The 72,089-nt window shown below is 35.5% G+C and overlaps 2 protein-coding genes across 3 annotated transcripts; one reads left to right on the top strand and one right to left on the bottom strand.

Moving 5' to 3' along the window:
• Nucleotides 1–12,980: 12,980 nt before the first annotated feature.
• Nucleotides 12,981–41,826, top strand: CHMP2B (charged multivesicular body protein 2B). The gene is made up of 6 exons (XM_032150394.2): nucleotides 12,981–13,265; nucleotides 26,767–26,858; nucleotides 31,723–31,917; nucleotides 36,220–36,322; nucleotides 39,734–39,840; nucleotides 40,038–41,826. Exons 1-6 carry the CDS (start codon nucleotides 13,232–13,234, stop codon nucleotides 40,146–40,148), a joined length of 642 nt encoding a protein of 213 aa, XP_032006285.1. The 5' UTR covers nucleotides 12,981–13,231; the 3' UTR covers nucleotides 40,149–41,826.
• A 4,408-nt stretch (nucleotides 41,827–46,234) lies between these two features.
• Nucleotides 46,235–63,812, bottom strand: POU1F1 (POU class 1 homeobox 1). 2 transcript variants are annotated; one of them, XM_032150392.1, is made up of 6 exons: nucleotides 63,671–63,812; nucleotides 60,690–60,839; nucleotides 51,171–51,395; nucleotides 48,637–48,801; nucleotides 47,579–47,639; nucleotides 46,235–46,445 (listed from the first exon to the last, which is right to left on the bottom strand). In XM_032150392.1, the coding sequence occupies exons 1-6, from the start codon at nucleotides 63,810–63,812 to the stop codon at nucleotides 46,235–46,237; spliced, it is 954 nt and encodes a 317-aa protein (XP_032006283.1). The 2 variants fall into 2 exon arrangements, with proteins under 2 accessions (XP_032006283.1, XP_032006284.1); XM_032150393.2 differs by having other exon boundaries at nucleotides 60,690–60,761.
• Between the last annotated feature and the right edge of the window lie 8,277 nt (nucleotides 63,813–72,089).

The following is a 72,089-nucleotide window of genomic DNA, read 5'->3' as shown; positions in this document are numbered from 1 at the left end:
ACAGATGGTGGGACTAAGGTATAATGCCATCTAAAAGCTTAATAGCAGAGTTGAAACCAGAATTTATGATTCCCCAAACCTCACGTAGAGCAGTATTTTCTGTGATATCCCTGCCCTCTCTTTAATGTTCATGAACAAAAGGCTGCATATAATTTCAATTTCAAATCAAAATGCCAACTACATTTCCAGAATGGGTTTGCTCTTTCACTCCAGTACACTATAGTGTATTAAAATAAAGATAATGTTATCAATTATCTTATCACATCAGGTTACCGAAGATTCTATCAAGCTTTGTCACAAATGTAATGCCAATTCATTTTTTATCATCTTAGTTTATTTTAAAATTTGGTTTTTTGCCTCCCTCAAAGAGTAGGTCAGAAACATAATTCTTGGTTGATATTAGAAGGTATTATCTTCTGTATTATGCTTGAGTTTAATTCCTTTCTTGTCTGATTTCTTGTTCGGGGCGGGTTTATTGAAAGCAAGCAGTGATTTCTGGTGGAAATAACGTGTTGAAAATGGCATGTGCCATAAAGTACAGTGCTCAATCTTTTAATTAAGGTATAATTCAATAATAAATACTGCATAAGCTTACAGTGGGTATCCAGTATTAGCCGACCGCTCACATAACAGACACTGAAACACCTCGAGGGGCAGGGTGTGTTTTTCTCCTTTGTTGTTCCTCTTAGGTTCTGAAATGTGCATAAAGTTAAATCATATGAAAATTTTGGTAATTAAATATTGTTAGAAAATGTTTCTGTTTTCAGGTTAAATGCTTAACCCTACATGCATGGTTTGGAAACCTGTCAGCTTAATCATTCAGAGTAAATCACATCTTATGCCAAGAAACATGAAAATTCAAATTAAACATATTTGACTACTGGTAAAGAAAGGACAGACGAAGAAAAATAATTTGGACTGATATACTTTTGTTCCTTTTTATAAAACAGCTATATATCAATATTAATAAGAAGGTATTTTTCCAAAAACCTAAGTACAGGAAGAAAAGGTATTGGCCTGAGTATGTATTTTACCAATTCCTTTTCTTCTAGGGCCAATTTTGTAGTAACTCAGTTAACTGAATACATAGGATAATATATCAATTAATTTACTATAATGCAGAGCAAAATAAATCTTTGCAACATTTATCCTTTAAAATTAAGATTTCTTAATGGATTTTCAAAGTTTAGTTTGCCATCCGTGTTGTTCTTTCTTTCTGTCAGTTAATGAAGCGCAGGGGCTAACCTAATTCATATGATTCCCATCTGTCATCTCTGCAGCAGTGATGAAACCCAAAATGAAATTCCATTCTTCATTCAATTCCTGTACCTTGATATTAGTCAGGTAACCAAGCACAACTCGCAGACTCTTGTGTTTTCAGATGAGGAAACTAAGGTCAAGTGACTTGCCCTGGGTCACACAGCAAGACATCATAAGACCAGGGAACACATCCAGTAGCCTTGGACTTTCTCAGACGTTTCCAAGACCACTGAACCATACTACCTTCCAGGTAATTGCTTTTTGTAATATCAAGTGGGTCACATCTTTTTTTCTTTGTAAGCAGGAACCATTTCTTTTTCTTTCTTATTTTTCTTCTTTTAAACGGGCATGTAGAAATGCTGTTCCCTATTTAGTATTTCTGGTAATTATCTTCAAGAAAATCAGAATACAAATTTAAAGTACTCATTAACATGCTGATTAGGAATTTCTCTCAAAGACTCAAAAGGCTGGAAGAGACCCCCAGAGATCATCTGATCCAGCCCCTGACTTCAGGCATGTTTCACCTAAACAGTTTCAGGCAGATGGAAAACTGTATTTATGACCCCCAAGGAGAGAGTCCCCAGCCTCCCTTGACAACACAACCTTGGGCTTAGATCTGCTCTTCTACATAATGGGTTATGTGCAAAATATAGAAAAAGAACCTGTCCTCCCTTGTAATGTCAGATATTACTAACATGACTAAGATTATCCATACATGTTTGTATTCATGTATCTTCTTATCTGACCAGTATTTCTGATTCTATTTTGGAAAAGTCTTCCTAGTCATTAGGCATTCTTTTACATAAAACCTGTTCTGATTTATTTTTCAATTTAAAATTATATCCTCAGAGATACTGAATGTCTCTACAATTTTAATTGAGTTGAAACGTCTTTTTATTTTTAGGCTTTTCTGCTTCTGCAATGAAGAATGTACCCCACAGAAATGCTAGTACTTTCTCCCAATCCCTACCCCTTCACACTAACCAGGATAACTTCAGACTGGGTTTGAGAGAACTGTGAGAACTAAAAACTGTTTTTCATGGCTTAGAAATTGTATGATGACACGTTCACATTAGGACTTGTCCATGGGAATTGCCTTCCTTACTTTAAATGTAATCTTCATGATCCCAGTCCCATTTCTGCTTATGTTTTATCAGAGACTGATCTCATCTTAGCCCAATTTTGCTTCAGTCCTAAAATAATTTTCTGTTTACATTAAAATCATACTGTTTTTATATGAATGTTAATGAGTGTGTTTCTAAATCTCCACATTGAATAACAGAAAACATTTACTAGGGAAAAAAAAAGTTCTTAGCCCAAATGTATCTAACAGAATGAGAAGTTTTCCCAAGAAGCTAGCCTCTGATGTTTATACAATCAGCCTCAGTAAACTACATAAATTATACCCTGGGCACTAAAGGTGGTAGAAACATCCTGTTATTTCTTCATATGCCAAAATGTCTGAATGTATCAACAATTTGTACAGATTGCTGAGAGCTCGCCTTCTAGATCTTCTCTCCTCTTCTTTATTTTCTGCTGCTTTGTTAAGACAGATCTACAGTACCGGACAAGCATTGAGTTGAAAGCTGGATCTTGCGGGTTCCTAGTTGTAGAACTTCTGCTGAAAAACAGGTGTGCAATTCTGTGAGGTGTGGCAATACTTGGTTATGTGTCCTGATACACCTATTTGTAAAATGAAGTCCTTATAATAGATGACCTCTAAGGTCCCTTTAACCTCTAAAATTTTAGCATACATAAATGAACAAATGAATAAATGAATGACAAATGAATAAATGAATGATACTATACAATTATTGAAAATGTTGATCTAGTTCTGCCTAGTTCATCTTTTTACAATAAAAATCGAATGGCATTTCTCAAATATGCATTTTTAAAATGTATTTTTAAAGTTATTTGTATGGGTATTTCAACTAAATTATTGAGTGTCTTAATTACATCTATATTTTTCATTTTTTTTGAGACAGAGTCTATCGCACAGGCTGGAGTGCAATGACATAGTCTCAGCTCAGTGAAACCTCCACCTCCTGGGTTCAGGCAGTTCTCCTGCCTCAGACTCCCGAGTAGGTGGGGGACTGCAGGCGTGCTCCACCATGCAGGGATAATTTTTGTGTTTTTATTAGAGACGGGGTTTCATCACGTTGGCCAGGCTGGTCTCCAACTCCTGACCTCACGTGATCTGCCTGCCTCGACCTCCCAAAGGGCTGGGATTACAGGCGTGAGCCACTGTGCTCAGCCCAAATGTATTTGAATCATAAACTTAACGTAGATTGAATTTTTTTTAAATTAATATAACAAATATGTGGCTGGGTGCAGTGGCTCACCTGAGGTCAGGAGATCGAGTCCATCCCGGCCAGCGTGGTGAAATCCCATCTCTATTACAAATCATAATAAAAAAATTATCCGGACATGGTGGTGCGTGCCTGTAGTCCCAGCTACTAGGGAGGCTGAGGCAGGAGAATCACTTAATCCCAGGAGGCAGAGGTTGTGGTTAGCCAAGATCGCACCACTGCACTCCAGCCTGGGCAACAGAGCAAGACTCCATCTCAAAAAACAAAACAAAACAAAACAAAAAAAAATGTATTGGATCCTTAGGTGCCAGACATGTGGAGGATAAAAGAAAAAGGCAGTCAGTTATTGAAACATTTAAAATGTGCTGATGGTTAATACCATGAATGCAGCTTCAGCCCCAAATTAAATGTCAATTAAGCAAAATTTTTAGGCTGGATGTGGTGGCTCAAGCCTGTAATCTCAACACTTTGGGAGGCTGCAGTGAGGGGACTGCTTGAGGCCAGGAGTCTGAGAACAGCCTGGACAACACAGTGAGACCCTGTCTCTTAAAAATCAAACAAACGTTTGTTATGTGCAAAATATAGAAAAAAGAACCTGCCCTCACTTGTAATGACAGATATTACTAATATGACTAAGATTATCCATATATGTTTGTATTCATATATCTTCTTATCTTATTTTTGTTTGTTTAACAAACAAAAAATCAAAAAACAAATTTAGCTGAGCTTAGTGGTGTACACCTGTAGTACCAGCTACTTGGGAAGCTAAGGAGGGAGGATTGCTTGAGCCTGGGAGCTGGAGATTGAAGTGAATTATGATTGCTGCACACAGGAGGAGATACCATCTCTAAAAATCCCAAAATGATAATATTAACAAATAAATAAAACTTCCATTAAATACTAAAGTGGCTTTACGTATCCATAAAGCAGGCCTTGGAATAAAGCATTAAACCAAGTCTGTCCCAATGAAAAATGTCATGTCAGGATTTGTACAATTCATCTTTCCTAGAAATCTTCTAGGGTTGATCTGAGAAAACATCAGGAGTACTTCTGCCAAATGAAAGCCAATTAGGTCAATATTTTGAACATGTCTAATCATAATGCACAATGGTAGCAAAGGACAGCATATTCATGTCAGTAATGTCAACAGTGACCTTAATAAACATATGGAAGATGTTAGGTACCATTGAGAAAGCAATCTGCAACTGGAATAGCCCAAAGAATATCACATAGGACCAATGAATATATACTTTATTTAAAAACTTAGCCTTGTCTATGGTAGGCAGAATGTTGTCCCTCAAATATGTCCACATTCTAATCCCTGGAACCTGTAAATATATCATGCTACATGGCAAGGGGGAATTAAGATTACTGATGGAGTCGAGGTTGCTAATCTGCTGACTTTAAAATAAGGAAAATATCAGATAATATTTGAATGGGTCCAATGTAATCCAAGAGTCCTTAAATGTGGAGGAAGGAAGGGCAAGAGAGTCAGAGTCAGAGAGAGATCTGAGGATGATAGGCTGCTGCCATTGAAGATGAGAAAGGGGCAAATAGCTAAAGAATGCCGTCAGCTTCTGGTTGCTAGAAAAGGCAGGAAACAGATTCTCTCCAGAACTTCCAGAAGGAGTGCAGCCCTGATGAAACATTGATTTTAGCTCAGTGAGACCCATTTCATACTTCTGGCTTTCATAACCATAAAATGATATATTTGGGATTTTTAAGCCACTAAATTTGCAAAAATCTAGTAGAGCAGCAATAGGAAACTAATACAGCATCCTTCTGTCCCCAACTGAGGCACAACATCCAAGAGAGTTGGGAGAAACAATGTCTGAACAATCTCTCTTATAAATCAATATCCTGTCCCACCTAAAGTCAAAATTGTTCTTAAGACTCTCCACACCTCCAAATGAAGCAGATGTTGACATAAGAACTGTTGTAATTCATAAAGTCTGTTTTGACATGATAATTCAACTTGTTATTCTGAAGTACAAAGTTAATCCTCTTAATACAAGGTACTTTGCCTGTGTGATTAGTTGTCACTGTATTAGTCTGTTTTCATGCTGCTGATGAAGATATACCTGAGACTGGGAAGAAAAAGAGGTTTAATGGACTTACAGTTCCACATGGCTGGGGAGGCCTCACAATCATGGTAGAAGGCAAGGAGGAGCAAGTCACATCTTACATGAATGGCTTCAGGCAAAGAGAGAGTGCTTGTGCAGGGAAACTCCCCTTTTTAAAACCATCAGATCTCGAGAGACTTATTCACTACCAGGAGAACAGCATGGGAAAGACTCACCCCCATGATTCAATTACCTCCCACCAGCTCCCTCCCACAACACATGGGAATTGTGGGAGCTACAATTCAAGATGAGATTTGGGTGAGGACACAGCCAAACCATATCAGTCACCATCCAAAATAGATTCTCCTTATTTTGGTAAAGACCCTGTCTTAATACTTCTTTATAACTCTTTATGCAATGTATAGAATAGGTCATCACTAAATATGATTATACATTGCATTATCACAAAGAACTCTTAAAAGTTAGTCTCAGGTGGCTGGGCGCGGTGGCTCACGCTTGTAATCCCAGCACTTTGGGAGGCCGAGGCAGGCGGATCATGACGTCAGGAGATCGAGACCATGGTGAAACCCCGTCTCTACTAAAAATACAAAAAATTAGCCGGGCGTGGTGGCGGGCGCCTGTAGTCCCAGCTACTCAGAGAGGCTGAGGCAGGAGAATGGCATGAACCCGGGAGGCGGAGCTTGCAGTGAGCCGAGATTGCGCCACTGCACTCCAGCCTGGGTGACAGAGCGAGACTCCGTCTCAAAAAAAAAAAAAAAAAAAAAAAAGTTAGTCTCAGGTAAAGAGCCATCCCACCACAGGTATAAATACATATTATTCACAAAATTCCAACACACTGAATGCATAGGTCTTTGTTTATGAATAATTGCCTAAACATTTTATAATATAAAGTAATATTCAAATTCTAACTTTTTATTGCATTCTTTTAAAATGGTGGTTAGTAGCCAAAATTGTAATTCTCACAAATAAATTAGAAACTGCAAGTAAGGATAAACAATTTTCATATTAAACTCTTGAAAATATGATACAATATTCTTCCAGAGTCTGAACACTATATCCATTCAGATATTACTTATCAATACTGTTGTGTTGTGTCTATCAATAAATTCATGGTTATACATTTTAGATATTCTAATATTTCCAGACATAAAAATATCTAAAATTATTTTTAAAATTGTTTCAGTTTTTCATCTGATCTTAGGCATGTTTGAGCTTCTGAACTACTTCTTGTATATAGGAGAAACAAATTTAAGTGAAGGTATTTTTTTAATGGGGATATATTTTTAAATATAATACATTAACTATAGCCCAATTATTGACAATATTTCTAAACAAAATTTGCACTCAGAAATTCAATCATTTATGTAATTTTGTTAGTGACTCCAAGGTGTATAGCTATCTATGGCGTCTTGTAATTTAATTCTTGATGTAGATTTTTTAATTTCTTTGGACTTTTAACTTCTTTAGAACAGATTCATGTATAGCTCATTCATAGATTCCTCAGAGTGAGGAATCTCTCTAGCACTACACATTTCATGTAGTAGGTGCTCTATAAGGATTTGTTAGATGACTAAATTAAAAAATGCATAGAAGACCACATAAATGTAGCTTGAAATGGTGATTATAAAAAGGCCACCTCATTTGTATAGAAAATTCAATGCCATTGTTTTAGTAAATTATTCATACTTAGTAATAAACATCCAGCCAGCACCTCTCTTAATTCCTATTCATTTAAAATACAAAGTGGGATAGCTATTACAGTTTTATTTTATTTTATTGAAGAACCAAATCCATTACTCCCATACTTAAGTTTATTTCTATTTTGTATGAGAGTAGCTCTGCACTCTAGAGTCCTTATTGAATTGAAGAGCAAATATATACATATGCTGTGTTGTGCCAGGGGGCACAAATTCTGTTTTGATTTAGTCATGTGCAACTCCTATTAACAGTGTGAGGAATTCAGGGCAAAGTTTAGTTTATTTTTCAAGAAGGATCATGTTGTTACATATTCCAAATAACACATGAAGTCTTTTAGACTATAAAACCAGTGATGTGCAGCCATACACATTTAGGGTACTCATTTAGCTTTCCATTGACTAAGTCTCTGAATCGTCTCACCCATTCTTTATGGCACGTAGTTTTAAAAGCAAGATTTGACAAAGAGGGAAATGTGCTGAATTCCTGGAGCTATTAAAGTATAAATGTAAAAATTATGAAAAATTATGAAAAACATTCCAAATTTTAAGGCTTACATACTGAAACATGAAAATAATTTTCCATGCATTATTTGGTATGAAATATACAAAAATTATACATGCGTTTAATTTGTTGATTGTTGTCATTTAGTCAGCTAGAATAAGTGCTGCTTACTTGCTCTGAATTTGGGTAAGTTGAGAGAAGGGAATGAAGACAGGAAGGGAAGATATAACAGAATTTCCTTCTAGTTAACCCTCTCCTGAAACCAGATCTTCCTCTGTGAGTAAGTGTGGAAAGTAACAACCTTAGACAGGTCAACACTCTTCACTGTCCTGCCCCTGAGCACATACAACCTACCTGGATACCATCTCAAGAAAACTGACAAACAGCTTACATTGCTGGTTATAGGGTCTGAACACTCAAAGAGTCTGTCTTCACATATTCTGGCTGAACACCTTACTAACTATATAACTTGGGGAAGCCATTTTATTTCTATATTGATTGCTTACCTCTTATCATGCGCTGAATGTTTGTGTTCTCCCAAAATTTAAATGTTGAAACATAACTCATATTGTGCTAGTACTAAGAGGTGGAGCTTTTGGAGGTGTTTAGATAATAAAGGCTCCACTCTTATTAATAGAATTACTGCCCTTACAAAAGAGGTATGAGGAAGCTTATTGATATGGTTTGGCTGTGTCCCCACCCAAATCTCATCTTGAATTGTAGTTCCCATAATTCCCACGTTGTGAGAGGGAGCTGGTGGGAGGTAATTGAATAATAGGGGCGGGTCTTTCCCCTGCTGTTCTCATGATAGTGAATAAGTCTCACAAGATCTGATGGTTTTATAAAGGGAATTTCTCCTGCACACACACTCTTGCATGCCACCATGTAAGACGTGACTTTGCTCCTCCTTGCTTTTGGTCATGATTATGAGGCCTCCCCAGCCACGTGGAACTGTGAGTTCTGTTTTCTTTATAAATTACCCAGTTATGTCTTTATTAGCAGCATGATAATGAACTAATACACTTATGCGTTCCTCTAGCCATGTGAGGACACACAGAAGGTGATATCTATGAAAAACAGTCCCTCACCAGACGTGGGACCAGCTGGAACCTTTATTTTGGACTTCCCAACCTCCAGAACTGTGAACAATAAATCTGTTTATAAATTACCCAGTCTAAGGTATTTTGCTATAACAGCCTGAATAGACGAAGTCACTTATAAGAAATGAGATATTTTTAGACTTGAAAAATGATGATTCTCTCTGTCCTAAGCTTCTACATATCTCTAAAAAATTTTTCAATGTTATGTAGGTTAATGTTTTATTCTTAATTTTGTTTATGATAATCATGTAGCATCATGATAGTCACTGTAGCATTATTAAATATAAAGCGGAATACAGTGTAGTTAGTGAAACAGCAAAACAGCTTAAAGTATGCTCAAATTTGAATCTATGTGAAACATGAAACAAATGAATTGATGTTTATGCTAAATCCTTACATACATACAGAATTATTTATTGACTTTGATTTAGGTTCTCTAGAGCTCTACTGTTCATGGAGATAGATAATGTTAGCTGCTTTCATATGTATAGAGACTTGAAGTTAAATGTGTCAAATCAACAAAAATGTACCAAATATATACATATATATATGTCATTTGGCATTAAAACATTGAAACATGGATAATATGAAAATACTATTGCATATTAAGTTTCTATTAAATATATTTATATTCTAGTAGGAAAATTATTGAAGTGCCTGACAAGACATTCTCTCTGAAACTAAAGAGTTTAAAATTGAAGCTGAGGAGAAAAGACAGAAACAAATCTGCACTGAATCCTTCCAATACCAACGTTAGACACATATTTCTATAACAAGTCAATTCCTATACAAATAATAGACTTAAGAACAAGAAAACCGTTATCTTATTGTTTATTTGTTTATTTTACTTTAAGTTCGGGGATACATGTGCAGAACGTGCAGGTTTGTTACATAGGTCTTCATGTGCCATGGTGGTTTGCTGCACCCATCAACCCCTCATCTCGGTTTTAAGCCCCACATGCATTAGGTATTTGTCCTAATACTCTCCCTCCCCTTGACCCCCACCTCCTGACAGGCCCCAGCATGTGATGTTCCCCTCCCTGTGTCCATTTGTTCTCACTGCTCAACGCCCACTTATGAGTGAGAATATGCGGTGTTTGGTTTTCTGTTCCTGTGTTAGTTTGCTGAGAATAAAACCATTTTTTTTATTAAGGAGAAAGAAATGGGCTAATTTGGGGAGGTGGTGGCTGATAGGGTGAAGGTAACCAAGATCAGCGTCAGAAAGCCTAAATCTTCAATGTATGTTTTCTCTACTACAGAGGAGAGAATTTCAACATGAAGAGATTACTTGAGAAAGCATAAAAAGGTAAGAGAGCTGGGAACAACCATACAGACAGCTAACACCTTTTGAATGATCATCATGTGCTATGGTGTGAATGTACCCCCCCAAAATTTATATGTTGAAACTTAATCACTAATGTGATAGTTTTTAGAGGTGGGACCTTTAGGATGTGATTAAGTCATGAGGGTGGAGCCCTCGTGAATGAGATTAGCTCCCTTATAAAACAGGTGTGAGGGAGCTGCCTACCGCCCTTCTACCCTTCTGTCCTTGCCATGTGAGGATACAGCATCTCTTTCTTCTTGAGGATGCAACAGCAAGGTACCATCGTGGAAGCAGAAAGCAGCTCTCACCAGAAACAAAAAATCTGGGTTCCTTGATCTTGGACTCCCCAGCCTCCACAAACGTGAGAAATAAATTTCTACTGTTTATAAATTACCCAGTCTGTGGTATTTTGTTGTAGCTGCACAGAGGGGCTAAGACATTATGTGTCAAGCACTACTTTGAATGTTTAATACATTAGCTCATTTAATCCTTGCAACAGCTATTAGGTTGGTGCAAAAGTAACTGGTTTTTGCCAATTACTTTTGTACCAACCTAATTTATGAAAGGTGGGCTAATGTTATCTCTATCACATATGTGATGAAAGAAACACGGAGAGCTTCAGTGAATTGGCCTAGGTCTTAAAACTTAAAAGTCACAGAATTGGTTACAGACCTGGGCAGCCTGTGTCCAGAATCAGCACTCTCCAATGCGGTGCTGTCTTTCTTCAAAAGCTGAACAAGGAGAAGAATGCACCCATTCAAACTATAACCCGAGGTACCCAAAGATGAAAAAATGGCAAATATTTCAGTTTCAGGGGAGGAAACTACATTATGAAATACTCCAGAAAACAACATATATTTAAGTGTATCATGCCCTTTAAATAAGGAGAGATATAATAATACAAAATGTGTACAGGCCAAATGTGGCCACCAACGAATCAGAATGGACTCCAGCTAGACTGGTGCAATCAGCTGAGAATCAGCCTTCTTCAAACTATGGGAGAACAAGCTATTAGAGTACTGAGTTTAAATAGTAAATATTTTGATTTTGTCTTTATTGTAATGAACAAGCCCTGTCGTTAGCTCCTGCTGTGCACTTTTGGAGGGTCTTCCATATGGTTGCTGCTAAGTATTTTGGCATTTTCCCAACTGTTACAATTGGGTCAGTGGGGGGGATTGTATAGGAGTAATAAAACAAGGGTGACTGCAGCAGGGAGGAGTACGATTACTACACACATAACAGCTTATTGCCTCTCATGCGTTCAAGCACAGCTCTATGCCATTCATTACAACAGACAGCCAGGGCAAACTGCCATAGAGCTCACTCCAGAAAAGGCCAGGTCTTGAGTGCAGAGACTAAATCTTCTCACTTACATGTCTTCCTAATGTTTCCTTACTTCATCTTCCCATATCAAGAATAACTTGAGGAGAAGCAAAACAATTATATCTTGCACATTACTACGTCTTTCTTCAGAAAGTTTTCTTGAACAGACTCAGCTAACTTTTAGCAGCAGCAGCAGCAGCATTATCAGTGGCTATGAGGGCTTGGATATCTCAGGAGGGGAAAAAATGGGAAAGGCTGGCCTGATTATCATAAATACTCGATAATCCTTGAGACATGATTCATAAATCCAGAAGTGGCTAATAATATTGACATTATTGTTATAGTGTCAATATTATTAGCCACTGCTGGATTTCTTCCATATCAGAGATCATATTTATGAAAGAAAAAGCTACCATTATTTTTATCCTGTGGAAGGCAGTATTGCTTTAAACAGTAGAGACTGTCTACAGGTACGCACGCATAGATTGTATTTTCCATTTTATACATGCAAGGATTCCTTAAATAATTCATTATATTTTTTCTTTAACGTGATATCCAGTTTTTCACATAACGCCCAAATAAAGGGCTGTGAGGAATTCTAATAGGATCACCGTATAGCCATGACACTTTCTGATTCATGATTTACAAGAAATCAAGAAATAGAGTTGGAGACATTTAGACCAGCCTACAAATTTGTGTGTGTGTGTGTGTGTGTGTGTGTGTGTGTGTGTGTGTGTGTGTGTTTTAATGTTTCCAGGCAAGAACCTAAACAAAAAGTGTAGCATTAAGAAACTTCCCTTCGTCCCCGAGACCCCCCAACTCTAGACACTGGATCCCCGGAGACCCACGCTGGGTCGTCGGAGTCTGGGGCCGGGGGCGGCAGGTGAACGGCTAGGGTCCCGCAGGGGTCTGCGCGGGTGGGGGGAGGTCGCCGAGCCAGTCAGTGCCGAAAGGACCGTGAACTCCAGGGGCCAACAATCACCGGGTACGGAACTCAACGTTTCCGCCAGTTCCTGGACTTACTCGAGTAAAAAGAAACAAACAAACAACAACAACAAAAATACTAACAGCAATGGGACTGTAATAAATCAACTCGGAGCGGGTGCAGGCGGTTCCGGGACAACCCACACTTAGTCTAGGAGCCCGGAGATCCCTCATCCAGCTTTCCCCGGGGCAAGGGGTTAAGCGCTAAGCAAGGCTGATCACTGTCCTCAATCATCACCGAACCCGCGCACAGAAGCCGTGGCTCCACGCTCTCCTATCCCCGCCAGCCCCAGACTCGCCCCACTGCCACTCCGCGCGCAAGAGGAACTGGCAGCCGCGGACGTGAGGAAATCGGCCGCGGCTTCAAACACCGTAGTGCGCAGGCGCCACACACAACGCGCAGGCGCCGCCTAGAAGTGACTTCTCCAAAAAGTCTTAGTTCCCGGTCACCTGAGCTCCGGGTGACGCGGCTCCGGTAGCTGCGGATACACGGCTTCCGCGGGTCCTACCTGGAGACCCCGACCTCCTCCTGCTGTCTCTCCGCTCCGCCACCCCGAACCCGCCAAGGTCCTGTCCTTTTCCTCCTGTCCTTTGCCAGCGTTGGGTCGGACCGGGCCGAGCCGGGCCGCCCGGGCGCGGTCTTTAACCATGGCGTCCCTCTTCAAGAAGAAAACCGTGGATGGTGAGTTTCAGGCCGGGCTGAAGGGGCCCAGCTCTGCGTTTTCCCGGTGTCTTTCGAGGCCTGCTGGCTGCGATTCTGCCTGCTGTCCCTGGAGGCGGGGCTGGATCAGGTGGTCCCACAGGTGACCGCCCTCGCTGCACCACTTCTCTGCCTCCCTCTTGCTTCTGACTCACCTCACCTTAGGCTCACCTAGGCAGTCTGGTTGCTTCCCTATCCTCACACTTCCCCCACCCTCGGGTTTCCCTCAGCAGGATCCTGAGCTTTTCGAGGAGGCTAGCGGGGTACTGCTGGCACTTGAGTGTCAATAGACTTGGAGATCTGATGGATTTCTTGTTGGTTTCCTCTGCTTCGATTGTTGCTCTTCAGTTGGGCAATGTACTACTTGTAGGCATCCAGACAAGAAATTGGCAGTCTCGGAATGGGGAGGGGAGGGGATAACAGGCTCCAGTTAGGAAATGAAGTTGGGTCTGGGTCAGTTGCTTCTTTAAGAACACCCCATCAGTAAAGAGATGTGAAACAAATGCTTTTTTGATTAACCCCAGTAGAAAAATAAACCCAAGGGAGGTGCCCAGATTTAGTTTTCATAATGGATTTTTCTCCCTTATGATTATTTTTTGGCAACTAAAGTAAGAGATGGGGTATATATTGTCTTCATAGAAGTTTAACATGTAAAGATACTTGTGTTGTTTCCCGCATTTAGCTTAGTATCATCTTAAGAGGGGAAAAAAGTGAATGTAAAGGAATGTACAAGTTTTATGGTGCTCATATGCGATGCCTATAATGTGTTTATATAACACTTGATGTTTTCATTGACTGCTACCAGGAATTAAATTCATTCAAGTTATTTAAAAATTGCATTCCCCATTATATGTTTAGTCTAGGTTGTTGCTGGTTCAACCAAAGAATCACTTCTTTGTAAAGGTCTAATTCTGCCACAAAAGGAGCAGTGGTAGCTAGACAGTGATTGGTACAAATAGGGTGCTCAGTCCAGACCTGGAAGTAACTCCTTCATTCCTTTGTGTTGACTATTCCAATGCCAGCAAAATTATTTTGGGGAGGATAACAAAGAAGTCATCTCTGCCGTGCTGCTGTACTCTTCATTTCAACACATAATCTACTTTACCTCTAATTTATCAGATGACATAATACATTTTTCCTTACTCTGGGTGACTGAACATTTTTTTGATTTATTGACTTTTTATTAAGTACCATTTGCAATACCTGGAATAACTACCAACTTGGTATATAAGGTGATACAATGATGTGAAATGGATTTTATGTGTGCTTTTCATGAGAATGCTGCTTAATCTTTAATATGGCACTTTATTTTTTCAGTGTTTTAGCTGCCACTGTTGTGAGCTTCACTTATTTTACAGTACTCCAGGGAGTGGGGGTGGGGGAACGATTTATTTTCTTTTTGCTTGAGTTTTATATAGTTACAGGTTTTTTTGTTGTTTAGTTTTATAAAGTGAGAATTTACTAAATGGAGGAAAATGGTTTCATCTCCCTTACTGTGATGTTACAATTAGAGTTAATTTTTTTTTAACAATCAAAGCCAAACATACTAGTTTTAATCGCCTAATACCTGTCAAATATTTTAAAAGACATAAATCTCAGTTCTGTGCTTCCTGGTGCTCTTGGAAATCTAGTGACTATTGTACTTGAAGTGTAGAGGAGAGAAAAAAAAGACAATGGGGATGTGCATTGAGTGTTTAACTGTATACTCATTTGCAGTTAATTCTTCCAAGAAATAATGTTTTTGCTGAATAGACTTATTTGTAAAAGAAAGTCTTAAGGACTCTTGCTAGGAACTATGCCACTAAATTAACCATATGTGCAATTTCCAAATGTAAATTTGGCCAGCAGGTACATTTACTATAAACTACCAAGATGCATACTTGATGTTTTCTTACATTATTGTGTCAATTCCAATCATTTACTGACATCTTAATAAATAGATCTGTATTTTCGTTATTTTGATATAGAGCTTTACTTTTTTTATTCCCTGTTTTATTGAAAGGAAGGTTTTTTTTGTTTTGTCTAAAAGGTGACAGCATTCTTCTTGGTAATGAGGCTGTATATTATGAATATGAAATTTAATGTATTTTTATTTCTCTCAGATCGTTGAATTGATCATGAGCTCTTTTATTGTATGCTGACTTTTAAATCTGTTCCAGCAGCAATGAAATTCTGATATATAAGGGAAATATGTACCTGCCTATAGATCTGGGGAATAATTGAATCTTTTTTTCTGTTTGGATTGGCTGGAAGAGTTATATACTGTATCATTAAAGACTACTGCACATGTAAATTAAAAAGGAAGACAACATTACAGCACTTATTACTATTCAGAGTTATGTTTAATTCATTTTTGACACAAAGATGAACAAGTCTCTGCAGTGTATACTTTGCTAAAGAAATTAATGAGAGGTATACCTCAAGAGAAGGGAAGGATTCTTTGGAATTTGAAATTACAGTTGAGTACTACTTGGTTTTCCTTTTACCTGTGTAAGGATATACATATATGTAGTGTATTATGTTTACCTACAGTGTTTATTTTCCCCCTTTGTAGATTAATAGTGACCTATTTACGGAAGCTAATTATGAACCTGTAAATCAGGATCCCACTAGGACTTGTCACAGATGCACAACTGAACATGCTTAAAAATGAAGTTCTTTAAACACTATATAATTTTTGTCTGTTAACCTCAGTAAAGGCAAATTTGACTAAGCCAACACTGTGCTCAGCATTGTGCATGCAGTGTCTTATTTCTCATAAAACCTATAAGTACTCATATAACATCCTTATAAAATGAGAAGAGCAAAGGACTAAGTCATGTGTTCAAGATCATACAGCTATTAAGTGTCAGAACTAGGACCTCATCCCTTTGAGTATTATTATTACTTTTTTCTTATTAGAGATTGATACATGACACAGTTTAATTTTGCTCTTATCAAGCACATGGAATTCTCAACTTTTGGTAGATACCATGCAACGTTTACATTCTTTCTGGAACCAGACTTTTGGAATTAGTGGTAGAACTTTACTTTCTCATGGTGATGGAACTGGAAATAACCCACTCCTGACTCTCCCTGGACACAGCATTTCTTCGAAAGTATGGCCAGTTTCTTTTTGCTTTTCATCTAAACCTGTTGAAGGAGTAGTGATGTCTTATCTCCACTTCTTTACTTAACAGGCTGCCTCCCCCACCTTACAGCAGTTTGCCTTGCATGGCATGTAATGACATATTGCTTAGATCATCGGTAACTTCTAGATTGTCAAATCTAATGGCCATTATTAGTGATCATCTCTTGGGCCTATGTTTTGCATTTGATCCTGATAATTAATTTATTCTCTGAAATTCCCTCTCTTAACTTCCAAGACATAACACTCTCTTAATTTTCCTCAAATTCCTCTGACCACTCCTTTCTTTCTCCTTTCCATATTTATTTTATTTTATTTTATTTTTCTTAAACCTACCCGTTATATGTTAGTGTTCTTGGTTCCATCCTACGCTACCACCGTTCTAACTGCATTCTCTCCCTGCATGATCTTATTTACTCCTATTTTAATTATAACTTAAGTACTGATGGATCCCAAATTTGTGTCTCTAGATGTATTTTTGAGTTTCAGGCCAGATGTCCAACAATTTGCTGAGTATCTGTACCTAGGTGTCTCACAGTACCTCAAACTCAAGATCCCAAACAGAACTCATCATCATATCCTTTGAGGTATCCTCTTCCAGGGTTGACAGTGCTTGATGTTGCCCTCCACCATCAACTAATTACCAAGTCCTGCTTCTTTCGCTTCTTAAATATTGGACACATAGGATCTTCCTCTCTGTGTCTGCAACTCTTTGCTCTATTCAGATCCTACTTACCTTGCACTTTACGGTATCACTTTTTTGCTTTTCTTTCCTGTAGCTTCATAGCCCTTAAATCCTTCGTCCACAAAGTTGGGTATGTGATTGTAACTTGAACCTAAATCTGACTATGTTACTCCTCAGTGTAAACCCCTTTATGAAATCTCTGGCACCAACAGGATCCACTGTGAGTGTTTTAATAATGCATGTATGGCTCTCCTTGAACTGGCCCTTCCCTTTCTTTCTAGCCACGTCTCTGGACATTTTAGTGTCCAGCAGCACTGTTCTTCTGTTCATTGTTATCTCCCATACTCTTTCTCACCCTGACATATTTTTTGCTTTTGATGCCCTTATGCCTAGAATTCCCTTTTTCTCTTCCTCTAGCTAAGCTGAACTATCCTAGGTTTATTTCTTCTCAAAGTCTCTATGAAGTACCTCACTCCTTGTGTTCCCCTTTTGTGGCATTTCTTTCTGACTTGGATTCACTGGAACCATAGTAGACCCTCCTGCACTTTCAAAGTTGGATGATGCTTATTCTGAGTCTCTTCTACATTCCGTATTTGTAAGGGGCTTCAGAGTCTTCAGCAGAAATGAAAATATATCTGCAAGAGTTTCTAATTTAGAGATTAACTATCTAAAATAATATCATTTACTAACCAAAGTAGTGTTACAATGGCTTAGAAGAGTCTGGATCCACACTTTGCCACCCACTGTGGACTTTAGTGCAAGTTAGAGGTAATCTGAAGAACACTACAGAGAGAAGAGGAACACAGCTTCTTGGCTTTTGCCTCATTGGGATGATATTTGTATATGCTAGTTGTCTAAAGTTCAGAAACTGTGAGGTTTTGACTAAGTTGAGATATATCCCCTGTCAATATATCAGTTGTGATGCCACATTTCTGATGTTAAAAGGAAATAAAACGAATACCCTTCAGAAACATTTTTTCTGTATTCCAGAATAAAATACACCATTCTCAGGGTGGTACCTGCAGAATTCAGATCTTTCCCAGGATGCTGTATGTCCCTTTAGTGCTCCTTATTCTGGATATTTAAAAAACTCAAATTTTACTTTCTACTTAACCGCTACATTCTTGACATACCAAAGAAAAATAATTGAACATGGGATTGAGGAACACAGTATACTCTTCTGAGCATTTTCTTAGAAAAACATTCTCCCTACTTTTAGAACAGATATTTCTGTAGGAAAAATGTGTTCCCTCTGTACTTCTGCATCCCCGGCATGACACCAAAGACAGACATTTCCTTTCTGGCTACCATTTCCTATCTTCAGGTCCGTTGGCCTGTGAGGCCTTTCTTCCAGGACACATTGCCTCTCATTCTCTCATTTATCTAAGAGGAAAAATGCGCTTTGACAGTTTTCTGAACTGAAGTTTTATTGATGGTGTTACTGAAGCCTTTGCCGTTGAGGACCAAATGAGACTCAAAAGTCTACTGACATGTGCCCATCTCAAAACCTTCTTTTAGCTCTTGAAAACCACTGGCATTTTTATGTTTATAAATTGGTTCACATGAATTCCACAGGGCTTGAGTGACTTTTGAGAATTACTAGTAGGAGAAAAAAATTATTTTTGCTACTGCATGTGCTACTCTAGGGCTTGGCTTGACTCCCCAATTTCTCTTCAGTATTTTGCCTCTTCCAAGTCCTGCTGTTTTTCAACTTAAACCTGGTTCTTAAGTCGGTTGGCTCGCTTGACGATGTAGAGGCAGAATAAAGCTGTTGGCATGATCCCCCTTTGTTCTTTTTGTTTTCTATAGTTGCCTTTTTTTTTCTTTTTACCATGTATTAGAACTGATTAGTTAAGCTGATAATATTTGTCCCGGAGTGTCAGATATACCATTCCCAAAACCTGAGAAGCAAATTTAGTTTGCATATCAAATTCTAATTACTTTGTACCCACTCTCACTGTCATTTTCCTTCTGCATTTGAGTAAATCTTGTTCCTAGAACCAGAACTTTCTAGATAGTGACCTTTAATATTTATTTTTAATGCCTTAGCTTTTGAGTTTGTCATATTTTTGCAGTTTTTTTCTCTTCATCAAGTCGAGATGAAACATCCTCACATAGCCAGGACTTCTTTTCACTTTACTGTTCATTGGCAAGCTCCATCATGCCTAGTTAGCTGAATTGACACTCACTCTGGGCTTTTCTTATATCCATAGCACAATCAGCGTTTCTCCAGTGCTGTTACCAGTGTCACAGTGCTCACTGTTCCCACTGACACTAGCTGTTACAGAGCTTGCAGGTAAAGTCTAAAGTAGAAGCTACCTCTTCCCTGGAGATCTTGATACCTTAAAACCAGTTAATGGAGATTATAAAGTAGGATGTGGGAACGTTTTGTTTCTATCTCAATTGATATGATGATTAGGTTTAGAGTAACTGATAGGCAATAAAATCACATAGATAAAAATGTATTTTCTCAAAAGAAATACATTTAATAGTAGGAAATTTGGCTTATTAGATTAAAAAGTCTGTATGACCTTATAGTGAAAAACACAGCATACAGTATAGTGGCTACTTGTCTATAGATCAGCTTGAATCCTGCTGACCGGTGGTGATTTGCATACTGTCCCTGCATTCTTGAGGCATTCATCCTGAACTGCCTTGCAAACTTGAGATAGCTCCCCACCTTCGCCCAAAAGAAAGACACTTTAAATAGTATTACTCACAAATTAATGAATGTCCATATTTATACCTGATAATTACTTTTTGCTTTTATCTTCAAATGTACAAATTATATCTAAACTAATGGTAGGGAGGACAGGCATGATTCAAGTTGGAGCTTGGCCTCAAACCCCAAGTAGAGAATTCTGGTGAGCTAGCCTGGACCACATGGGAGACCTTTTTTGTTTTGTTTTTATTTTTTATTTTTTGACTTTTTATTTTTTGTGAGCAGATAAACCGTATTGACTCAGAATCAAAAAAGGCAGAAACACCTGTGTCTCCTAAGTCCAAGACTTAAGTCTATAATCTTATCACTCTACTGTAGACCTGTGTATTTCCTTCAGTAAGAAGAACCTGCAAGACTTGAGATAGGCTTTTAATGCCCAGAGTGGAGCCGGCCTGGATGGCCTTTTCTAAGTGGTGTGCTGGGCACGGGCGAAAAGAGGGTGGTGGATGAATCAAGCTTCCAGACCCTTTTTATCTCACTGAATGGTAAGAGAGAGAATATACCATATCATATCCATGTACCTTTGGCATTTTTACAGTGTGAAGTTTTCTATTACCACCGATTATGATGTCTTTGCAACAAACCACAAGGTAGATGAAGTCCTAGAGAATGAAAAATTCAGTGCATGCCTTTATCTGCCCGAAGAAAGAAGCAGAGGATAGACAGGAGTCAAGCACTCCATCTCTCTTAGGTGGCAACAGTACCCTGTACATGTTTCTGTCATGATCTTGCCTCACATTGAAAAATGGGGAAAGTAGCAAGTTATAAGGAAAATAGCCAATTATTTCAGTGTTCCACATTTCCATTGTAGAAAGCTACCTATCATATTTCAGATTTTACTATTGTTAAATTATCTTTTTTGACAACTGATTTGTTTTACATTTTAAAGACGTGTTAAATATGCCTGTAAGAGGAATCCTTTCATATTTCAATGTATATGTTTGTACTTCCATAGATCGCTAGTAAGTGTGATATATTGCAATGCTATTTGCATGAAGAAAGGTGGGACTACAAACAAGCAAATAAATAAATATATGTATCCCCTTCTCTTAAAGAGATTGTAATCTTGGGATGGAATCATACCTACTAAGAAATAAATCTAGTGGATAATAAATTTGGCTATAAAAACATTAAAATTGCCTCAGACTGTTCTCAGATTATTCCTTCTGAATTATCTAGAAGACCAAATTATTAAATGTGGATTTAATATATTGTTTTAAAAAGAGAAATTTGTTAGTTTTATAGTATATTTCTATTGTCTCGTAAGAAAATATGTTTTATTGTCTTTTCCTACTTACCATAATATGTTTTAAAGTGTTGTGATTATGTTTTAGTATGTAACATTAGCTGCTCTGAGTTTATAGCTTAGAACTGTTTAAATATTAATAGGCCTATTAACAACTATGAGGCTGGGGAATATGCAGTAGTTAATTTTCTTTATTTTACCTTTTATGATATACAGTGACTGTTATGATACATATAGTTGCATTAAATTGAGAAAAGTGAAATCAAACTGTTTTAATTAAATTGCATATTTTGTTGAATTCTCATGTAATAATACTTGTTTTTCAGTAAAGATGGCTATATCTAGCCTTGACTCTGATTCTCAGACACTTATTGGGTGTTCAGCAATTCAGTTCAGTTCTGACAGTAATTATCTAGAGTTAGGGCAGACCCTATAGGTAAAAGACAGTCCCAGAAGACTGCCCTACTTTAGATGCCACTTGAAAGACCCAGGTTGCCACCAGTACTTCTGACTGACCAGGTTTTCCTACAACTTCATCTTCAACTTTGATAATTCACTAGGACAATTCTTAGAACTCATCAGAGGGCTTTATTTACTGTTACTGGTTTATTTTAAAGTATACTATTAGTAATAGCCAAATGGAAGTGATCCATAGGTCAAGGGTCTAGGGTGGAGGACAGAGCTCCCATGCCCTCTCTGGGTGTGCCATCTTCCTAGTATATCAGTGTGTTCACCAATTGAGAGGTTCTCTGAATCTCTTAGTTAAGGTTTTTTAATAACCTAATCTCAAGCACCCACCTCTCCTGACATGTGGGGGTGGGGTTAAAAGTTCCCACCCTTCAGTCAAGTGTTTGGTCTTTCTGGTGACCAACCTCATTCTGAGGCTATCAGCTGCCTCCCACACCTACCCCATGTACTCAGATACGGTACAAAGAAGCTTGTTGTGAATAACAAAAGACATTCCTATCATTCAGGAAATTCCAAGGGTTTTAGGCCCTCTGTGCCAGGAACCCAGGACGAAGACCAAATTTATATTTTTAATTATATCACCCTTGTAATGAAAAAAATATATGTAGATAGAATTTTAGATCTTAAGTTTCAGCAGTTGCTGTGCACCTCTGTCAATGATCTGGCCACAATTTAACTTCTGAGTATAGTGGCTTGTCTTTCTGAGCAGTACTGTTGTAGCTTGTATAAGACCATCATCACGGCCGGGCCCGGTGGCTCAAGCTTGTAATCCCAGCACTTTGGGAGGCCGAGGCGGGCGGATCACAAGGTCAGGAGATCGAGACCACGGTGAAACCCCGTCTCTACTAAAAATACAAAAAATTAGCCAGGCGTGGTGGCAGGTGCCTGTAGTCTCAGCTACTCGGAGAGGCTGAGGCAGGAGAATGGCATGAACCCGGGAGGCGGAGCTTGCAGTGAGCCGAGATTGCGCCACTGCACTCCAGCCTGGGCGACAGAGCGAGACTCCGTCTAAAAAAAAAAAAAAAAAAAAAAGACCATCATCACCACTGGGCGTGGTGGCTCACACCTGTAAATCCCAGCACTTTGGGAGGCCAAGGCGGGTGTCTCACCTGAGGTCAGAAGTTTGAGATCAGCCTGACCAACATGGTGAAACCCCGTCTCTACTAAAAATACAAAAATTAGCCGGGCATGGTGGCGCATGCCTGTAATCTCAGCTACTTGGGAAGCTGAGACAGGAGAATCGCTTGAACCTGGGAGGCGAACCGAGATCGCGCCATTGTACTCCAGTCTGGGTGACAAGAGCGAAACTCCGTCTCAAAACAAAACAAAACAAAACCACCATCTGATACTGACAATTCATCTTATACTAGTTGAGTTTAGGGAGTCCTTAGTACACAAAGGGGTTGTACTCCGGAAGTTTATTTATTATTTGAGTTTAAAATTTAGAGCACATTTTCTATGGAAACAGTGGGGTAAGTGGTAAATGTTTTTTATATCAGTCCATTGGCTTTGACAGAATAGGGAAGTAAGTCCAAAAGAAGATCGGGTGTGTTTGAGTGTTGCAGATGAAGAGGTTCATGATTCCTTTGAAAGACAGGGAAATGAGAGCACTTTTGTTATTTGGGGTCAGTCTATAGATGTCTGAGGAAAGATGTGTGTTATGGGCTGAATTGTCCCCCCTGCCTCCCACAATTCATATGACAAAGCTCTGACCACTCATGTGACTGTATTTGGGGATGGGGCCCTGATTCAATGACTGCTATCCTTAGAAGAAGAGAAAGATCCACAAGGAAAAGGCTGAGAACACAGCAAGAAGGTGGCCATCTGGAAGCCAAGGAGAGAGGCCTCAGGAAAAATTAAACCTGCTGGCACCTAGACTCCTTTCAGCCATCAGAACTGTGAGAAAATACGTTTCCATTGTTTAAGCCATCTACTTTGCGATATTTCGTTGTGGCAGCCCTGGCAAACTAATACAGCATGTTCCAATCCATGCTCTAGGAGACGCTAGTATCTAGGAAATATTAATAGATATTTCTTAAAAACAATTCTTAATACATTTGATCAATAATCTATGATATATTCTCCATTTAAGGATTGACAGTGCATTCCCATGTATTAAACATTCCCAGAAGCCTTGAAGCAAAGAAATGTGTTTAATTTTTTTTTCAGTTTCAACATTTCCCAAATATACTTATCTGTGGACCATCCATGCTCTCTCTCTTAAATAAAATGTATGTTTCCCATCAAGTCTCACTCATTTTAGAAGAAGAAAGGTGGCAGGAGAGAAAGCCCCCTCTTTCTTTATCTCTGTTAGAGATGTGCTATGATTTCATATTCCTGTATTTAAACAACATGTAGAATACCTCATTGGTAAATCCTAAGTATTAGATGCCCACCAGTATAAAATTGAGAAACAGAATGAGCAAAGGAGATAAGATAGATGTCTCGTAGGTACGATATAGGAGCTTTGACATTTTAGCTTTTATTCAGAAAGTAATTGTGGTTGATTAGTTTTATCAATAATATGACTATAGTAACTATTAACTGTAACTATTATAACTGTAGAATAACTATAATTATCCTAAAGAAGATACGGATTTTTGGCTTTGTTGTTTTAATTGAAGTTAAATTCGTATAACATTAACCATTTTAAAGTGAGCAGTTCAGTGGCATTTAGTACATTCATTCACAATGGTATGTTACCACTACCTGTATCTAGTTCTAAAACATTTTCATCACCTCAGAATAAAATGCTGTACCCATTAAGCAGTGACTTAACCATTGTCTCTTCTCCCCAACCCCTGCCATATACCAATTTGTTCTATCTGTATGGATTTACCTCTGACATTTCATATAAATGTAATTATAAATTGTGACCCTTTCTATCTGGCATCTTCTCTTACCATATGTTTTTGAGGTTCACGCATGTTGTAGTATGTATCAGTACTTCATTTCTTTTGATAGCTACATAATACTCCATTGTATTTATATACCACAGTTTGTTTATCTGTGCACCTCTTTGTGATCATTTGGGTTATTTACACCTTTTGGCTAATGTTACTAATGCTATGAACATTCACGTGGAAGTATTTGTTTGAATACTTATTTAACTTCTTTCGGGTAGATATCTAAGAGTAGAATTACTAGGTCATACAGTAATTTGATGTTTCACTTTTTGAGGAATCGCCAAACTGTTAAGCATAGTAACCAAACCATTTTACATTCATTACATATATTACATACGAGCAATATGCAACATACATACATTACATACAAGCAATATGCAAGGGTTCCAATTTTCACATCTTCATTAACACTTGTTATTTTCCTTTCATAAAAAATTATCCTTTCTAATACATGTGAAGTAGTATTATTATTTTCTTTAGGACTAATGATGTGGAGCACCCTTTTTGTGTGTTCATTGGCCATTTGTATATCTTCTTTGGAGAAATGTCTGCTCACACCTTTAGCCCATTTAAAAGTTGGGTTGTTTGTATCTTGTTTCTTGAGTTATAAGATTTTTTTATATATTCTGCATACCAAACTCTTATCAGATATATTGGTTGCATATGTTTTCTCTTATTCTATAGGTTGTCTTTTCACCTGATAATGTCCTTTAATGCATAAAATTTTTAATTTTCACCAAGTCCAATTTATCTTTTTTTCTTTTGTTCTTTATGCTTTTAATGTCATATTTAAGAATGTAATGTCAAATCCCAGGTCATAAAGATTTACTTCCATGTGTTCTAAGGTTCAGCTCTTACATTTAGGTTATTGATCTTTTTTGAGTTAATTTTTGTATACAGTGTGACGTAAAGGTGCAGCTTTATTCTTTTTCATGTGGATGTCCAGATTTCCCAGTGCTATTTGATGAAGAGACTGTTCTTTCTCTTGTTGTTGTTGTTGTTGTTTTTAAATCTCTTTATTAAAAAGTTAGCCTAGTGAAGTAGTTAAGATCACTGGTTCAAGAGACAGAAGGGTTGGATCCAACCAAATCTGGTGTTACTACTTCCTACCTATGTGGCTTTGGGCAAGTCACTTAACCCTCCTATCATTCAGTTTTCTTATATATAAAATAATAGAAACTCCATAGCATTATATGAACATTAAATTATATAATGTATGTAACTTAACAAAATTTCTGACAAGAGATCAGGGTTGCCAAGAATTGACATTGATATCTGATCTTTTGAAGAAACCACTGTTTAGTAACAACTAACCCAGATTACAGTGCATCAGGCCTAGAGTAATACTTTAATTCTTCAAAAGGTAGGTCTAAAGAATCCAAATGAATTCAGATAAATTAGAAAGATACTATAATTGAGAGAATACTTGCCATTATCAGAGCTTTGTATGTTATTTACTCCTTACTGTCCTTTCTTATGAAAAAGAAAGCTGAGGTTTCGAGTATTAACTAACTCTTCCAAGGTATAATCATGATGATCAAGTGGCTGAGGTGAGATTCAAATCCAGATCTGCCTCACTGGAAAGTCCGGTGTTTCACTCTGTTAATATTTACTGCAGAAAACCAAAGAGATTTAATAAACATATAACCTGTCTTCCTTCCTGAATTTCATATAGTATTAGAGTAAGGAAACATGAAAAGGGTGTGTGTGTGTGTGTGACATATATATGTGCTATATGAAACACTGTATACTAATCGTTCTCTAGGGGAATATTTTATTGTGATGTAATACTTTTGGTTAAATCTCAGACTGTAGCATATTTGCATTCACCTACTGTCAATTCTTTATATTTTATTAATATTTATAATTCAGGTTTTAATATTTAATCTTTTAGTAAAAAAAATTTTTGACATCTAGTAAATCTAAGGGTTTTGTTTTGTTTTGTTTTGGAGATGGAGTTTCGCTCTTGTTGTCCCGGCTGGAGTGCTGGAATGCAATGGCGTTGGTCTCAGCTCAACACAACCACCACCTCCCAGGTTCAAGCGATTCTTCTACCTCAGCCTCCCGAATAGCTGGGATTACAGGCATCCGCCACCACACCCGGCTAATTTTGTATTTTTAGTAGAGACAGGGTTTCTCCATGTTGGTCAGGCTGGTTTCGAACTCCTGACGTCAGGTGATCCACCGAAAGTGCTGGGATTACAGGCGTGAGCCACCGCGCCCAGCCAATATGAGATTTTTTTAAATCATGATCTGTGAATCCAATATTTTAAATGGTATTGAAAATTTTACAACCTATAAATTTAGGTTTCTTTTGTGATTCCCCTAGATGTAATAAAGGAACAGAACCGAGAGTTACGAGGTACACAGAGGGCTATAATCAGAGATCGAGCAGCTTTAGAGAAACAAGAAAAACAGCTGGTAAGTAGAACATTAAATTTCAGTTTAACTTTTCAAACAAATTTGGAAATTACTGTAGGAATAATTAGCTAACTAAGAAGAAGGCACATGGCGGGTGGTAAGTGATTTACTTAACTAAGAAATGACAGTTAATGATTTTTGTATCTTCTGCTTACCTTTGTTTATTGTGTCATTCTGCTGACTTTTATTGGGATTCTGTGTATTCTGTTGATTATAGAATCCAAATTATTCTTCAGTTTGTGAGAGTCATGAGTATCTAGGAAGAAAGATTGCTCAAGACAGAACCACCTTCTTAGTTAACAGCGAAGATGAAATAGTCATGGAAAACAAAGGAAGGTTATTTTAAAAATTACATTAACTGATGGGAGTCTTGCTTGATATTTTAAAGATCGTTGTGTCTTTGACAATGAATGTACTTTTATAATACACTGGTCTGGTTCATTTTTAAATATTCTTTATGCTATGTTTTTATGTGTATGTTGCCTCAAATCTTTAAAAAATAGCTTTATTGAGGGATAATTGACATGCAATAAACTGTACATATTTCAGGTGTACAATTTGATAGGTTTTGACATATGTATAAACTCATGAAACCATTAGTACAGTCGAGGTAATGAACATACGTCTTCCCTAAAAGTTTCCTTATGCCCCTGGAAATCCCTCCTACCCATCCCTGCCTGTCTCCCTTTTTCCTGGTGAAGCAAATACTGATTTGTCAGTGTAGATTAGTTTTCATTTCTAGAATTTTATATAAATGGAATCATATAATATCAACTCCTTTTTTATGGCATCTTTCACTCAGCATAATTATTTTGAGGTTAATTAGTGCTGTTTCATGCATTAGTGTTAATTACTTTTTATTGATGAGTATTATTCAATTGTTTGAATATTTCACAATTTGTTTATCTGTTTACCAGCCAGTGGACGTTTGAGTTGTTTCCAGGTATTGGTTATTTGAATAAAGTTGCTTTAAACATTCAATCAAAGTTTTTGTGAACATGGTTTTCATTTTTCTTGGGTATATTCCTGAGAGTGAGATTGCTGGGTCATAGGGTAAATGTATGTTTAACTGCTAAAAAATTAAAATTAAAGTGCTGAAAAATTTGCAGAGTGCCTGTGATGTTTTTCTCTTCCCATTAGCAATGTATGAAAGTTACAGTTGTTTCACATACTTGGAGTTGACAGTCTTTAATTTTAGCCATTTTAGTGGGTGTATAGTACGTTGTCATTTTAAATTTCGTTTTCTTAATCACTAATGATGTTGAGCATCTTTTTATATACCTGTTTACCATTTAGTTATCTTTTTTTTGCCAGAGTGTCTATTCAAATATTTTACCCATTTTTTCATCAAATTGTTTTCTTAGTTACAATAGGTTTTTATATATTGTGGAAACAAATGCTTTATTAAGTATATGTTGTACAAATATTATTTCTAAGTTCTTAACCTTGTCCTTCATTTTCCTAAGTGTCTTTTGAGGAATGAAAGGGTTTTTTGGGTTATTTTGATCACGTACAATTTTTTATTCTTTTATTCTTTTTTTCAATGTTGGAGTTTCTTACAAATGTCAATTAGGTCAAATTGGTGATAGTGTTTTCTAAGTCTTCTGTATCATTGCAGATCTTCTGTCTACTTGTCACAATTAGCGTGTATACATAAGAGTGGAGTTGTTAATATTTCTTATCCTTTTTTCTGTGATTAGTACTTTTAGTGTACTACTTACTTTTAGTGTACTAGCCACGAGTGCCTAACCCAAAGTCAGTAATATTTTCCCCTATGTTTTCTTCTAGAAATATTACAGTTTTAGTTCTTACATTTAAAACTGTGAACCATATTGAATTAAGTTTCAGTATGGTGTCAGGTAAGGGTAGAGGTTCACTTTTTGCATATGGAAAGTCGGTTGTTTCAACATAATTATTGCTGACACTGTCCCTTGTCGTCTTTGTGGAAAATCAGTTGTCCAAACGTAGGCATCTTTCTGGGCTCTATTCCATTGATTTACACGACTGCTTTTAAGCTAATACCACATTATTTTTGTTAATAAAGGTTTAAAGTAAGTCTAAAAGTTAGACAGCGTTAATCCTTCCACTTTGTACTTCTTTTTTCATAATTGTTTTGGCTATTTTAGGTGCTTTGCATTTCTATAGGAACTTTAGAATACAAATCAGTTTCTACAAAAAAGATCAGATTTTGATTGGGATTACGTTGAATAGTTACATATTAACATTGTGTCATAAGACATATTAACATAATGTTAGTTAACATTAACAGAAGACATATTGACATAATGTCTTCTGACCTATGAAGGTATTATATCTCTCCATTATTTAGATCTCCATTTATTTAGATCTTCAATTTTCCTCAGCAGTGTTTTTTACTTGTTGAAATGGTTGTGTGGTTTTCTTTTTTAGTCTGTCAATACAGTGAATTACTTTGATTATCAAAAGTTGAATCAACCTTTTGTTCCAGGGACACATCCCACTTGGTAATGATGTTTTTTTTTAGTGTATTTTCAGTTTGCCGAAATTTTAAGAATATCTGCATCTGTGTTCATAAAATATACTGATTTGTAGTTTTCTTTTTGTGTAGTGGGGTTTTTTTGTTTGTTTGTTTGTTTTTGAGATGGAGTTTCACTTTTATTGCCCAGGCGGCAGTGCAGTGTTTTTATTTGATTTTGATATCGGGGTAATAACGCTGGCCTAGTAATACTGGCCCCATAGCATGAGTTGGCAAGGGTCCCATACTCTTTTCTTACTGGAAGGGTTTGTGTAGTTCTACCTTAAATGTCTGATAGTATTCATCAGTAAAGTCATCTGTGAGTGAAGATTTTCATTGTGGGTGGATTATTAAACTACAAATTTTTTTTAAATAGATATACAGTGGATTAGGTTATCTGTCTTATTGAATGAGCTTTGGTGGCTTTAGTCTGTCAAGTAACTTGTCCATTTCTACTAAATTTTAAATATACTGATACGTTGTTTATAATATTCCCTTACTATCCTTTAACATCTTTAGGATAGGAAGTGATGCCCTTCTTTGCATTCTCAGTATTTGTAACTGGGTTCTCTCTCTCTCTGTCTCTTTCTCAGTTGTTTTCATCATCAGCCTGGCTAGTGGTTTATCAATTTGATTGATCTCTTATTTAAAAAAAGAAAATAGCTTTTGATTTTTGGTTTCATTGATTTTCTGTATGGATTTTTCTTTGTGTTTTTTTGTTTGTTTGTTTGTTTTTGAGATGGAGTCTTGCTCTGTCACTAGGCTGGAGTGCAGTGGCGTGATCTCAGCTCACTGCAACCTCTGCCTCCCGGTTCAAGCAATTCTTCTGCCTCAGCCTCCCAAGTAGCTGGGACTACAGGTGTGTGCCACCACGCCCAGCTAATTTTTGTATTTTTAATAGAGATGGGGTTTCACCATGTTGGCCAGGATGGTCTCGATCTCTTGACCTCATTATCTGCCTGCCTCGGCCTCCCAAAGTGTTGGGATTACAGGCATGAGCCATAGATTTTTCTTTCCTAGTTTATATATTTATTTTTTTGTTTATCTTATTTCCTTTGTGTTTCATTTGTACTTCTTTTTTCTATGTTATGTTGAAGCGTATGAAGTATTCATTTTTTTTCAAATACAAACTTCAGTGCTATAAACTCTTCTAAGAGCAGTTTTAACTGCAACTCACAAATTTTTATGTTGCATTTTCACTTAAGTTCAAAATATTATTTTCTCTGTGCTTTTTTTCTTTAACCCATGACTTATTTAGAACTATTATTTTTAAACTTCTGCTTATTTCTGATTTTCTTTTCATATTTTTCTTACGAATTTTGAGTTTCATTGTAGTTAGCATACTTTGTGTGATTCCAGTCCTTTAAAATTTATTGAGCCCTGTTTTCTGTTGTCGAATATGGAATACTTTGGTGATTGTCTAGTGACACTTGTAAAGAATGTATATTCTGCTTTCAGTGTTGGAGTTTCCTACAAATGTCAGTTAGGTCAAATTGGTGATAGTGTTTTTTAAGCCTTCTGTATCACTGCAGATTTTCTGTCTACTTGTAACAATTAGACTTTATGCTTAAGAGTGGAGTTGTTGATATTTCTCATGCTAATTATGCATTTGTCTATTTCTCCTTTCAGTTCTGTCCATTGTGTTTTATATATTTTGAAGCACTTTTATTAGGTACATACACATTTAAGATTGTCCTGGTATCTTTATGTATTGATTCCCTTATATCATTATGAAATACCCCTTTTTATTTCTGGTAGTATTCCTTGTTCTAAGTTTATTTCATCTCTATTAATACAGCCACTCTAGATTGGCAGGTTTTGATAAGTACGTAGATAGCATATATTTTTCTGTCCTTTTACTTGACTTTGTTTTTGTATAAGTTGGTGTCTTGAGATAGCATATAGTTGGGTTTGCTTTCTTATCTAATCCAACAGTCTGTCTTACAACTGAGGTGTAAAATGGACTATTTTATTTAATGTAATTATCTATATTATTAGTTTTAGATCTATCACCTTGCCCTTTATTGCTCTGTCCCACCAACTCTTTGGTTGTATGTTTGTTCCTTTTCTCTTACCTTCTTTTGGATAGTCTTTTTTTTTTTTAATTTTCTTCTGGGCTCTACATGTGCACTGTTTTGTAGACTTGCTTTGTATTCATGGATGAAGATACTAGTTCTTTCCATGTAAACATGTAGACTAAATTGCCTTCTTAGATTACTCTTTTGCTCTATGACTTTATAATAGCTTCTTCCCCTCTTCATGATCGGGGATAAAGGGCCTGTTATGTGTGTTAGATCTGTTCTTCTGAAATAAATTATTGAGGACTACCCTTCAATGATTTTATTTTCTTTTGTTTGTTTCTTCTCTTAGGAGTTAGAAATTAAGAAAATGGCCAAGATTGGTAATAAGGAAGCTTGCAAAGTTTTAGCCAAACAACTTGTGCATCTACGGAAACAGAAGACGAGAACTTTTGCTGTAAGTTCAAAAGTTACTTCTATGTCTACACAAACAAAAGTGATGAATTCCCAAATGAAGATGGCTGGAGCAATGTCTACCACAGCAAAAGTAAGTAGGAGCTTCTATATTCATAGATTTATAATTTTATCAACGATATTTAAATATCAATATTGAAAGCAGATTTAAAAGCACCTCCTGGTGTATATGTGGTACAAAATGTGTGTAATTTTTAGTAGAATGAGTTATAATACTAGATAATCCAGGTAATTACTTCTAGATTCTTTATTGATATGTTTTAATCAAAATTTCTTGTTTGAGGACAAGCCGTTTTCTTTTTTCTTTTCTTTTCTTTTTTTTTTTTTTTGAGATGGGGTCTTGCTCTGTCACACAGGCTGGAGTGCAGTGGCAAGATTTCAGCTCACTGCAACCTCCGCCTCCTGGGTTCAGGTGACTCACTGCCTCAGCCTCCTGAGTAGTTGGGATTACAGGCATGCACCTCCACACCTGGCTAATTTTTATATTTTTAGTAGAGATGAGGTTTCACATGCTGGCCAGGCTGGTCTCGAACTCCTGACCTCAGATGATTCGCCTGCCTCAGCATCCCAAAGTGCTGGGGTTACAGACCTGAGCCACCACGCCCAGCCAACAATCCCATTTTCTAAAGATCACATGTAGCTTCTAATTTTATAAAATTGACTTTTAAAAGTATTTGCTTTCTTCCCCTCGAATTGTCAGAAGATTTTTGACCTTCTTATTTCATTATATGTTCTGACTACTTTTGAGTGATAATTTCCTCTTGATTCATTTTTATGAATGTGTGAGAAGGTCACATGAATAGTAAGAAAGATTTATCAGAATGTTTGTCTAGAACTTATGTTTAACTTACTGCATACACACACAAACACATTTTTCTATATCTGTAATCAGTGTTTTTACTGTAGAGTTTAAAGGACTCTTGAGTCTTTCGGTCATTTAATAAATAAAGTGCTCCTTGATACTGTTAGTCATCAAAAGAGGCTAAGACAGAAGCTCTGCTTTCACAAATTTTATAGTTCAATTGGGGGCTTAAGATACGTCTCTAGGAACCTACCCACTATATATCAGTCATGCTAAGCTTTATGAACTGCACAGACCTTTGAGTAGGGTGATCTAAAAGACATTGCATAAGACAAAGATTTTAAGAATATCATTAGATGTTAGATATACAGAAGAGGGATTATGAATATGAAGTGCAAAAGAAAAAAATAGCTTCAGAGGAAAAGCACAAGCTTTATGTTAGGGAAATGGTATACACAGGCAATTTATGTTATTCATAGTAGTTATGTCCCATGAAGTCGGGAACACTGAAATAGTGCATATTGAACCATTGCTCCCAGGGGAAATACTGAGTTATATTTCTGTGAGCCTTTGCCCACAACATTTTTTCATCACCTAATCTGTACCTAACTAACCTTGTGTTTCTGTTTAAAGACGCCGTCTTTAATATATAGTTGATTTGCTCATATTGAGCTCACGACTAATGGGACTATACCTCATTCCAGAACAAAGCTTACCTAACATATATTTTCTCCATAAAGCACATCATTTCCTTCTTTCACTTAGGAACACTGGGCAGCATGTTAATACAATGCTTAGGGATCATTTTTTATCAGTGAAATCACCAACAAAAAGCACAAAAGTGAGAAAAATGTGACACTAAATAAACTGTGGAAAGGACACTTAATTTGCAGTAAGAAGGCAGAACATCACCTTGTTTGACCTCAGCTGGAAATGTGCATGTTGGGTGACTCAGATGTTTTGCTGCTTTGTAAATGTCCACAGATGAGCATTAAAACACTGCAGGTATTCATTTGAGGTTACAAATAAATTTTAATGAGTAGGTAAATTCTCAAATATGGAATCCACAAATAAGGAGTATTAACTGTAATTGCATTTTAGACAGCAGAGCACATGAAAGTAGAATGCTGTGCAAACATACAGTTAGAAGGAATAAATTCAATCTTTGATAGCAGAGTAGGGTGATTATAGTTAACAAAAATATATTGTACTTGGGTGGTGGACACCCTAAACACTGTGACTTGATCACTGTGCATTATATGCATGTAAGAAAATTTTATATGTACCCAATACATTTGTGCAAATGAAGAGTAGAATGCATCCATTTTGTGAAGTACAAAAAGTACAGTGACACATTATAAACTTTTTATAAACTTTTTGAGAAAGTTTCAAGCCTCCAGCCGGGCATGGTGGCTCACGCCTGTAATCTCAGCACTTTGGGAGGTCAAGGCAGGCAGATCACTTGAGGCCAGGAGTTCAAGACCAGTCTGGCCAACATGGCAAAACACCACCTCTACTAAAAATATAAAAATTAGCTGGGCGTGGTGGTGGGCACCTGTAATCCCAGCTACTTGGGAGGCTGAGGCAGGAGAATTGCAGAAACCTGAGAGGCAGAGGTTGCAATAAGCCGAGATCACGCCGCTGCGCTCCAGCCTGGGTGACAGAGAGAGACTCTGTCTCAAAAAAAAAAAGAGAGAGAGAACGTTTCAGTATACATTTTGTTTCTCAGTTACCTTATTCTTTTTGATTGTCTGATTTTTGAGACAGTCTCGCTCTGTTGCCCAGGCTGGAGTGCAATGGCGTGATCTCGTCTCACTGCAACCCCTGCCTCCCAGGTTCAAGTGATTCTCCTGCCACAGCCTCCTGAGTAGCTGGTATTGCAGGCATGAGCTACCATGCCTTGCTAATTTTTGTGTATTTAGTAGAGATGGGTTTTCACCATGTTGGCTAGGCTAGTCTCAAACTCCTGGCCTCAAGTGGCAGGAGAAAACATAGCACATTTAAGGAATAAAAGATGTGTGTCTAGAGGGCAATAGTGCAAAGTTTAATCCATGTTAGTTCTCATAGGCAAATTATGGAATTTGGCTTTTAGCACTTAAGAGCACTGGAAAGCCACTAGAGAGTTAGGTGTATTGGAGGTGGGGAGGGATGGGGGAATGCAGTGTCATACTTGGAAAGAATACTTTGGCTACAGCATTGCATGCAGTTGAGAAAGGACTGTTTGGGCCGGGCGCGGTGGCTCACGCTTGTAATCCCAGCACTTTGGGAGGCCGAGGCGGGCGGATCACGAGGTCAGGAGATCGAGACTACGGTGAAACCCCGTCTCTACTAAAAATACAAAAAATTAGTCGGGCACGGTGGCGGGCGCCTGTAGTCCCAGCTACTCGGAGAGGCTGAGGCAAGAGAACGGCGTGAACCCAGGAGGCGGAGCTTGCAGTGAGCCGAGATTGCGCCACTGCACTCCAGCCTGGGCCACACAGCGACACTCCGTCTCAAAAAAAAAAAAAAAAGAAAGGACTGTTTGCTTCATATCTTTGAAATCAACGTGTTTTCTATTGTATGGTTTGAATCAACATGTTTTCTGTTGTATGGTTTCTTTTAATATACTGAATTAGCTATATAATGCATATGTATATGTTTATCATGTATATATTATGCATCATATATATAAAAATGCAGTCATGTCTGGCTTAACAATAGGGGTACATTCTGAAAAATTGATCTTAGGCAATTTTGTCATTGTGCAAACATTATGGAGTATACTTACATAAACCTAGGTGATACAGTCTACTACGCATCTAGGCTATATGGTATAGCCTGTTGGTCCTAGGCTACACTGTACTGAATTTTGTAGGCAGTTGTAATAATGGTTTAAGTATCTGTGTATCTAAATGTAGCTAAACATAAGAAAGGTATAGTAAAAATGCAGTATTATAATCTTATGGGGTCACTGTCGTATATGCTGTGGGTCATTAACCAAAATGTAAGCACATGCAACATGACTGTAAATAAATTTTGGTGGTACTAGAGAACATTAATCTCTTAATGAGTTGTGAATATATAATATAAGAGAATTGTTTTCGCATAGTTTTTCAAAATTCACATTTTTAGATTTTTTTAAACCATGGTTTTAAATGTGTTAATAGATTAATATATATGCTAGTATATCTTCTAATCTTAATTTAGACATGAAAAATTTTAATGAAAGTTTTTATAAAAATTAAATTTAAAAACTTATTGACATTACCTACTTGCCACATAAACAGGTAAATTTAATTTTCCTATTTGAATAGCAAAGGATTTTATGCTGATAATGTTTTTTATTACATAATTTCTTGCCTGCTGTTCAGATGAGGTTTTTCACACTGGTCTTTATTATATAGATGTTAAGCAGATGGTTTCCAAATGACTATTTCATTTTTTTCTAGAATATTTAACACTCTGTGTTTGATTACGGCAGGATGGCTATCTTTTTAAAGCCTATCTATATTTGATGTGTTCCCTTTTGACTTATTTCATAGTAAAATTTTCATAATTATGGAAGTAACATGAATCTTGTAAATACATTTAAAGACAATGCAGGCAGTTAACAAGAAGATGGATCCACAAAAGACATTACAAACAATGCAGAATTTCCAGAAGGAAAACATGAAAATGGAAATGACTGAAGAAATGAGTAAGTTTAATAAGTTATAAAGAAATTTATAGTTTTCTCATCTTTGAATTAGCCATTTATTTACTATAAGTCTCATATTTTCATTCACGAAGGCAGAAATGATGAAACCAAAAATGATAGGCTCAAAATTCTATTTGTATTTAACTGAGGGAAAGGTATAAAATATGTTATGCCACATCTCTATTACACATTGGCTTCAGCAGTTTTACTTTATTGATTAGTATACCAAAACCAACTTGTGAGGTACATAATTCTTCATGATGTAAGTCAAGCAGTTTCAGAGTTATGTCAGCTCTTTAATACTACAGAAGATTTGCCGGTATTAGAGGTAGAGGTAATGGAGCTCTATTTTTGTTTGTTTTTATTCTCATTTTTTTTCCCTCTCACAAGAGTCTTCTAATATTTAGTTTTTGTCTTTTTGAATATAAACTAATTGTATGTTATGGTGGAAATACAGAGAATACACAGACAGAGCATATAAAAATTATCACAGCACTCAGATGTAGTTACCATTAATGTTGTTCGTTTATTTTGTTTTTTCTCATAATCTTGATCTACAAAAGTGAGATCACCTTACATGTACAATTGTGAATATCTTGCTTTTTAAAAACATAATAGTATAACATAAGCATATACTCATGACCTTGACATTAAATCTTCTCTGAAGTCTTTTTAAAAAATAGCTTTAATATCATTTAACATCAGTATACCCTAGTTTATCAAACCATTCTTGTGTTGGTCAATAAGATTGTTGTAAAATTTTTAATGGGTTTGATAATCCTTTGAAAAATATGTTTAAATATTATCTTTGACTGAATTTCTTAAATCTCCTTAGAATATTAACTTTTATAAGGCTCTTGGTTTGTACTACCAATTCTTTCCAGAAAGACTACACCAATTTTTATTTCACCAATAATGAATGACTGACCCTTCATAGCACCCTGATCAACATTAGATTATTACTTATATTATGTCAGAAACCAGCATCATTGTTTTGAAAGTATGTTTTCTAAATGTTTTACAACTATAAAAAATGAAAAATAGAAAAATAAATGTTTTACAACTATGTATCCCTATATACCAGTTTAGCTTTGCTCATCTGCTGGTATTTTAGTTTAACAGCATTTAATAATATTTAGTGTATAAAATAGTATCTAATTAAGTTACCAGGGTTAATAAACTCATTATTGTTCTAGTATTTCAGTATACCTATTTTTATTCTCGGTTGTAATAATACTGCATGTTTATCTTTGGCAGCTCCAAAAGTTCTGTAGTTTTTACGTCAGGACTTTAGTTTGAAAACTATGAGTTGTTTCAGGTTGTTGAAACATCAATGATTTTTTAATGACTGAGAGAATTGTTATTTATACAATGATCATAGTATTTAACATATGGTTTCCAATGCCAGTGATGGCAGTTCTCACCAGAGAAATTAACTTTTCCATTAAGCTATAATGAAAAGAATCAATAACCCTTACTTAATCAGATATCTATAATACCTACTGCAGTTGTTCTCATTTGTATTTTAATACATTACAAGTTAGTCTGTAGTATATTTTAATATATAGCAAGTTAGTCTGTAGTATAATAGTAGTTATTGATGGTTACTCATTTCTTTAATAACCTAGTAAAATACACTAATAATATTTTCATCCAAAAATAAATTCAAGGTATAAATCAACATATCTTTTTCAAGTTGGGATTTATATTCTGCCATGTTGCTCCAAAGCTTCTTCACAGTTAAGACACAAGATCGTTGGGAAATCTTATACTATACCTCTGATGAGCATTATTACACTTTTTCTGAAAGCATTCTTCTTTGTTAGTCTGATTACACCTGTCTAATCTTTTTCTTCTATCTACTTCATTCATTTTTTTTTCTGCAACTACTACTTTACTTATAAACTCCTTATAAACTCCGCATGACCTGGACTTTGCATCTCCTGTATTACTTTACTAAGTTACATCTGAGTAACGTACTGCTAAATTATTTTTTTCCAGCGGCTTACCATTGAGCATATTGATTAAATTCCTTCAGGGGTTTTCTGCTTACTACAAAATAAAATCCCCAAATTTTAAGTAAAAAACAAGAAGGAAGTATTTAGGTTATGAAACATCTTCAGTTTATACCCTAGATGACTGCCTACCTTATGGCTCATAACCCATAGATTATAGGTTTGTTACTATAGCAGTCCTAAACCAGGACACCCTGGTAAGAGCTTTCCATAGACAAGGACTCTCTTGCTAGTAAATATTAAGCCTGTTTGCCAGGAGCCCCAGTTACCAACATGATTACAAAGAAATCAGACTAGGTTACCTGTCTTTCTTCTTCTGGGGACATTCCCCAGATACCAGGAGAGGAACAATTTTAGGCTAGCTGCTTTAATTTTTTTTTTCTCCCAGACATCTTCCATTTATGTACCTTAAATAACAACCAAACTGAAGAACTTATTCTTTCTTCCTTGTGTCCCTGTTGCCTCACAGTGACTTTGCCCAGGCCATTCCATTTATGTATCTCTGTGTGGTTAAACCCTATGTGTCCTTGCCGAATTACTTCACATGTTACTTCCTCCAAGTTGGATGTAATCTCCTTCTCTGAAACTTTATAATCATTTATCTTTTCTCTTACCACAATCTGTTTCTTAATTTTTTTCTTTTATACTCAAGTGTCAACTACCCGAGGTCTTTATTTTTCTCCGTCTGTACACCCATCGTGTTTATATTGCATTTCAGGCACTAGGTGCCCAGTTTCAAAGATAAAAAAGACAATCTCAATCCATCAAAAATTGCTTCCCCACAACTCAACATCATGCATTCTACACAGAATGCTTTCAGTAAATATTTTGGGGAGGGAAGAGAGGTAGAAAAGGTTGTAGCAGTAATAATCCTGTTAAATCGGACATCATTCTTTGGGCAAATTTAATAAAATATTGAACCTTAGATTTCTTTAGAATATTCTACCTATATCTTGAATGTAAATTTAAGAGGTATAAAAATACAATTATAGATATAAAAAGAGTAAATTGTTTTCCAGATATTAACAGGATATTTATTCTTGCATATTATTCCTCTACCAGTTTAATGGATACAATTTGTGAAATAATATTTAAAAATCTTAAACATGTAGCTGTGAATATCACGTGGTTTTTGTCTATTAGAATTAATTTTTAAAAAAACAGAGTAGACTTGTTTACTATGGGATAATTTGTGTTGAAATGAACATTATTCCAGATTTAATGGCTCAAATATGTATTTATCAGTGTACTTCACTGACATTTTGAAGGATTTTTTTAGTTCACTGAATTTGCCTTCTATGATATACAAAATAGTTGGGCTAGACTGTAAATACATAAGTCTAACCTGAAGTTTGTTTGAAAGTAACTGCTTTGCTCCTTCTCCCATATCCCCTAGTCAATGATACACTTGATGACATCTTTGACGGTTCTGATGATGAAGAAGAAAGCCAGGATATTGTGAATCAAGTTCTTGATGAAATTGGAATTGAAATTTCTGGAAAGGTATGAACATCATCTTTTCTTAGTTGGAAATAGTTTCTGCCTACCACCTTTGTCACTTGTTTTGTTTTTACTATGAGGTGCATGTTTTTTATTTCTGTTTCAAAAGTAAATTAAACAGACCTCTTTACAGCACATCCTGTATGTCCTAGTCCAAATGTTTGCTAATGCACGTTTGTCTTTTTCTTTGTTTAATATAGATGGCCAAAGCTCCATCAGCTGCTCGAGGCTTACCATCTGCCTCTACTTCAAAGGCTACAATCTCAGATGAAGAGATTGAACGGCAACTCAAGGCTTTAGGAGTAGATTAGTCAAAAAAAGTCATAATATTTTGCTTACTTATAATTATGTAGTATAAACCAAGCACAGTGCAGATTTCTTTTACAAAACACATGTATTTTGCAAAAAAAAAATGGAGACCATGAGTGAACAGTTGTTTCCTAACCCATGGCTATTTTGAATCTTTTGCCAAAGAATGACAATGATGCAAAAATGGGAACAGTTTGGATTTTAATTAGAACTATTTCGGAGTGATGACGTGTAAAAAGTTGACGTCTCTTTTGCATGGCACAGAGAAATTATATTCCTTACTTCATGTCAGTTTATGTTCTAAATCTTTTTCACTGAATATAAAAATCTTGTTAAATGCCATTAGGCACCAACTTAAAGAGGGTAGTAAAAATATTAAAAGTGTATCGTTAATTCTGTATCTGTTGTTTGTCTTTTGTAAGTAATTATGTGTTATGACCATAGGCAGTTACAGCTGCCAAATTATTTTTAAATGGTCAAAAAGAAGAGTGCTATTTAAACATCTGTCTTAAAAACTGTCAAAGCTTTTCTTTTTTCTTTTTCCATTAGGAGAACATTCTAGTTGGTAAGTTTATTACCTTTCAAAATGTGCTTGGCACCTGCCTTAAATAGCACAGACCTGTTGTGCACATCTTTAAATTATTTCAGCTGGCAGAAAAGAATTACATTTAAAACTGAAATCAAGGCCTCAATACAAAGATTATCCTGGCTCTTTTCTATCTCTGTGGGCCTAATTGAAATATGTACTCTTATTTTAGACACTCCTGTGTTATAACAGACCAGTTTTTCCTGGTCTCAAAAGAGACCTATTATGACTTGTCCCTTTGATGCCATTACTGTGAATTGAATATAATTAGTAAAAATAGACAATGAATAAATAACACTTTATATTAAGAAAACTATATTTTGGCCATCTAAAAATGAAGATTATAATTATATGAATTATAATTTAAGCCATTTAATTTTGTTTAATGTGTATACTGAATCTTCTAAATTGAAGCCTTATTCTCAATTAAGTACTACAACTATGACAATGCTTGACCTACATTTTTAAAATAAAAATTCACATTTTTTTGATAAATAAACTACAGTTTTACCAGAAATTACTGTCTAAACATGTATTAGCAGTATTTTTAAAGGTGAAATTGCCATGGTATCTAATGAATGTGTAGACAGAGAGAGAAAATGAAGGAGTGCCAGACTAGTTAGAATAGAATTTAGGATGAGGTTAGTTTTGAAAAATGTTGTTGTAATATATGAGTTCTAAGACATCCTACCATGAAAACTGGAGGAGATATGTGTAACCTGGTTAATTTGGGATGGTGGACATTTTGGGCTAATACTGACAAAATACATCTTAGGACTAGTATACATGTGACCACGGATTGCTAGGAGGAACGAAAAACTAAACTGTATAGTTTATATTCCGTAAACCATTTTATAACGTTCAAAGATTAGGTTTCGTTATTGATAGTATTAAATACACAGTTTCTCTTAACAGTGATGGGTCAAAACATTTTACTGGATTATGGAATGTTTACCAGAACATGTTTTGATTCTTGGATGTACATAATAATACCATCTAACTTATTTACGTTCTTGTTTACATGTGGGAGCTTTTGTTTTTAAAAATTATTTTGTTAAAAAATCTCAATAAAGATTTATTATTGTTGTCCTTTTCTTACCTCTTTTGCTCTTTTTGGTTCCTGCTAAAATTAAAAATTTTATGCATATTTGGTAATTTTTCAAAAGAATGATCTATTATTTTCCTAGAAGTACAATCAGATAAACTCTGCTACTTACATTAAAAAAAAACTATCTTTTTAAGAAATAATTGGTACAAGACTAATGTTTGTGAATGTAATAAGCCTAAGAATTGGTGGTTTCACATTAATTTTTTCCCAGTATTCCGAGGGATTAAACATTTTTAAGTTTTATTTTTGAATGTATAAGTCCCAGTGACTTATTTCATTTCAGTCAAACACGGATACCACAAAATAATTCGGACATAAAAGACAGAGATCATTCTGATTTGGCTGCATTTATAAAGTTTTCTGATGGTAGTTTTCACAATCACTGTCACTGTGAATTTGTAATGTTACCCTATCCTTTGCTAAAAAGAAAACAGTTACTTTTGAGCCCTTAAAGAAAAGAAATAAGGGTTCTTATAGATTGAGCTTAATGAAAACACTGGTTTTTTTTTTAACCTGCTTTTTCTAACTTCCTTTCTTTAGGCACAAAAATAAATATTTAACAATTGTAATCACACAAGAGGTTGCCGTAATCAAGAGGTTGCCATAGAAAGAATAGAAGAGTATCTCTATTACTGAAAAGGATGCAGCCCAAAGCCACATTTTGTTACCAAATGAAAAAGTTATTTATGGGGGAAATTTCAGAGTACCAGAGAAGTAGAATGTAATACAGAAATGTCACTAATGATAACACCTGTTCTTAGAAAACATAAAATGACCGTCTGTCAGATCATTATGTTGCACACACTGTACTGTGTGCTCTGAGGGGAGCATCTGGTTACTGCAAGAGCTCATGGAAAGGGGCTCAAGATTGTGACCCTATGGACCAGAGAGAGGAAGCTGTCAGCCTATGGGCTTTATGTTGTTTGACTTGCACAGTGATGTATATTTTACTTTTTGCATTTGAATGCCTTTAGAGAAAACCTGGTACTCTTTTCGGCCAAAATGTGCATTTCCTACCATCCTAGTTGCCATACTTCTCACCTGATCTCTGTGGGCCTAACTGAAATATGTACTCTTATTTTAGACACTCCTCTGTTAAAACAGGAGTTTTAACGTGTTAAAACAGACCAGGCTTTCCTGATCTCAAAAAGAGACCTGTGATGACTTTCCCTTTGATGCCATTACTGTGCATGAAAAGGTTTTGGCAACTTCAGAAACACAGATCAACTTTCCAATTTCCTCTCTGTAGAAGCTGAGGATTCAAAACCATTCTAAGCTTAGTTGTTTTAGTAGTCAATTGGATTGATGTTGCCTTAGAGGAAGCCTGAAGATTGTGAAGCCTGCTTTCAGGTGTCCTACTGTTGGAACACCACATTCCCCCAAAAACTTGAAAATACACCCCCCCCCCCCCCCCCGCCATCCCCAAACACTGAAAATATTTTTGTGACTAGGCAAATCCTTTCCACCTTTAGAGATGGAAAGGTAAATTGTATGAATGAGTTTATCAGCCACCTTTACTAGGTAAAGTTGAATGTACCAAACTAGTAGAAATGACAAACATCTTTATTCCATTTTAATGGACAACTCTACTGAATTCCTGAAGACTTACTTAAAGAGCGCACAAAGATATAAGAGGGAAAGACTATGGCTAAAGTCAGCCTTTGTCATTTATTCCCCGAAGTATGAACATATCAGTCTACACAGTGAATTATATGTCATTTGTTTAATTGAGGTTTAGGATTCTAAATGGCATTAACCATTTTCTACTGTTTTGAAGATTAATTAAAATATATTAAAGTATTATTTTAATGTAGTTAGAAAGTAGTCTCAATACAAATGAGTTTTGTATAATACAAAACATTAATACAAATGAGTTACTGGTATTTACTGGCTGGGGAGCCCTCAGGAAACTTACAGTCATGGTGGAAGGTACCTCTTTGCAGGGCGGCAGGAGAGAGAATGAGAGCCCAGCTAAGGGGAAAGCCCCTTATAAAAGCATCAGATCTCTTGAGAACTGACTATTGTAAGAACAGGATGCGGGAAACTGCTCCCCTAATCTTCACCTGGTCCCTCCCACCACACGTGGGGATTATGGGAACTACAAGATGAGGTTTGGGTGGGGACACAGCCAAACCATATCAGTTGGCAAATAATTGCTATTTCACTGGGCACAGTGGTTCATGTCTGTAATTCCAGCACTTTGGGAGGCTGAGGAGGGAGGATTGCTCAGGTCTAGGAGTTCAAGATCAGGCTGGGCAACATAGGGAGACCCTATCTCTACAAAAATTTTGAACATAGCCAGGCATGGTGGCGTGACACCTGTAGTCCCAGCTACTCAGGAGGCTGAGGTGGAGAGCCCAGGAGACTGAGGCTGCAGTGAACAAGAATCATGCCACTGTACTCCAGCCTGGGTGACAGAGCGAGATTCTGTCTCAATAATAATAATAATAATTTGCTATTTCAATAGTATTAACTCAAAATAATTTATTTTAGGGAAAAAACATGGTTCCCAATACTGGTAGTGTCTAAACTTGAAAAGAATGACCTTATGGATGGATGTTTGATAATACTGCTTATGATCTAAGCATATATTGATGATGTAAGCATATATACATGCTTATTTTTGTTACATAAGAGTAGACATTACCAGAGGAATCATATTTAAAATGCAAAACAATCACTAATCTATATTGCATGACATTTTGTTTCTATTTGCAAGATTCAAAGTGCATATATAAATTTATGCATATATACATTTTTGCATATATACATATACATTTATGTATACATGATCTGGCTTTTAGCAAACTAAAGAATCCCTTCCCCAGTTAATGTGTTTTAAGTAGGCGAAGAAATACTGAGTTAACCAGAGAAGGAACTTGAATGCCTGTGTGGCTGAATAATTTGGAATTTACTCTTAAATAAGAATGTTGTATTTAATATCTTTTGGGTGCTAAATGTGTGCGTAAGCATGGATGATTAGGCCACTGAAAGCTGTTAGTTAAATGTCTACCTTTATTAGTAATATATCAAATTTTACCCATCCAATTGATGATGATTATGTATGAACATACATATATATGATCTATGTAGATTATGACCTGTAAAAATGCAAGGTCTTTAATAATATCATAAAAGAGACTGGACAGTATAATTTATTTAGTAAGCATTCTAATTCAACAATAAAATTTGGTCTAATTGTTACCACTTTTGTTACCTAAAGTAAGTTAGATAAACAGCCAGCAGATTTACATTCCAAATGCAAAAAGGCAATATTCTAAGTTAATATCACATTACAGTTTGCCTCTACTAGCATGTTTCAAGGAAATGCATTCTTATAATTTAAATAAATATGTTCTTTTCAATACAATTCTCAGAATTAAAATTAAAATCTCAATATGTCAAACTTTTTACAAATAGTAAGTCGGATTCTAATCAATTATACCAAAAGTGATCATGTCTTGTTATAGAAACCTGGATGATTTTCTAGATTGTGAGATTTCAAAACCATTATAATGTAAAATTAGGTGACACCGTTCACATTTGTAGCCATTGTTAACATTACACTCCTTCATTTAACAAAGATTGCATGCCTAATCTGAGCAAGAACTTTCCTAAGCCCTGGAGAGTTAACACCAAACAAGCCAGATCTCTTCCTGTCCTGTTGCAGCTTACAGACTAATGGTTTGAGGCTGAAGAATCCATAAAGCATTATTTTCTACAGCTACACATCAAAAAGTTAATATTTAGGAAGAATAAAAAGATCAAAAATTAATGTTTCTACAAATCTCTTTTGAAACAGTTCTGTCAGCTATGCCCTAAATTTTAGCTTCAAAGTATCAATTCCAGTTGAGGTTTATTCCTAAAGGTAGTAATAAAACTATAAGACACCTCCAGCTCTAAGTTCAAAACTTTTAGTTCAGACAAACTAGTAGAGTTGGTAGAAAGCAGACCATTGGTTAATTTTTGAATTGGATATTTCTGGCGATGTGCTTTACATATGTGTCGTTACTCACTTAAATGTTAAAAAGCTAATAAACATGTTTGGAAAAGGAACCTATAAACCCATATGCACACTCTATGTCTGTGTGTGTGTGTGTGTATGTGTGTGTGTGTGTGTGTGTGTGTAAGAGAGGGAGAGATGGAGAGATCATTACTGTTAATATATTTGGCTTAAAATGGATAATGTGGCTTCTGGGGATAATTATTTTAAGTAAATAACATCAATATAATTTAAATTGTTGGTTTCTTTTTTTAAAAAATGGAAAAGTAAGCTTCTGTAAAAGCTATTGATATAAAATGATTCTAAGTCAACCAACTAATTTCTGTTTTTGTTGAGGAAGAGAAAGGAATGAAACAGGAAAAAAAAGGGGCTATTATACAACAGAAAAATCTTATCTGCACTCAAGATGTTCCTTAGAAATAGAAAATAAACTCTGATTCAGACTTGTTTTCACCCGTTTTTCTCTCTGCCTCCTGTTGCAAAACCAAACTCTTACTACTTCTTTCTCCAGATTCAGTTCTTCAGCCATCCTCATGATCTCTTGAGAAGAAGGTTTATTCTGTTCTCCAAAGTGTCTCTCCAGAGCATCTTTAGCAGCAATGCTGGGGTGGGGTGGACATAGGGGGTGAAATTATGTTGTTTTTAGTGAAGCTTTTGGCAGATCAAAATTAAGGTAGGTTGAATTTCCTAAATATTAACATGAAAAGGAAACTTAAAAACTCTGAACACACTTGCAAGACACTTTAACAAGGACAAATGTATAAGGTGTTAAATATGTAGATGTTTTGTCTTATGTAAGGTAGAGTTACACGAGAGTCACAGAAAGCATTAAGTAGGGGACTCAGGCTTTCTATGTTTTTCCCACTTTGTGCCACCAGAGGGCACTAAGTTCTTGAAAAGAAAATGAACATTTTCCTAGACATTTCTAAATATCCCCCCAAAATCATTTAGGGCTGTTTATGATAAAGGAAATCTCTAGTAAACAACTAACCAAAACAAAACCTGTCTTTTAGTATTTCCTAAGCATGTCTCACAGAAACTACAAAAAGATCAGTGAACAATCTTTCTGGGTTGAAATGCAAGAGGTCATGTTGAACTTTAAGAGACCGAAACACTGATTACTAGTGTCACATTTTTAAATACTATAGACACCATGGATACTACATTGCCAGAGCAGTAAGTTATAGCTAAAAAGGGAGAAGATATGGCCAGTCTCTTAGAAATTATTGTTTTCTTTCTGTTTGTATTCAAAATTTTGGAGCAAAAGTGTTCTTGAATCAAACAATACATAATTTTCCATCAAATGTTAAAAAGTATTACCTCTCCATTTCTCACAATTAAGTTATTACATTATTATTATTATTTATTTATTTATTTATTTATTTATTTTTGAGACGGAGTCTCACTCTGTTGCCCAGGCTGGAGTGCAGTGGCGCAATCTCAGATCACTGCAACCTCCACCTCCCGGGTTCAAGCCATTCTCCTGCCTCAGCCTCCTAAATAGCTGGGATTATAGGCACCTGCCACTACGCCCGGCTAAATTTTATATTTTTAGTAGAGACAGAGTTTCACCATGTTGGCCAGACTGGTCTCGAGCTCCTGACCTCAGGCCCGCCTTGGCCTCCCAATTCACCTTACATTTATATGTTATGTTACACCTGCATTACACTCAAATACTCATTCCATTTATAAAATACCAGTTTTGTCCCCTAGTAACTTTTAATATAAAGAATACCTTATAGTTGTTCTTCGTTTTCTTTTCCTTTCATTTGCTCCCACCTTTTCATTGTACAAAGCTATAACGTGGAAAAGAGAGAGAATTACAAACACAAAGACTTTTTTTTTTTTTTTTTTAGACGGAGTCTCGCTCTTTCACCCAGGCTGGAGTGCAGTGGCGCGACCTCGGCTCACTGCAGGCTCCGCCCCCCGGGGTTCACGCCATTCTCCTGCCTCAGCCTCCGAGTAGCTGGGACTACAGGCGCCCACCACCTCGCCCGGCTAATTTTTTGTATTTTTAGTAGAGACGGGGTTTCACCGTGTTAGCCAGGATGGTCTCGATCTCCTGACCTCGAAACACAAAGACTTTTTATAAAAAAACTATCTGATTTGGATTTCAAGTTTTCTTCATAAAACAATGCAAAATAAAAATGCCAGACATTTTTGTCTTAAATTTTTGCAGTCTAAGTCATTTTCTAGTACAGACCATAGAGAAAAATCTCAACACAGAAATAAATATTAACCTCGCGAAGACACTTTCTACAAATAATATCCTCACTTTACTTTTGTTGGAGTGCTTGCTGTAAATACTCTCAAACCTCACTCTTTATCAAGCCCTGACATTTGTATGAGTAGATAATTTTATCTCATTAAGTTGCATATCTAGCAATTGCTTATATTATTTACTTGGAAGACTGGTGTGTGCAAATGTTTTGCGTACACTAATATTAGGATACAAATGTGATCATATATGATTTCTCTAGTATAAAACAGAGGGAAAAAAATGGATGTGTAAAAAAATAAGTATTTTACCCCTTCATGCTGATGCCAACTTACGTTGTAAGCTTTCCTTATATAGGTTATTCTCTCCTCAATAAATTTATTTCCACACTTACATCGCCCTTCCTTTTTTGATGTTGGTTTTAGTGTGATATAACAAAATGTTTATTTTTCATCTCAAAGAGAAAAGGAGGAAAAAACCCCCTCAAACCTCCTGCTTTAGCATTAATCCTACCTATTGAAGCCATTATTTTTAGGTTAAAACACAGCACAGCCTTCAGAGACACAGTTTAGTACCTCCTACTTGCTCAGCTTCCTCCAGCCATTTGGATAATATTGCTTTCAGTTTGCATGCATTTTTAAAGCTGAGCTGCAGATTCTCAAATCGGCAGATTGTTGTTTGACTGAATTCAGAGCCATGCACAGCTGCCAGGGCCTCCCCAACATTTGTCTGGGTGTATCCTGTGAAGGGACAATGAAGACCATCAACTCCAACTTTCCAGGAAATGTTAATTTTGGTTCATTGTCACACAAATCTGTGTATCTTTGTCAACTATTACATACTGTTTTTTAACTATATGTTCTTAGCAAATCAGAATTATTTAGTAAGATTCATTATACTTTGAAGTACTTGTCCAATACTTCAAAACATATTTCTTCTAGTTAATAAATTGCTTTTATCTAGTCACCAAAAGAATTCAGATAGAAACATCTGCCATTCATAATACTTAGCCAGTGTTTAGATGTATCCTAAACACTTTATAAGGCACTTGAAAATTACGGCTTTTTTATCATTATTGTTAAATATCAAACAATGTATGTTCAAAAATTTTTAATATATTAACTGTAATGCATAAAATATATGGTTAAATATCATAAAATTTTTATTTCAACTCTAAAAGATTCGATGATATTGTTGAAGGGTAATAAATAAAACTAAGAATTATGCTACTTTCCCTAAAATCATATTTATTAAGAGGCTATGATTACATATTTCGTGTATACCTCTGAGCCCATTTTATAGTTTTTGGTAATGCCTCTGTCTTCAGACTAATGATCCTTATTGTTTGTCCCAAACATTTTTAGAGTACAGCTGAAATAATCAACATATAATTTGAAACATTCACAGTAATATAAATAGAAAACTGAAAATGAATTTCACAAAGATTCCTACTGCTGTGCTTATTACACGTAATAGCTACATATTATTTCAGGACCTAAGGCTATATACCTATATGTATAAAATGGTTGCATATGATGCTCATCAATAAATACTTTTATTAAGTTATCTATGGTTCATTCTGCAAGTGCAGAGGTTTGAACTATTATTTCAATCCATTAAGAAATATAAACAATTTTATGCAATTTAACCAAAGTCAATTGTTGTTTTATTTTAAAAACACTTCAGTAGAAAATGAGCAAAGGCTCTGAACAGATAGTTCACAGAAAAGGAAATATAAATGATTGTTAAGCACATTAAATAATACACTTTACACTCATAATAAAAGAAATTTTAAATGAAATAACAGTGAGATGTCACTTTGATCTGTCTGATTTGCAAAGATCTAAAATATTAACAGCGTATTTTTTCCTTCAACCACCATTTATTCATTTTGTGTTCTAGTTATACTCTTCTAGAGGCTGGAGATATCATTAAGGAGAAAACAAAAAGAAATAGATTTTAAAAACTCATACCATTTTGGAGTTTATATAGCCTGAGGATGGTGAAAAAGCTTCTCACAGTGGTGGTAAAATTTGGTATCCCTTCTCTAGAGACCAGTTTGACAACATCTATCAAAATTACCAGTACACATACTTTTGATCAAGCAATTGTGCTTCTAACATTTTTCCTGCACATATATTTATATGAGTGCAAAATAACATTTGTAGGGTTAATCATCGTGGCATTGTTTTTAACAGCTAAAGATCAGAAACCACCTGAATTTTATCAGTAGAGGGTTGGTCAAATAAATTGCGGTATATTCATAAAGTGGAACTTGACAGCTCCACAGAGGAAAAGGAGCTCTACAAAAATTACTACGGAAAACTTGAAATAGTACATATGTTTGGCACAATACGTAGATACATGGAAGCAAGATCCATACAAGATACACAAGGAACTAACAACAATGATATTCAGAAAAAGGAAGCAGAAGGGATACATGTCACTTATACTCTTTTGCACTTCTGAATCATATAAATGTATGGCCTATTCAAAAGTTCAAATAAAATATAGAGGCCGGGCGCGGTGGCTCAAGCCTGTAATCCCAGCACTTTGGGAGGCCGAGGCGGGCGGATCACGAGGTCAGGAGATCGAGACCATCCTGGCTAACACGGTGAAACCCCGTCTCTACTAAAAATACAAAAAATTAGCCGGGTGTGTTGGCAGGCGCCTGTAGTCCCAGCTACTCGGGAGGCTAAGGCAGGAGAATGGCGTGAACCCGGGAGGCGGAGCTTGCAGTGAGCCGAGATCGCGCCACTGCACTCCAGCCTGGGGCACAGAGCAAGACTCCGTCTCAAAAAAAAAAAAAAAAAAAAAAAAAAAAAAAATATATATATATATATATAGATAAAAATGGGCACTTCAAAACTAACGTTGAGGTGAGTACATTTTGAAAGAGTATTATTAATTTAAAAATTATGTATTTAGGCTCGTAAGAAATTATAAGAAAACAAAAGTTTTTGGAGGATTTCCATAACAACTAACTACATCCACAGTAGAGATGAAGAATGAGAATCATCTTATACTTTTAGCAACATGTAAGAGATTTACCAGCAATGAAGATTTGCAAACCAAGTTCTTTTTCCTGTTGCCTTTAACAAGCACATACCTAACTTAATTCTTCTCACTTTAAATTCATTGGCAAACTTTTCAAGTTCTCTGATTTCTGGAGAATCCATGTCTATTGGCTCTTCCACCAATTTACTTTTCCGCCTGAGTTCCTGCTTGAAATCAGCAGCTGTGGGGTCCTCTGCCAGGAGAGGCTGGTGTATAGGAGGAAATCCATGACTCAAGGTGTGGTCAGGAAATTTATAAAGACAAGGGGTTAAACTACCTGTGAGTAAACAAAGAAATACAATGAAAAAGACCATTTGTAATTCTCCTTATTTCTATATGAGAAAGGGTTTTGCCTGATTTAGCCCATTATTCTGCTGTAGCCTGTCTCAGTACTTAAAAGGTTACCTTATATTCAGTCTTCCGAAGAAGGAGTCAAAGTAGCTTAGCAGAATTGAGATTATTTATCTTCTACCTTCTCCAGAGCAGCAAAACCAAAGATACGGTTAAAGGAAAGAAGCAGGGGACTGCGAATAACTAAAATAGAAACAAACAACTTCTCTCAGAAGTGTACATTTTCTATCATGTTTTTCTCTTAAATGACACCTATTCCTGGGAATCTGAGGTTGAACTCTAACCAGAATCTATTCATTGAACTCTGTTTTCTTAATTCACTGAATAAATAATGGGTGATGTTTGTTGTAATCATGGCACTAAATGCTTCGGCTAAGTGCTATGCTGAGAAGTTTTCTTGTGAATGGGAAATTGATTTCACAATATAAAAACACCCCACTATTTAATCAGTAAAAACTTGATTTTATTAGGAAATAATCACATCTTTTTTTAATTAAATGAAGGCAGGCAGAAAGAGAATAATGAGAAAATAAAATATATTAATATGGCTAAATAGGCTTGAGGAGTGATTAAATATTAACAAAAGGTAACCTTAAAAGTTCTATTAAATGGCCGGGCGTGGTGGCTCACTCCTGTGGGAGGCCGAGGCGGGCGGATCACGAGGTCAGGAGATCGAGACCATCCTGGCTAACACGGTGAAACCCTGTCTCTATTAAAAATACAAAAAATTAGCCAGGCAAGGTGGCGGGCGCCTGTAGTCCCAGCTACGCGGGAGGCTGAGGCAGGAGAATGGCGTGAACCCGGGAGGCAGAGCTTGCAGTGAGCCGAGATCGCAGACTCCGTCTCAAAAAAAAAAAAAAAAATTCTATTAAAAAGTCACTAACAAGATTTCTTGAAAAATATACAATATAACAGAATAATTTCTTGATTATTATTTAAGGAAAAGCAAAGAAGCAAGAAAGCTTGCAACTCTATATATGATAAGTAATTACCCATAAATGATAAAGGGGATATGTTAAATCCGCTTTATAATTTATGGGTAATTACTTATCATATTGAGTGGATATGTTAAATCACAAAAAATGTAAAAAGGTCTGAAATTATTACACAGTTGCTTCCAGATTTCCTTTTTCATTGGAAGAGTCTATCTTAGTTGGGAACTATAGGTGAGAGGACAGTATATAAGCCAAATTCCAACACATTTTGTTTCTTGTTTTCTTTATCAATACATTACAATTTTTATCGACAAAGATTCTACTTCAATTTATATTAAATGACATGTGTAGTGTGCCTTCCGTATCCATGGGTTCTGCCTTCATGGATTGATGCAACCGTGAGTTAAATACACTTAAAAAATAAAGTAAAAAATAACAACACAAGAATAAAAATGATACAAATAAAAAACCCAATACAGTACAACAATTATTTACATAGAATTTACATTGATTTAGATATTATAAGTAATCTGGAGATGATTTAAAGCAGAGGATGTGCCTCGGTTATATGCAAACACTACACCATTGTATACCAGGGACTTGAGCATCTGAAGATTTCGGTATCCTTGGAGTCCTGGAACCAATGTGCCACATATATAGAAGGATGATTGTATAAGCAAGACATTTTTATATAAAAATATTGAGTAATCATTTTCTTATACATATAAATATTTTAAAATAAATTACTATGGAATACATGCAATAATTATTCTTAGAAACTTGCTGGAAAAAAATGCATCAAGAGTTCATGCATTCTCAAACCAAAGACATGAGTAATAATATATTTTCCAGAATACATAAATCTTACATTAATATATCAATATGGAATGAGCAAAGAATACTGTAACTCAGCAAATTGTTGGTTTATATTTTTTATATAAAAATATGTAATTATAAAGTGCACCCCATCTAATAGGGTATATTATTTTTCTAAAACAAAGTAAACATACAAATGAGAGATTAAACAAATTAGCATAAAATAAATTTGTCCGCTCTAAAGCTGGGAAAAAGATGTGAAAGAAACTATTTTTGTCTTTAAAAAATTCCTGCTACTTTTACAAACCAAAATTATCCAGGTTTATTTTTGTAAAAGTCAGTTAACTATCCATTTTATGCTTTATTATGTGGCATCTTGATCAGAGCACATTTTTAAAAGCAATTTTACCAACTTTTCTTTCATTATATAGCTTTTCTTGAAAATGTTTATTGCCGTGGGGTTCATTTTTAGCTTTTTATTAATTTTAATTTTCTGCTAAATTAAAAGAAGGGCTAATAGATGAAAAAGAAAACTGATGACATTTATGTTAGCATCTATTTAATCTGATGTTTATCTGAAGACTTTTGTGCTTATGCTTTCAGAATTGATTCTCACATATATTTCTAAAACTTTCACTTCTTTCATGATTTAGGTCCATCAGGTATCACTTAATACATTTAATGATAAAATACCCTGAGAAAGAGTACAAAGAAAAGCCAGGCTACTGTTAGATTTTGTACATTTAACATATTTTAAGACACTTTAGATAACTCATTTAACCTAAGTCAAATTATGTTTATTTTACATAAACAATTTGTGTGTTTTTTACATACGCATACTAAAAGGTCTAAATTTGTTATCAAATTTTATTATTATTTTCAATTTCTCTTTCTGATCATAATCATGTACTGCTACAAATCTTCTATGCAACACTTTGCGTTGTGTTAATTTCACATTTGTCATCATCTTTATCCTTATACAAAAAATGAGTCAGGAAAGATATGTATTTTTCCCCATAATTTACAATGGAGGAAATTTAAGTCGAAAGAAAGTAAATAACTTGCCTCCAGTGCCCAATGAATTAACTTTGCAGTTTAAATCAGAACTAAAGTCTAATAAGCATTGCAGTAAGCCACATCAAAATAATTGCCCGGTTCATTCTCCAGGCAGGCTATACTCAGGTAAATCAAATAACTTATCTTTAAAAGGTTTTCTCTGCATTTAAATACCTTTGGCTATATTAAACAAACACTGTTCCACAAAAATATTACAATAAAATATTTACAAAGTGTGTCATCCCTGTTTCCATAGAATTGTTTATTTGTTTGTTTGCTTATTTATTCTTTATTTTTAGAGATGGGGTCTCACTCTGTCTCCTAGACTGGAGTGCAGTGGTAAAATCATAGCTCACTGCAGTCTCAAATTCCTGGCCTCAAGCCATCCTCCCACCTCAGCATCCTAAGAGGAATCTACAGGCATGCACCACCATGCTCGTCTAATTTTTTAAATTTTTTGCACAGACGGGATCTCACTATGTTGCCCAGGCTCGTCTCAAAACTCCTGGCTTCAAGCAGTCCTCCAGCCACAGCTTCCTAAAGTGCTAGGATTATAGGTATAAGCCACAGAACCCAGCCACAAAAATTGAAAGGTAGTTTATACATTGTTAAGTACTCTGGGAAAGTGGACACACAGAAAACAAATTTGAATGGAATCCATGAAAACTACATAGAAAATACCATGCTCCAAGGTTTGGCATCCAGAACAAGAAGGAAAATGTGACGTGTGATACATTTGTTATTTTTTTCCCTTTCCCTTTTTTTTTTTTTTTTTTTTTTGAGACAGCGTCTCGCTCTTGTTCCCTAGGCTGGAATGCAGTGGCGCCATCTCGGCTCACTGAAACCTAGCTTCAAGCAATTCTCCTGCCTCAGCCTCCCGAGTAGCTGGGACTACAGGCGCCTGCCACCCCATCCAGCTAATTTTTGTATTTTTTAATTTATATTTTTTATTTATAATTTTTTATTTAGAGACAGGGTTTCACCATATTGGCCAGGCTAGTCTCGAACTCCTGACCTCAGGTGATCTGCCGGCCTCAGCCTCCCAAAGTGCTGGGATTACAGTTGTGAGCCACTGCACCCGGCTCACTTTTATTTTTCATTCTATGAAAGTATCTACAATTATCTGCAAGGTCACAGATTTCCTGGAACTAACTTCACACAGAATTTCATCACAACAATTTAAAAGAAAAGCCAAACTAACTTCTGTTTCTAGCATCTGAGCGTGCATTTGGGGGATTGTGGAGAGTGACTGGGATGATATGTATAGCAACGTGTTTTTCAAATATTTTTAAAATCTAGATTACTGAAAAAAGTAGGAATAAGATAAAAGATGTTGTGAGTCATGTGCAACAGAGGTCTCATCAACATTTTCTGAAACATGGATAAAGAAAAATTATCTTGAGGCCTGGACAGCACACACACACATAGCTCGGAAGTGTTTGCACACTGTAGTTCCAAATACATGTTCACATTGAAGATTAATTCGCCAGAGCCTTTCTAAATTGCTATGTATGCATTCTGTATGACAGAGGAGGGAGAAGAACAGAGGTAAATCTTTTAAAGCAGGCAATGGGGGTCAGAGATAGGGCTGCCTTACTAGGCGCTGACTCAATGTACCACAGCATGGGGCAAATTGATCTTTGCAGCGTGTGGTTAGCTGACAACATCATCTCAGGTTACTGGCTTGATGCCTTAAAAAAACAAACAGGGGAAGCAGAGGGACAGAGTAAAGTACGCCACCCTGCTGTGCTCGTAACATGCAAGGGAACACGTATCTGGATATTTCCGTATAGTCCCCTGTGTTGCTTAGGCATAAAAATTCAAAGGAAATTATAAACTTCCACTGTGATCTTTTCACTTTTGTGCACTGGTAAATCCAATCCGTGTGCAACAGGGGCCCATTGCCTGTGTTTGTAAATTAAGTTTAATTTGAAATGCCTGTTTCTTTACATACAGCCTGTGATTGCTTTCCTGCTACAATGACAGAGTTGAATAGTTGCAACAAAAACTAGAAAGGTTGAGATATTTACTGTCTGATTCTTTACAGAAAAGGGTTGCCAACCCCTAGTCTGGAAGTGAAAATACATCATGTTACTCCTACCAAAAGACCTTTCATGATGCGGAACCAAAGATCTTCAGAATTACTTGTTTCCTTAGAGTTGTTACAACCAGAACAATTTAGGGCCTAATAAAACAAAGAACGAAACAAAATAAGTAAATTAAGAAAAAAAAATTTCAAATTTCAAAAAATGAAAAGATGGGTTCCAAAATAGACTATTTCCCCCTGTCAATTGCCAGGCTGATTTCCGTTTTCTTCTGTATTAGCCCAGGCAGCGAGAATATTTTCAGCCATAACAATCTTTTTTTTTAATATCCACTTCTCATCCAAAAGAATTGGATGCTCGTCATCTTAAGTCCCAAACTCTTGGGACTTAAACAAGCTTTTTTGTTTTGTTTTGTTTTCTCCTTGAAATTAATTTTTAAAGCAAGGACTTTCACACTACTTCTTGGTTTGGCCACTACATCATGTAAAGTTGGTGGGTTTAATTCATTCATTACAGTGAGGTTGATTTGCTGTTTCCACAGGACGGTGGAAAGGGTGAACCCCCATTGAGCTTGTATCCTGAATTGTACTCTGCTTCAGATACTGGAGAACAGAAACAATCTCAGAAACCCAAGAGTCAGAGTTTTGAGAACTTTTTTTTGATATTTTGTTTTGTTTTGTGTTTATCTAGGAGAGACTTTGAACAGCATCTGTAATTCTCAGTTTTCTATGATTTGTACTGTAAGGTGTTGATTTGAATTCTCTAAGTTCTCAGGAGTGAAAAGACAGAAGGAATTTAGCTGCAAGAGTATGTGAAGAGAAGGTCAAAAGAGAAATCATTTTGAGCTGACACAAATTTGCTACTACTCAACCGCAATAGAGGTGTAGTACCCACCACAACTTAGATACGAAGAGGCTGAAACTCAGAGGTGTTAATCACCTGAACAATGTTAGTAATTAGTTAGTGGCATGGATAATTCATTACTCCCAATTAGTCATTCTCTTTATTTTGCCTGCACCTGGACTATTAGGTACAGTTGATTCATCTGATCATTAAAATTCTACCTACCAACCTGACAAAATATCAGTTATAGCTCTTCTTTTCCTGTGAGTTATTAATTTAATGAAATGCTCAAACTAAATGTAAGCATCAGAGTATGGGTAATGAAATAGCCATATGAAAATAAAGTAATTTCACATATTTTAGAAATATAGTTCTTTCTGTAGCTTCACTTTTATATAGAGTATGTGACACCGTGTCCTTGTTGTTGTTAAGACACTTCTGTGGATTGTGTGGAAGTGGCTGATTTGATTAATGCCTTAAGACGTCTCAGAAAATTCAAATGACATAATCAGGTTTCTATTGTGTACTTTATACATTTGTCTCTTATTTACCTTTTCTCTCTTATTTCTGAATTGCTGTATTTTGTAACTCAATTTATGCAGCTTTACTGGGGATAAAGGCAGGAGAGTTCAGATTCTCTAAGATCTAATCTCTCGTGAAGCAAATGCTAATACTGAATTATGTCCCAGTATAGACATCCTGACATTTAAAGCATATCACATTTTCACAAAATTTTTGAGAGGGATTTAACGATCCCTCTAAAAAATATTCAAATATCTTTGTGCTTGTGATAGTGAGTTTCTCTTTCAGTCACAGAATATATTTAATTTTAAGACCACAGTGATAGCTCCAAACCTTGGTGTAAGTCTTCTGCTCTTGATGTCACTAAACCAGGTTTTTGAATCATTTTGAAAGGCTCTTCCACGGGTCTTTACATTTTAATTGAAATGAGGAAGAGGTTCATGGAAGTGGGTTTGCTGAGTTCGTGCTGGAGGAAACTTGGATCAGAAAGACATGAGCTGCCAACACTCTCAATGTGAACACTGGCATATTGACTCCAGTCCTGGAAGCAGGAAGGGTGTTAGAATTCTGAGGCCAGCTGCAACCTCCAGAGGCCAGCGGTGGCCCTCTTTGATTTGGCGGGGTGGGAGGTGGTAGCAAAAACTATCTGAAGATATTTGGGCAAGAGATTTTTGGCCGCTGGTCTGTGACTGGTTTTAATCTTGGTGCCAACCTCAATCAACTGGCAGGGACTGCCTCTGTGCTGGGTTAAGAGAGAAACTAACAATGTACCTTGGTTCCTGGGGGTTCCTGTAAACGAACTGTAAGCTCCTTCCGCCAGGAAACAGCAGCATGTGTTCGTCATTTCCTGTCTCATAATCAAAATGTTGTAAAGGCCACAGAAAGCATTCCACCCGCACCTCCAGTAGCTAAACGCGTTTATTTTACTATTTTATAATGACAGTAGTTCATCATTGAGGAGCGCTATTCTCATTAACCAGGAATACTAATTAAGCATGTTGATCATAAATAATCAATTTTCAGAGAGGAAGAAAAAAATATGGCTTTATTTCTTAATTTTTAAAAAAAGACGTCAGGATTTACAGGTCATTGTTAAGAACACCAGTCTTCATTTAACCATAAATGTTAGGCTACTGGTTTATTCAGAATGTTGCTTGATAGAATGTAGGAGAAGCTACTATTTTTCTGGATTATTATTTTAAAGTTTTAATGTTCTATTTAGTCTTACATGGACAAATTTTGAGACATCAAAGATTAAACAATTTAATTAAAATTAAACTGCTCCATTTTACTTGAAAATTATAGGAATAAATCAATATTTGTTTAGGTTTTTTTTTTTTTTACTGCTTATCTGGATCATAACAAAACACAAGTCAATTAGAAAAGATTTCCCTAATAAGTGATTCTTTTATCCCAGTTTCTCCCTCAGTATCACACACATACACGCCATGCACATGCGCACACACGTTTACTCACACAGTTTTAGTTTGTCATCAATAAGAGTTCTTTTCCTGCTGTAGTAATAAGTATAAAATATCAAAGAATTTCTTTAACAATAAACCAACAAATGAAAATCCTGTGCATAATAAAACTGCGCACTTTTTAAAAATAATTAAAATCTTATGTGGCCATGCCATGAAATTAAGCAAGAATTTTTGATGAATAGATCTCATAAGCCAGATCTGCCCATTCCTCAAAAACTGTGCTTCAATGCCTTTATAGAAGGATCAATAAACAGGTACCTATACTTGATACAGTCATACTTCACTTATCTATAGGAGAAAAGTATGTAACTTCAAATGATTTCCATCTCAGTGAAGACTCACTCAGAAGCAATACAGAAAGGGCTGCTAAAGCCTGAAACAGCTATCACTAAAGCCCTTGCCAATCACTCTTAGCTTCAATCAATGTCTTATTTATGTTTATGGACCAAATGTCCAGAAGAAATATAATGATGGGCGGGGGTGTTCTGTAAACCTGTGCTGTCTGATATGGGAGTCGCTAGCCACATGTGGTTATTGAGCACTTGAAATGTAGCAAGGGCAACTGAGAAACTGAATTTGAAATCTTATTTTATTTTACTTAGTTTACATTTAAATTTAAATAGCCACATGAGTCTAGTAGCTACTATACTTTTAGTGAAGATAAGCCTACCAATAGCATCATGTTACAACTAACAGTTTGACAATAGTGAATTTGAATAAAAACCATACAAAGCAAACTCAAGAAGCACAGCAGTTCAGGGATATGTAAGTAGGGAAATTAGGTATAACCCCTATGGTCTCTGTGGGTGTCATAGAGCAGGAAACAAGAAGTGGTGATTTTTAACAGTAATTTTCAAAGTTAATAGCAAAGTCTTGGAACCAACCCAAATGTAAAACAACGACAGACTGGATTAAGAAAATGTGGCACATATACACCATGGAATACCATGCAGCCATAAAAAATGATGAGTTCATGTCCTTTGTAGGGACATGGATGAAACTGGAAATCATCATTCTCAGTAAACTATGGCAAGGACAAAAAACCAAACGCCGCATGTTCTCACTCATAGGTGGGAATTGAACAATGAGAACACATGGACACAGGGTGGGGAACATCACACTCTGGGGACTGTTGTGGGGTGGGGGAAGGGGGGAGGGATAGCATTAGGAGGTATACCTAATGCTAAATGACGAGTTAATGGGTGCAGCACACCAATATGGCACATGGATACATATGTAACAAACCTGCGCGTTGTGCACATGTATCCTAAAATTTAAAGTATAATAATAATAATAATAATAAAGAAAGAATATCCAGGCCATATATACAAAGTGGCAAACATACAGAGAGAAACATGCTTAACATTGTATAAATAATTTTTTTTTAATGTTTGACTTTTGTGAATAAAAAAAAAGAAATCGAATTTCATGTCACACTCTGATCACAATTCTTTCAGGCCCAGAAAATCCATCTAAGTGTCCCCAAATTCAATAACATGTAAAAGACAACTTTTCTTACCTGCCATCACTCCATAGGTTGATGGCTGGTTTCCATAATGACAGGAAGGAACAGAATAATGAAGTCCCGTTGCTGTGTTTCCCAACGTTGTCACCGAGAAATGTGTGCACAAACATTTAGGAGTTTGGATCAAAGACAAAATAGATGGGACTGGTAAGAAAATGTATAAGGGTTCAAGACACATTCGTTTTATTTCAAAAATACACATTCATGTGGTTCTTTAAGTTATATGCCAATATGTTTTTCTCATTCTGGGTAAGTTCTCTGATGAGTAGGTTAAAATTAGGGGGAATCAAAGTTCGTCTCATGTAACGAGATAATAAATCATCAAAAGGGACTTCATTAATTATCCTGTGCTCTGTGCTATGGCTACGAGTGCCCCATGAAGGGGTGACTGACCAGTTTAGACCTTGGTCTTTGGGAGTTGCAGAATTCTCTTTGGTTCTGTTCAATGCAGACATTGCAACTCACCAACTAGAAGAATAGTCCTTTAAAATTCTTGTGTTGCATGGTATTATAAAGCAGTCTGTATGAATGAATACAGAAATTAACTCTTGAACAGTGTACTTTTGCTTATTTGTCTAACAAATTTGTTTCATCAAAGTGTAAATGGCAGAGCAACTAGCCTTTTATTAGAGACAATCATAAAAATCTCACCACATTCAGAGTGCTATTAAAAACCTGTAACAATATATGATCTATTTATTTTGATGATGAAACCATGAGGTTGTTAGTTGTCTGCATACACACAATTGATACAACCATTATAACGATAAAGCTGGTCAAAAAATGAGTTCATTCATTGAGTGAATTAATATCCATAAATCCATAAAGCCGTATATAAACATAACCATTCATAAATGGTTATATGCTTCAGGAAATCAATGTGTATTTTGAAAGTAAATTGGAATTATTAGACTTTTATCAAATTTTAAACACAAATCATCAAGTTGACAGGGAGCACAAAATATTGACAATAAAACCAATATTTCCTTATATATTTTATTTTCTCAATTTTTCCTTCGTATTCTGAATATATTGGTTAATTTTCATAACTATAACTATCTTCTTGAATAAATGAGATATTATAAAGTACAGTTAGAATCCTTTGAGAATACCAATATACAAACTAGTGATTAAAGACATGCCTTCTCCTCATGAAGTAAAATATATTATTTTAAAATAGAAAAAATCTTTAATTTTTAAAAATCTGTATACATTTTTATTTTATAACTAATAAGTCAAAATAACTAAAGTCATTTTGCAATATGATTACATATAATGCATTACTGTGCATTCCAAAATTAAACAAATTATCATTAAACACATTTAATACTCAAGTGTTTCTATTAAGTCAGTGTTTCTAGAATAGTTCCTTAGACAATTAGATGCATATGATTAAAATTTCATTAAAAAATTATAAATCAATGCTATCATCATTTAAAACATTTGTAGGTCACTTTTATTCGTTACAGTTCTTTTTTAATTTTAAGGCTTAAACAATTTTTGCTTTTCAGACTTTAGGAAGTTAAATACAGGATAGGCTAATTTACTAAATAAATTGTTACTTATTTTAAAGTAAACAAATAGCATTTTGAGCATAAAATTAGAGTTTATTAGATTATTACCTCAATTCTGAATTTTATTTTCCTGCTGGCCAAATTATCTTCAAACACAGAAATAATGTATTATTCTCATTATTCTCAATCTACAGGATGACCTACTATTTAAAATATATGATTAGCTATGTGGTAATTGCTTAGATTTATTTATAGCATATATTTTTGATAAAAACTCTTCATTATCTTTTCCAAAAATTGTGTTGGAGGATACTTCCTGTATTACTCTTTAAATTAAATTACAGACATCTTTGGCAGATTCCTGAAATTTAATTTAAAAGGTAACAGTGAAAAATCTCTACATTAAATGATTTTACTAAAGTCTAAATATCTGACCTCTAGATTCTTTAAAATCCAGCAGAAGATTGGTGCCAAACTTATGCATATATTTAGAAAGTGCTTAATAATAATAAAAGATAGAGCTTAAATCCTCCAAATCAGAATAATGTATGAACTCAAATTTTGATTTCTAAATGTATATAATTTCATTCCTAAATATGAGACAAATTGCATTTAAAACAAATGGAAAGTGAATATTATATTGCTATTCAATGGAAGAAATTTACTCAATTCAAGCCTTTGTTCATTTGTAAATCAACTCTAAAGCACTGTTACTGCATGAAGAATGAACACATTGGCAAAACATACGTATTTGGCTGATCGTGTTCAGCCTTTGAATTCTGAAGTTTAATTTTTGTTTTAAAAAGTTAAGTGAGATAAATGTTAAAACTTAGTTAGAAGTGAAGTAAGTCTCTTCAGAACGCAATCTTGAGCAAATTTACCGTAGTTAATGGGCTTTAAATGCCATGTCATTTCTTGCTATATTTTCTGTATCTTATGTTAAAAAATGTTAATTAAAACTCAATTATTTTATTCTATGAAATCCATTGTTGTTGATATGCAGATTGTTCTGTTGTGTTTAATATAAGGTTTATAGCTGTTTTTAGAAAGTAGTAAATGTAATTTAACAACCGAATAAACCTTTAAGATAAAGAAGTAGCACCTTTTAAATATTATGTTATTTTATAATATTCATTTCATTTGCTCCTTATTCTATAAATATTTCCATTAAAATGGTTTTTAGATTTAAAATGTCCAAGTTCATTCTTTTCTTATGTAGAAAACACATTTTCTTCCTTATAACAAAGCCAACAATGATTGAAATTACTACACTTGCTAATATTTCTTTAAAAAATTATTTGGCCTGTTGGCTTTTTCCATATGCTTAATGCTTACTTCACTTAAATTAAATTGGAGGGGTAAAATGAAAGATGCAAAGAGATTATTAACTATCAAGATTCAAAGCATTCCTTCTGAAATCTTTAGGCCCGGTCATATGTAAACTGTCAAAGGAGTCAGTACCTGTAGACATCACATTGGTGGCATGGTTGGAGACTGGTAGACACTCGGCAGCACTGTGATGCATTATCAGAGGCAGAGTTGCAGAGGCGTCAGAATTCAGAGGTATAAAGGTATCAGCCGAAGTAAAAGCTTGGCAACTCATTCCCACAAGAGAGTAGAAAAATAAGGAGAACTGCTGCTCCCCAAATCAGAGTTTTATTATACTACTGTCTCAAAGGGCCGATTCAATTCTCACTACCTGCATATATACATCAGGAAGGCTCTGAGGCACCAGGAGGGTGCGCGCTAGTATTTATATTGCAAGGAAATCCCTTTATACATGTTAATAGTCTTTTCCCAGGAGTATTGCTTTATCAATCTGAACCGTCTTCCTTTTTTACCCCAAACATAATCCATGGCAGAGAAGGAAGCTGATTCTGGGGTATAGATGGAGGGGAAGGGAGAAATCTGAAACCTTATTTGACAACTTCAGTAGTTCAGACCTTTTAGAAAGGAATCAACAATTTTGAAAACACATCCCTCAAAAAAATAATGCCACAATCAATTGAAAAATAGTAGGTAGCTTTTTGCTACTAACACGATTGCAGATGTATAAATATGAGATTTTTTTAAACAACTTCTCATTAAATCTGCGATAAAACATGAAACAAAAGAAGTGCATACTATTATATATAATTTTAAGAAACAATAGTTAAGATTATATTGAGAGAAGCATATAATACTAAATATGAGAAAATATGTTGTCAATTAATGATTCATACTCAACAATGCACAGCTTTTAAAAACTATGACAACCAATATAAGTTTTACTATAAGTGGAAAATAGAAAAAAAACTGGATAAAATGTAGTAGTGATAGGTTGGTGCAAAAGTGATTGCATTAATGGCAAGAACCACAATCACTATTGCACCAAAGTTAAATACAAATAAGATATGGGTAATTGTTTCTTTACCTCGATTTCAATTCACTCATCAAGAACCCAGTATTTAGTAAGCTGTTACTAGATGCTGACAGTATTCTAGGTATTTATACAGTTATGTCATGCAAATCTCACATCTATATGAGTTATGTACCTTGCCATTCTCACGAAGCCAGACTCTGCCAGAGGCTGAGATCTTGGTGGTTCTGCCACAAAGCCTGAGATAACCATGTTAGTTGCTAACTAGATGCAAACTTCTCACACAAAATATATTGACTTTATACGAGAATGAAAAAAATAATATGCTACAGCCAACTATTTCAAAGATAAATATCAGCATCAAAATTTTATAATGATCATGATTTATGAGTATATAATGAGTAAATGAAATACTATTTATGTATTGTATATTAAGGTAATATAGCAAATAGAAGTAACCGAACAGGAATAGATATTATTGATGTGAGTAGACACTAATTTTGTACTATCGAATGTTTTAAGATAATTTGGAATTGGTTGCTTTGTGTCAAATTTAATATTAATATTGATACGACATTTTCAAAAACTTGAACACTTTGTCAGTAAGCAGCTCATATTTTGAAGGAAAATATGTAAAAGCTTGCCTAAATCATTAGATATGGAACGAAAATATTTATTCTAAAAATGACATAATTTTTCATTCTGAATTCTATATCTTTGAAGCTCTATTAGTCTTTTCTAATGAGAGACAGTTTCAAGTAATCAAAAGCATTATTATACCCTTGCAGAATTCTGATCATTTTCAGACTTCACATACACAAAAAGGTAATTTTCAGTATGTCTGTTTGGAGTTTCTTTTAAGAAAATTAAAGTATGTTTATTGGGTATCATGTATGTTAAAAATTAAGCTAAATGATATTTATAGAAAATAGAATTTGAAAATGTCCCTTAATAATTTTACTATTGTTATATAGAGTCATTGGAATATGTTGGTAAAGTATGTGAAAAATACACTTTATGAAGTATACTGAAGATACTTTATGAGGTACCATAAAACCTGCCTAGCAAACAATACAAAATTTTCCCAGTTATTTACCATGATATCTAAAAAGTTTTAAATTGCAATCTTAGACTTTCTTCCATAATCATTTTTAAAAATTAAACACCTGTTCTGTTAAAATGAGGTAAAGCCAGGAAATAAATGTTTCCATTACAGTCTTCTACTATATAATATATCCATAGGATTATCTGGAATGTACCCCTTTAAGATAGATTCTTAGAAGAAGAATTACTATGCTTAAGTCTTACAAACTTTTAACATCTTGAAAACATTACTAACTTGCATTTTTCAAATAATTAGTTATATTATGATTTTGATGTAAAATATCAGGAGTAAGTCAAGCAAAAAAGAATTGTTTATTATCAGGAGACACAGGAGTTTCTTGGCACTCACAGAAAAGAAGGAAGTCAGGCCATACAGAGAGACTGAATACAAAATGAGGGCACACCTCTTTGAGTCTCCTACCTGCTTTTTTTCTTTTTTCTTTTGTCTCTCACTTTTTTCCTTCTCTACAGAATAGCCTAGGCTGATTCGCCATCCATGGTCACCTCGAAAATCTCTAGATCATGCCTTAAACTTTCAAGGAGGCAAAGAGACTATCTTGCAGCTTCTCAGTCGACATTTATGATAATTTTTTTTTTTTTTTTTGAGAGTCTCACTCTGTCACCCAGGCTGGAGTGCAATGGCGTGATCCTGGCTCACTGCAACCTCTGCCTCCCATGTTCAAGAGATTCTTCTGCCTCAGCCTCCCAAGCAGCTGGGATTACAGGCGCTTGCCACCATACCTGGCTAATTTTTGTATTTTTTGTAGAGATGGGGTTTCACCATGTTGGCCAGGTGGACTCGAACTCCTGACCTCAAATGATCCACCCGCCTCGGCCTCCCAAAGTGCTGGGATTACAGATGTGAGCCACTGTGCTGGGAGGAGAGAAATATTCTTATTGGCCATAACTTTTTGGTAAGTTCCAGAAGTATAAAGATGGTTCCCAGTGGTTCACACTTATGAATGGGTAGGATTGTCCTGGATACATTCAGATGTTTGTAGACAAGGAGGGATAGAACATTGTCTTGGAAGACACCCTTAAAATATGACTGATGCTTTTATACCATCTTACACTAGCATTAGTGGTGTAAAATTCACAATTGTCTGGCATTCTCATTGTTAGTAATAATGTGTAAATACATATGCCTTATCAATCTGATAGGATATTTTAATATTTTAATCTGCATTTTTGATTGCTAATATTCTCTGTTTTCATATTTATATTTGCTATCTGTATTTATCATTTTGTTAATTAACAGATTCTATATTTTATCCTTTTATTTAAAGGCCATTCAGTTTTATTATCCATTTGTGTCTTTTACAAATACACTAAAAATTTAAATTTTCATTGCTCTGATCATTGTATGATTAAAATTTTCTTAATGTCTCATCTTTTACATTTATGCTGGACCTTGGTATACATAGTATTTTATGTAAGAGCTAAACATGTGGTTCATTTTTTGCATGCATTTTTAATGATTTCAGACTTTAAAATTCTACCTTATCCAAAGGCTTATTTATTTATTTTTACTTTTGTTTTGTTATTTTGGCACCTTAAGAAATTTTCTATTGACATTTTAAGCTGCCATATTCTGTATGTTTCTAGAGCTCATTTATAATCACTTAGATAATAATGAAAATTGTAGCTCAATTTGAAAACTACCAGATAAATTAGAAGAAAATTCTACTTCAATCTAAGATGACAAAAGAAAATACGCAGAAGACAATTCTTCACCAGGTGTTTTTAGCCTGATTTATTCACTGTATTTCCTCTTAAATTAAGCAAAGGATTGATTTTTTTAAATACTCTGAGATTCAAAAAACAAATCACATGTTGAGAAAAATATATATAACCCCAGAAAAAATCCTATGTCATTCTAATATAAAGACACATGCACATGTATGTTTATTGCGTCACTATTCACAATAGCAAAGACTTGGAACCAACCCAAATGCCCATCAATGATAGACTGGATTAAGAACATGTGGCACATATACACCATGGAATACTATCCAGCCATAAAAAAGAATGAGTTGATGTCCTTTGCAGGGATATGAATGAAGCTGGAAACCATCATTCTCAGCTGGCTAACACAGAAACAGAAGACCAAAGACTGCATGCTCTCACTCCTAAGTGGGAGTTGAACAGTGAGAACACATAGACACAGGGAGGGAAACCTCATATACCGGGGCCTGTCTGGGGGTGGGGGCTAGTGGAGGGATAACATTAGGAGAAATAGCTAAAGTAGATGATGGGTTGATGGGTGCGGTAAACCACCATAGCACGTGTGTACCTGTGTAACAAACCTGCACGTTCTGCACATGTATCCCAGAACTTAAAGTATAATTTTAAAAAAATGGCTGGGCGCGGTGGCTCACGCCTGTAATCCCAGCACTTTGGGAGACTGAGGCGGGTGGATCACCTGAGGTCAGGAGTTCGAGAGCAGCCTGGCCAACATGGCAAAACCCCATCTCCACTAAAAATTCAAAAATTAGCCAGGCCTGGTGGCAGGCTGTAATCCCAGCTACTTGGGAGGCTGAGGCAGGGAGAATCGCTTGAACTCGGGAGGTAGAGGTTGCAGTGAGCCGAGGTGGCACCATTGCACTCCAGCCTGGGCGACAGAACAAGACTCTGTCTCAAAAAAAATAAAAATAAAAGAATTAATATTCAAATCTAAGTATCTCTGAGTTATATATAAAATTAAAACCTCTTTTCCTCTTTTTATTTTTCATATATATGTTTTCTAATTTTTCTACTTTTTTTTGTGAGTTCAGAAGCAGTATATACATTCAGCATGGAGATAGATTCTGTAATTAAACTGTCTGGCTATAAACCTAAGCTTTATACCTTAGTGGCTATACATTGATGGACAAGTAATTTAACCTTTTAGTGTTTTGGGTTATTTTATCTGTAATATGGAGATAATAGTAATATTAAATCCACTTACAACAATGCCTGCCATGTAATAAACTTTCAGTAATTGTTAGCAATTACTAATTGCAAAGCTTTTTAACTATTGTTTATGCATAGTCTATGTGCTTTAAATGTATTATCTCATTTTATTTTCACATTAACCTAGTGATATAGGCACTAGTTTATGGACTGGGAAACTGAGACACAGGATAAATTCTACCGAAGCTCATTCAGTAAGTGTTGAAGCTGGTGTAGTAATATAAGCCACTTAAAGGCTGAGCAAGCTACCTAATCCTGTCCTCTATTATATAAGGAAAATCTATATAGTATTGAGATTTGTCTAAGTCTAGTTCTGTGTCTCATCTATGTATCTTCATATGCAGATTTTTATTTGTCACATAGATTCAGAGAGAAAACATGGAAAGAAAGCTGATTCTCAATGATGTGATGATCTTTTCAACTGTATCTCGGTATAATCCCGTGTTAGTATTGCGCTATAGTACATGAATGATATGGGCATTATTCCTTGCAGACCAATGGACTGGAAATGCTGAATAACTTAACCCCATTCAATAATGTGTTCAATTGATGCTAATAATTGTTATTTCCACCAACATGCAATTCAAATTACTTTGAGCTGATTACAAGTTGTGGATAATTCACACACACACGCATACGCACACACACACATATGATACAAAGACAAAGGAATTAAGATGGGGGCTTCCATTACGATAAGAAAGTGAAAATGAATCTAAATTAATTTATTCAGTTAGCTTAAGTGGCAATAAAATGTTGTATTTCCACAACTCATAACCTTTGAAAAGATGATAAGTTTTACTCAAAGTAGTTTATTAAGGAAAAGATTACTCAGCCATACTGTTTAAAAAGGGACTGGAAGCAGACATTATTTAAGGCACATATCACACTGGAAGCAGACATTATTTAAGGCGCATATCAGTCGTGCATGCCATGTTGGGCTCTTTATTGATAGTGAAAACAACAATGAATGTACACATTATGTAGATCGCCCTTGCTTAAATTATTTTACATACAGAAATCAAGGTTCTTTATTGCCCAAGGAAGAGATAATGTTGACGGTTTGCAACCGTGCTGAAGATGAATGCTCTCTTAATGCTGTCTAAAGGGTAAACTTGTAACTTATGGCAAATAAATGTCAAGGTGAGACACTGACTTAGATATGATGCTCGCCCATAAGGGCTATCTCCCTGTTGTACTATAGCTCATGGGTAGATTTATCATTTGTCTCGCTTAAATAGATCCAGCCTTGTCCAAACAATATACCACTGTGTCTGAGTTAATTTAGTTGGAAAATCTCTTTGCTCTGGTTTTCTTAGACCACATTAATAGATAATGCATAGAGGTACATTTTAGAGTGTGTAAATCTTTCACAAGAGATATGTTTGCTATTGCACTTGAATAAGAAGTCAGATTTTCATTCCTTATGCCCATGATGTAAATAAAAGAAAAAATGATTAGCTCTTTAGTAGTCTTACTGGGTGACACAGGGATATCATATGGTGTAATAAGAAATGAATACAGAACATTGCAAATTAAATGACATTGTGCTGAGTGAGTCTGCCACCTTTTTTCATTTAGGCATCTCTAAAGATGAAAGAAGCAGAATGCTTTCTTAGTTACTGCAATAAGATTATTTAATTATAATCATCTGGCTATGGCTTAGTTCATGACACAAGATAATCTAATGTAGGGATTGCAGAAGGGAGACGAGGTAAACAGGGGTACAAAGCGGGAAGAAGAAAGGTGTTTCATTTCCTTTGATGGGGATCAAAAGATATATTTGATTATTTGGGATTTCCCAGAGTTTTGTTTTGTTTTGTTTTTGAGGGGGCCTAGACTATGTTAACTAAAAAATTCAGCCTATCAGGATTGTTTAAGGAACACTCAGTCATGTCTCTATAATCCAGAAAATTTGGTAAAACAATTTCATAAAAGTGAAGGTAGGCAAAACTTACCATAGATCACAATGAAGAATTAGAAGGCTTTCAGAAGATAGATTCATCCCATGTTCTGCTTTAAGACTATCTATTCTACCATAAATTGTTTATACAACTTCTGCCTATCCTTGTTTATTTTTTAAGTACTATGTTTCAAAGTATAATTTATGCTGTCTTCTTTTTCCCTACCTAATATGCAGAAATGTAATGGGCAGATGAAGTGTTTATAAATTTTTGTTCCTTCTGTCGAGAAACTGGGTATCTAACAAATTAAATTTTCATAAATCATTGTTATTCTGAATCACTAAGGAAAGTAGATGTGGCTGAATCTTACTCGATTTATGATTCAAGCAGGAAAAAAATGAGTGGTTTGATGGATGTGAGAGAAATAAATGGCAGCATAACTAAATGAATTGAAAAATCCCCGTGACTGGGGGACATTACTTAGTGCTTAAGGCTGTTCCTGGCATGTAGGCATAGGAATGTAGTACTCTTGTTGATTATTTAGTGATTAATTATTTAGTAATTAAGAATGCAGTACTCTTTAGTGTAGTACTCTTCAGTGAAAATTGTTTCTTTTATAATAAGATAGTTCTTTCTGAATTCAAAATCAAAATCAGATTCAGTTAATGTTTATTGAACATCTACTTTGTGACATATTTGTACAATGCACTTTAAAATACATTGTTATTCTATCATATGCTGTTTAAATTGTTATAATTTTAGTGCTTTCCGAGTCATCTGCTCATCTCTGTCCTATATTTTCACAACATTGTTGGAGAGATTATTGTTTGTAAATTTGTCATTTATCTTTTTATTGGTTTAAAAACAACACGTTCTTATATGTTTCTTATACTGTTACTAACACAGAAATATTCAATATTCTGGTTTATATTCAATATTCTGGTTTATATTTAATTCAAAAATCATAATCTTCCCACATACTTTTTTATCAAGTACTAGAATTCTTTCAGTGCAGGAACTGAATAATTATTATGCAACTAAATGTAGTGATAAACTCAAGTTTAATTCTTAGGTGTCACGCTGAGCAAGTGAAATATGCTGTCCTCTATGCAGGGGAAAATGGAGAGAACAGATTAAAGAAAATTTATATGAGAATACTTTCTTATGTCCTAAATAGCAATGAAATATGCATGTATATGTGCAGGTATGAATATATATGTGTATATATATGTGCATGCATGTGTGTGTATATATGTGTATGTATATGATTAATTGCTGTCTAGATAATAAAGCTCTGAATAAAACAAATATAATTACATTACTTTTGACAGGGGCCTGGAAGTTTAATTAAGAAAAATTGAAAGATTCAATAATGGGTAAATAAAATTACAATTTCTCTCACTGAGACACCTGCCTTATACTACATTGATTCTGCAAATGAAAATTGCCACGTCGTGCCCTGCAGGAACTGTCTCTGCAGCTAAAGCTGTTCTTCTCACGGTTCTCAGAGAACACGTAGGATGTAAACAAAGTGCTTTGACAGAATTTTTTAAAAACTAGG

Source organism: Hylobates moloch, unplaced genomic scaffold (assembly GCF_009828535.3).
Source record: "Hylobates moloch isolate HMO894 unplaced genomic scaffold, HMol_V3 SCAFFOLD_4, whole genome shotgun sequence".
Classification (NCBI taxonomy): domain Eukaryota; kingdom Metazoa; phylum Chordata; class Mammalia; order Primates; family Hylobatidae; genus Hylobates; species Hylobates moloch.
Note: the sequence above shows the minus strand (reverse complement) of the source record. Positions and strands in the feature narration are given on the sequence as shown.

Coding starts and splice junctions, on each gene's coding strand:
- CHMP2B (XM_032150394.2), top strand. CDS start 13,232: ATGGCGTCCCTCTTCAAGAAGAAAACCGTGGATG. Junction 13,266..26,766: donor CAAGAAGAAAACCGTGGATG/GTGAGTTTCAGG, acceptor TGATTCCCCTAG/ATGTAATAAAGGAACAGAAC. Junction 26,859..31,722: donor AGAAACAAGAAAAACAGCTG/GTAAGTAGAACA, acceptor TTCTTCTCTTAG/GAGTTAGAAATTAAGAAAAT.
- POU1F1 (XM_032150392.1), bottom strand. CDS start 63,812: ATGAGTTGCCAAGCTTTTACTTCGGCTGATACCTTTATACCTCTGAAT. Junction 48,802..51,170: donor AGTGAGAAGAATTAAGTTAG/GTATGTGCTTGT, acceptor GTCCCTTCACAG/GATACACCCAGACAAATGTT. Junction 47,640..48,636: donor GGAAGCTGAGCAAGTAGGAG/GTACTAAACTGT, acceptor TCCACGTTATAG/CTTTGTACAATGAAAAGGTG.